General features: G+C 34.3%; 1 protein-coding gene across 1 annotated transcript; it reads left to right on the forward strand.

The window, feature by feature from the left end:
* Positions 1-12514: 12514 nt before the first annotated feature.
* Positions 12515-58002, forward strand: LOC137404839 (ovostatin-like). Its single transcript, XM_068091066.1, has 33 exons — positions 12515-12612; positions 14387-14583; positions 17895-18101; positions 18856-18908; positions 19061-19133; positions 19221-19334; positions 21508-21592; positions 23154-23265; positions 26170-26287; positions 26585-26694; positions 27561-27734; positions 28483-28677; positions 30032-30161; positions 30475-30522; positions 31245-31423; positions 31868-32058; positions 32989-33194; positions 34318-34434; positions 34994-35192; positions 35677-35908; positions 37742-37900; positions 38770-38935; positions 39423-39488; positions 41336-41530; positions 42864-43090; positions 44512-44652; positions 45047-45218; positions 46239-46465; positions 51232-51471; positions 52400-52527; positions 53784-53952; positions 56913-57015; positions 57297-58002. The coding sequence occupies exons 1-33, from the start codon at positions 12542-12544 to the stop codon at positions 57341-57343; spliced, it is 4851 nt and encodes a 1616-aa protein (XP_067947167.1). The 5' UTR covers positions 12515-12541; the 3' UTR covers positions 57344-58002.
* The last annotated feature ends 7995 nt before the right edge of the window (positions 58003-65997 follow it).

The following is a 65997-nucleotide window of genomic DNA, read 5'->3' on the forward strand; positions in this document are numbered from 1 at the left end:
GCAGAACCATGATGCAAGGCACAGAGTTAAGGAGCTTTCAACATTGGCTCCAGGAGACCAAGTATTTATACGTGACATGCATCGCCAAGGAATTGTACAACAAGGACATCCAGGCACCCGCAGCTACACAGTTAATTCTAATGGCAACATTCTAAGACGTAATCGGTCAGCATTAGTGTATACTCCTCATCCTGCTCAGAAAGGTGACCTGCCAGAGGCATCACCAACTCGGTCCCCGTCAGCCATCTCACCCGCACCCAGGCCATCAGATTCTCCAATTAGAAAATCATGTCGTGTAATTCATAAGCCACGCAGACTGATTGAGGAATGTTAGTCATATTAATTATTTTGCATTTTTAGGATTAGATGTCAGGTCAAACTGTGAGAGCTAGCTTGGGAAGGAGATGTTGTATATAATTAAGAGTCATCTTCTGTCACACTATACATTCGTTTACAGTTCATAGATGACATTACCTCTAGAGCATATCAAAGGTTAGGGATGTTGAGGAGAGTATTACACGGAGCACCCAGAAACGTCAAAAGAATTTCATATCTTAGTCTGTGCAGGCCCGTTTTGGAATTCGCTTGTGAGGTATGGGATCCATACCTCATAAAACATGAAACACAACTGGAAAATGTCCAGAGGCGCGCTGTGCGTTTTATTGCGGATCTTAAAGGGGTGGAGAGCATAACTATGGCCAGAGACAAATTAGGGTTGGAATTGCTTAAGAACAGACGGAAGTCGGCTCGAATGGTTTTACTTATAAAAATTCTCTCCAGCAGTGTGCATGAGTCTTTAATCAATAATTTTAACAATATACACAATGACACACACTCACATCATACCAGATCGGTATCCAATGACGTACCTAGGGCTGTTCCAGCCAGCAAAACATTTTATCATAACAGTTTTTTACCGAGAACTTCTCGCGACCTACGAGGAAATTTTTAACGCACTTTTTATAGTCATGATTTTACTTACTTCGAATATTACTTGACTTTTATTGAAAACATTTGAACTAGATCTAGATACGTACATGATGGCCCTTTTTTTCCTCGGTGATCGAGGTCTTAGGGTGCGATTGACCAAGACCAAGATCTTACCGTATATGCTTAGCGGTTATCTTATCTTTTATATTTGTGGTTGACGCATGTGCACGAATCGTTTTCCGGCAGTTACTGAGTACACGCGCTTATATTAAATACTCGTACTTGTGTAATCGCAGCATATTCGATATTTACTAATAAAGATATATACAATAGACACACAAATACAACACATATCATTGAACTTGAACGTCAAAACAATGAGTTTTCCACAAAATTGTTAAGTATTAGGCTATTATAAAATAAAAACTATATCTACAAATTAAAAAAAATCAAATAAAAATTGAAAGCTTTAAACATTTGCAGTGCAGTCTGTATGATCTTCATGGCTTAATTTCATGCAAGAAATGCTAACTTTTAAAGACGCTGTTTAGCTTATTTAGAGCTCTATGACCAGTTAGAGGTAAGTTAGATCAGCCTTTTCGTAACGATGCCAAACGATAAAATTACCAACTTGCAGGCTCGGTACGATGGACAACTCCCACACGTATGCAACCAATAGAAAAAATATAAAAGAAAACTCGAGCATAATTTATAAGCAACTGAGTACACAAATTGTTATACTATATTTGGTCAATAACCTTATAAATAAGTAGATATCAAACATCATTGCATTAGTAGGGCCTACAACTTTATATGAGCCTAAAATACTTTTTTAAAATAGTAAATTGTATGACAAGCAAACGATCTGATGAAATAATTCATCTGATCATTCCTAAAAAAAATCAGCACGGCATGAGTAGTCTATACCTTAATTTATTAATGTAGTTTCAATCGCAAACTAATTTAACTACTCCTCACGATCAAAAAGCCGAACAGAATTTATCGACCTTGCTTTAGTTTGGTTTTATTCACAAAAACGGGTGTATACAAACTTTGAAAAATCTTAGGATTTCTGGTTACTGTAAATAAAAAGTATTAAACGGAATCACTAAAAATAAAATGATTCCCGTTGATTACTTTACAAGTGTGACAACTCCTCAATAGTTACACCTTCCAATCGTGATTATCTCTCGGTCCTAATAAAGCATGATATACAAGTATACCACTAATACCAGGTCTAAATGAAAAGCCATGTAGGTGGTTGAATACTTGAGTTCTAAACACTATGTTCAGCATATCTTTCAAATTTCATCATTTTCCGAGATAAAATTTTGACTGGTACAAACCTAGGTACTCTGCTATGTATGAAATAGTTGCTCACTAGAATCTTGAGTACTTAACTGACAGCAATGAGTTGTGAATATTTACAATAGTGGTTCAGTTACTGACAAGTATGTAATATAGCTTTGAGATATTATTTTATAATACAGTGCACTCTCGGGATACAATTATCCTGTTATACAATTTTTCTGTCTCTTGAGGTGGACCATAATGACTTTTTCTCCTCGTCCTTCAAATATTGTTTCATCATGCAAATTCAACAAAATATTTACTCGAATTCAAATTTGGCTGTCGGTGTGCTTATTACATATGATGAAATAAAAAAGCTGCTGAAATGCTGTTTGCCGACAACATTTTCATACCGCCTGAAAGAGACACGATGACCAATTTTTCTCAGTTTAGCATTGTTGGAAATTTTGTGAAAGTACATAATATTCATTTTGAGCACCTATAAACGTTTTTACCATAAAATATTTAGTATATGACTGCAAATATATATATATTTAATTTGTCAGCTAGGGAATCTGAGGTTGATAAAATTTTTAAAGGAAGAGGGAAATAAATTATTCCCATGGCAACAAAGTTAAAAATCATAAAAAAAACAAAGAAAGTATCCTTATTTTTATAATATTACATTTAATATATTATATTAATGATATTATCCTTATTTTAATAATGCTAGAAAAATAGCTTCATTGCTTCAAATTGCAACTACTATCACAAACAAAAAGTCCATTATTCATTAAAACCATTCTTGTGCACATTTCATGCCAAACAAATTACAACCTTTTTTAACTTTTTTATAAGCATTAGCTAGCAATTGTCTGCATTGCACCTGCATTTACAGTGCACCAGCCAGCATCATCCTCAATAAGTGATCAAGTAGACAATCTTCTACATTGCACCAAGTTGGCTTGTTTTCTTCAAGCACTCTCTGCACAAGCATAAAAGCTGCGTCTTCCTGGCCATTTCTGCTTTTCATGACCCAAAATTGCTAAAATCTTTCCTTTAAAACCAGTAGCAAAGTTGTGATCCCCGCAAACAGAGGATCAGAAATAAACAGCTTCTCTTTGACTTCAAATAAAAAACAATTCATTTCGCATTAAATTTATTATTAAACGTACAGTAACATAATTAACATTAATATGTTTCTTGCCTCCTATCTGCGCTACTCGCTACATGTACCAGCTCAAGTCATGTCACTTCAAAGGTAGAGTAAATTAAATTTCATTTTCATTTCAATGGCATTTAATTGGTCAAGTGTGTGAGCGGCCGCTTTCGAGAAATGCATCGTTTAGACTTTTTTGTCAAAATAGGTTGAAAAATTGTTTAATACGGTCGGCTTATTAAACTCATGTAGATAAAAGTTCATACAACACTAAGTATGTGTTGATGTGGATACCGCATGTGGAAGTGGTAAAACATTCTGGTAGTAAGAACAGGTTGCTCTTTCGTGGTTAATGGTTTGTAGAAGGAAGTGCTCCATATTCCAAAGAAGCATATTTTCTAATGATAATGAGTACATGCTAAAGACAGGTTTACACATATTTAGAAATGCAGTGTAGAAGAATTCAAAAAGGTAACTCTCTTTTAGAGCAAACAGTATAGAGTGCTGTGATAGACTAGCCTTCAAAGAGTTTTTAAAATTTCTTTGAACCACTAAAGTCTGCACAATTTTTAGGGCAAATCTGGATCGATTGTCTATACTTTTAATGAGCATCAAAGTTTCATTGACTCTTGCCACCGAGGGGTTCATTCCCATAAGCATTAGTTATTGTTCATTCAGGAGGTGTTGTCACTCATTTTAAAACACATGCTAACTAGAGCTTCCCGATATGGCAATTTAAATTTTGGGTTCCAATTTTTTGATGATGAAAATCGCCACAATTTAAATAAATATCGTAAATTGTATAAACGATATAGTCATGTAATGGTGACTCATCTCGCACCCAACGATTTTCAGATTGAGCGATAATGGAACTAAAACGCACGGACCTGATTCCATGGCCTTCTACGCTCATGAACATTCATGAAATAAATATTCCTAATAACAATGAACACAAAACAGTTTATTTGCATTTTAAAATATACAACAACATAAACAAAAGTTGACAAAATTTTCTACATAATGATAATGCAAACCGTCCATTTGAAATATCGAATCTTCTGCTGATTTTATGATATCGGGAAGCTCTAGCAAAGTACAACTTGGTTTTTTGTTTTGTGCAATGCAAACATCTGTGAACTTTATTTACCTTTGCGTAATATAAATCACTTAGCCAGTTCAAGTGAGAAAATCTTAGCATAGCAGTGTTGTGGCCAACTTAATAAATATATTATAGTAAAGATGGAGTGGAGGCTTCAGCAGCAATCTTTGTCATCTGCTAGCACCATAAATTCCAGCGCATAAGTCAAAAAATGGACACCAAGTTTCCAGCTTAAAAATCTACTCTTGGCATATAGGGCAGCCACGTTTTTCATAACACTAACTCTAGTAAAACTGAACTTCAAAAAACTATCACAAATCAAAATTACATAATAATTATGACATATACATGAGTAATGTTCTCACGTGAATTGAAAGGCCAATAAACAGCTCAATATAGAACTTATCGTCGCACTAGTTTATGACAAACACTTCGGGTTTTAAGACCCCGTATTAAATGTAGATGCTCGCTACTTTACAGTTTTGTTTCGGCTTGGTCTAATCGGCAAGTCGTAATCTGATCATGTGACCCAATACTTCGCAAATAATTTTTGCCGCACTTTTCGATTATCACAAGTGACCAACAGGCTCGCCATGATTATCAGACAATGATATGTACTCCTTCAAGATAAGGCTAAAAAGTTAAATGAAATTTTACGGTGTGTTATAAGATATCACTGCTAAAAGTGACAGCATTACAATGATGATAAAATAGACACGTAAGAACAATAGACATGGTTTTATTGAACGCGTGAAGTATATTTGTGAAAATATTTCGACGAATTAGGTTGCATGAAAGTGTAAACAGAAACCATCTACTACCGAAACATCGAATTTGAGCCGTTTTAGAAAGAGAATCCAAACTACGGCGGTCTCGTGTGGCTGCGATTAACTGTTCGTTTTTGAGCTTTTAAGAGCTTGTAATCACATTTCCACATATTTTGCGACTACAACACAACAGAGTAAGACATGGTGAATCTTTTGATACTAAATAACTGTAATGTGAATTTTGTTGCAAGTCGACCTTTAAGTGGTAATGGAAATGCATAAAACTGTCTTTGCCTAGTGTGGTTATTAGCATGAAAGCCTCACATAGGCAAAACCATTATGAGTTTTTATACTATAGTAACGTCTATCTAAAAAACTAAAGCTATTTTTTAGGTTCAAAATAAAGATATCTGTGCTGAAGGACATTTTTTTATTACAAAACTATTTTTGGCAAAATTTTCCAGTTATTCTTTAGCTACTACCCCGTTTTTTTAAATTTTGCAGCTTTTTATCTGTTATTATAAAACATTTTCTAAAATTAAATGCTTCTTAGATACATTATATCACTTTTTTGTGGTTTCTTTTAGATGTTGTGAGGTATTCTAAAAATGTGTTGAATTTAATGTATAGCTTAGGGCTCCTGAGGCCATAGAAGTTGTGCTCTCCTTAGCAAAAATTCTAATGCAAAAGTCATTTATTTCACTGACAAGCACTTCTAGATATTTAGATTGGAATATGATTGGGCAATGTGGAAGAACGAGGAGATCAATGGGATTAGTATAATGTCTAGAGTAATTAAGAATGGACCGGTGAAAGATTTTAAGGTGAGGCCTTCGTAATAATAATCCGACACTTCTCAATTGGTTAATGTAATGGTGGTAAATCTTGATTGATTTGAACATTGCTGAGCCCGATTGTTCTATGTGGTACAGTACATTTGGCTAGCATATTGAGCATAGTACGGAAAAAGTGAAAAGTCAAAACTCTGAATCTTTACTTACCTTTCTTATGTAACCTACTTGTAAATAAAATGAAATTACTGCAAGAAAACTGGTTGTTGCTGAGAGGTTTTGTTACAGAATGTTAATAGTGAATTTATGGTTTGGCTTTAAAAATCACTGGTTAGTCTATTAGAGATGTGAATCCAGAATTTTTCAAGCTTCAATTTAGATCACTGGAATCTAAGTTATACACTGAGAGGTCATGTGATTTCAAGCAGCAGCGTAAACTGCTGTTTGTGATAAAACAGCAGTGATAGTTTTGTGTTCTCTATTTCCTACGCGGAGTCAATGAACTTTCTCTGCAGTTTCAATCATACTGTGCTGATAAATGGAATGTAAGAACAACTGTAATCCCAGTAGTCATTGGGGCACTGGGCGCAATAACACCGGCGCATAAAATGTGGCTTGCCCAAATACCAACAACAATCAACTCAGGTGAGTTTCAGAAAAGTGCGCTATTGGGAACAGCTAAGATCTTGAGGCGAGTGCTAAAACTCCCAGGTCTCTGGTAGGAGACCCGAGTTAGAGCAGAATTTACCACCCATACGGGGTATCCGGGGTGAGGAAACAATATACGTATATTATTACGATTAACAATTACGTATATATATATATATACGTAATGTACAAAAAGCTTAAAAAATTTACTTATCTATATATCTACAGCTGATCTATATATATATATGCATCTACATCTATTCCTATACTTGTTTATATATATACATCTATAGGATCTACAGACTGATAACTAAACTAGCACGAAACTGTCAGCAGCTAACCAAGATATGTATTCTATGTAATTATCCACTAACTAATATACATATAGGTATACACAAAATTTATATAATAATAGGTGCTAGCATAATATATAAATATATATACACAGATATTTATATATATTATAATGAAACTTATATATATATATTACAATATTATCAATATATATGTTTATTTATATGGATATTGATTATACATATTATAATATATATAAATGTATTATATATATTATACATTGATAAAAAATGTATATTTACTAGCAAAATGTCCAGATCTGCAGGGGTTTTAAAAATCAGCTTATAAACAGTGACAGGTAATGAGTTGCCTGCCAGTTGCCATTTGCCTGGCAAATCTATAAAAGTCTGTTTTGACGATTGAAAAACTGAGCACATGTGGCAATATATACAGTCATGCTATTATTGTTAGCACCATGCGAGAAGTTTTAACCTTTAGAATCATATAGTGTTTGAGTAATGAACACCCTAAAACAGTATATCAAATAAAGGTTGCGATGCAAAGATCGGTTTTTGCAAGTTTCAAATCATTACCAATAGTTTTATTTGCACAATAGTGCATTGAATGCAACAACGACAGTTACGAACTAATTGTGACATGCAGATGTTTGTGTTTAATTTTATTAAACACAAACATCTTATTAAACAGATACAAACAAACTTTTTGGAGGTAGTTGCAGGCCTGTATTTACCGGTTGCAAGTTTGAGCGGCTAATATTAGGGGGCTAGTTATGAACACCTGGGGGTGTGGAGAGGGGGCGGTGTGAGCCCCCAACAGGTTTCTCTTACGTAGGGCCTCAGCCGGGCCTCTCATGTGAAGTTTTAAAAAATTTTATCGGAAAGTATCAACATTTTTATATTTTTTGAGATTTGTTTTGTTTTAGGTGATGTGACTGACGAGACGTTTTTAAATTAAAATAGGCAAAAATTGACCGCAGTTAAAATGCTCAGAAAAAGACATATTTTTCTTTTGAGTGTTTTAACAAAGATCAATTTTGCCGATTTTACATGTATTTTAAGTTCACACGTAGGTTTCCACGCTTTCGATGGGACATGGCCAAGCGGATGTTTGGTAAAACTTGATATTTTGCAAACTTTTATAAAGGTCGTCAACAAGAATATTTTGCCACTGATGATGATAATAATGACGCGTAAGAACTACTAAAAGTTGATTGGCCCAAACGATTCCGTTCGAGTTAACCTTGTGTTTGAGATGAAATGTTACATTTTATCCGAGGGTGAGTTATCCGAGTTTGACTGTACTTAGCCGCGGAAGGTTCCTCAAAAGTTGGGGCGGCTCAACCGACCAGCCGCCCCAGGGAATACGAGCCTGGGTAGTAGTGCCAATAACACCTCTCTTCTTTAACACCAATGAACCTGAAAAAGGCAATTGGTGCTAGAGGAAAGCTTAGTAGAATATCTTTTTGTGTGAATATCTATAAGTTCTTTTTCAAGGAGTTTTCTAAAAGGTAGTTTTCTTGGTGCCACCCTCATTTTAATTCTCAGAATTTATCTTTAGAGTATCTTCAGAGTTTGTTTGGCAGTACAATACCAGATATGATCAAACAGTAGTGCGGACAAGTGCAGTGGGAGGGGTAAAGCAGGTTGACCAATTACTGCATCAATTTCTCCATATTTCTTAATAGTTTTACTTGTTCAAAGAAGCATTGTTATTGCGTGCTGATTTCCCGACTCCATTGAAGCAAGAAGGGCGAGGCTTTGCTATTAATAGTGAATTAATATATGCTAATATGAAATTAGCAGAATAATAATTACGTATTCTTCTCGAATGACACAAAAGCGCAAACACACCCATGGCTTTGTGATTAATGTATTTGTGATATGCCATGCCTCGGTAGACACATGTGTGTAAGTACTCACCTTGGCTGTATAATGGCTGCCATTAGCCCTTCATGAATCAGTGACACTTGACTAAATTTGTCAAACCTTCTTCCGCAAACTATTTTTGAATATTTAAACAAATGGCAGGGCTAAACCATAAAAGAGGGGGGCTTATGTACCCTCCCACTCTACTACTAGTTTGAGAGAACCTGCTTCTACAGCTAACTAGTGAAGACCACAAACAAGGGAGATGTGTCACTATAGCTTGGGAAGTTTGTTGAAACTGGGAAGTTGGAAATAGTTGGATCTTGTAAAATTCACATGAAGCTCAGTTTGTTTCCTTACCAACTATAATCTGTAAACTCTGACATACCAAAATTTGATAAAATCCATACTAATATTTGTTTCGTATTTGAAACCATTGTATGTTGAATCATTTGTTCTCATAAGAATACATTGTGCGCTATTTAATTCATTTAAAACCTACAAACAATGATGGTGACTGAATATTTACATATAAGATTAACACAAATGTATGAGATAAAAATTTAAATAAAAAAAATTAACTTCTAGCTAATTCAACTGAATTATTAAAGTAGTAACAGTAAAATAAGGTATTTTCTGTTACTTTAAACGAGAATGTGAAGTCTTGTGAATGTGAAGATGTCTTAGAAGTGGAGGTAACTCCAGTTGGAATATATATTTAATTTCTAAAATTGTACTGATGAAAAATATCAATGTAACTAGAATTTCATTGTTAAGGATATTTATGTTTGTCTCCCACAATGATATGGTCAAGTTTAGAGAGGGAATGAAGATAAGATGCAAAATCATCAAGAAACCCACCAGTGTCCAGTGAAGGGGAACCATAAATTGCAGTAATAGTAAGAGGCCTGTCAGTGGCACCAAACAGACTCACAGAAATGGGTTCAGATCCACTTAACTTAACAGAATGATGTTCTGATACAGCCCAGCTACTGCGCACATAGACCAAAGTTCCACCACATCTCGTTGGTCGACACTCACCTAAAAATATATAATTTTCAATCGGAAAGCATGTTTGTTGTTTTCATACAAAAATATTCAAAAATCACATCAGACACAATTGGGAATGTACGAGTGCTAGTGCACAGGTTGAGAAGTAAATTTAGTGTTAGGAATACATGGTGTACCATATACTAACATAAACTAAATGTAATTTAAATTAACTGGATTAATATATTTTTTATTATTTTTAATTGGTAATAACTTTTACTGACAAAGCCATAATACTTCAAGAATTTTTGGCTGATGTATGTTAAAAGATGCTTAGTAAGTCAAGACAAGTATTTACTCGAGTTGCACATCCCATGTCTGTAAATTTGTATGTACAGATGATGGAAAATTGAGGATGACTGTATGGATTACCATGAAAAACGCAGAAATAGAACTGACCGGTCGATGCAGATGTCAGGATCGCAGTCAATACTCAGCACAAACATTAGTACTTTGCACACACGATTACGTCACTTGAAGTGCTGAATGCACGATGCAGTATGATGGAATGACAAAATGAAAAGGTATGACATTATAGTCTGTACTGCTGTTAGGCCATAATTTTGTTTTAAAGGTTATATTTTAGCGCCTTGAAATTATAATTTGGGTGCTTATAAAAGCCATCAGCAAAAATGCTAAAATGAAATCGGAAAAGAATTTGAAAAAGGAAAGTTTACTTTTTTATGATTGTCTAGTTTAGGGAACTTCCAATAAAGTTTCAAACTGTAACCATCTATTTTTATAAATCTCACTTTGTCTTTGTGTGAGACTGTCTGTTTGTCTGTCTGCTTGTTTGTCCATGTAAATGCTATGCATTTCCACATTTTAGGCCAATTTTCTGTCCAAATTTCAAACTGATTAGCTCCACGTTAGAACTCATCTGGTTCTTCTTAAACACCCATCTACAAGCTATATGATTGGTAATGAAGAAAACCCTGGGCATAACCAGGATTTTTTTCAATATCAATGGTAATAATCAATAATGCTCTCAGCATGTCTTCAATTTCCAGATAAATGTTTAAAAGCTCGTTTACACCTTATGTAGTTGATTGTCGACTGTGAACAGTGAACCGATGACATCAACGAAGAAACGCGGATATGTCGCGAAAGTTTGCAGCTGTCAATCCTTCTCGACTGTTTGACGAGCCTCGATGACAGCCTTTACAATGCCAACAACTTCGGCGACGATAATAATTTCCTACTTTAAATAACTTTATCTATATATTTTCATTTGTGTTAGTTGCTGCGGGACTAGTATTTGCCTTGAGCCCATGGCAAAAAAAGTTATGTTTTAAACAATTAAAAAAAAAATTTAAAACGGAAACAAACAATGAAGTGTGTTTATGATATTTATAAACCTTGTTACCACCGACATTCACCGAAGTATTTTGGCATCAACGCCGAGATACGATGATGTAGCCTGAACCAGGTAATCATTGTGGAGCTGAAATACTAAGGTAAAATAATAAATGTGGTTTGAGAACTTTTATTTGCTTTCCAAGATCTACGGAGGACTTATATTTATTTGACAAGAACAGCTAAAAGTCAAGGCTGACTGGGTGTCAAAAGGTTTATGAATAACTTTATGCTATGACATCATTCGTTGTCAAGCAAAAGTTTTAAATCAATCTAGATGTCTTTTGATTGGATTGATTGATGGATTGATTAATACATCTGAACATGTACCCAACAAAGGATGCGTAGTTTACCACCAAGCTGAGTGCAACACTCGAACCATTTCAAATCCTTCTTTGTTGTTATATACGAAGTATGTAAGATATGTCAGCCATGATAATAAGAATTATCAAATACTATAATAAGAAGCAGCTTATTCATGACTCATACAATAATGTTATTATATACAGTATTATATAATAAGATATATAATTATATTATTGGTTAAAAGTTTGTAAGTGGTTAGTTTGTCTAGTCCTTGCACACCAACTAATTGTACTGATGGTTCAAGTTATTCTAGTGCTATTTTTAGAATAATAAAATTTTCATATGCTAGACATGCCTGCCACAGTAATAGTAAAAGAAATCCACTAATATTACAAAAATAACTTTATTTAAATCAAAAAGATAACTTTTTGTAAGTTTTGTTTAGTAAGTAATCACTTGACGGTTTAAACAGCTTTTTTGTTATATATATAAATAAAATATATTTTAGTATAGATTGCCTTCATCCACATATCCAAAGTTACCTATTCTAGAACAACTTTCAATTGTATAATCATGAGCTTTTTCTTACTGTAATTTTTTGCGCGTTAAAATAATTACTCATTCACAAGTTCGTTACATAAAATCAATGCATAGTCTTAGAATCCTACAAACTGCTTTTACGCATCGGCCACTTACAATCAACCTCCAGCTGTACACCTTCTGGGAACTATAGGCTATTAAAAAATGATCAAGTCTGAGTGGTGGTACCTCAGGCTGTAGCTGATTAATTTTCTGGAAAATCATTAACATAAATGAGGGAGAGTTTTAGGGTGGGTAAGCCTGATCCTCTCTGGTATTCAGGTGGAAGTGTAGAGGGATGCAGGCAATACTTATGTGGTCCACTCACCCTTCTTGCTTCATTCATCTTGTGACTGCTACTGGTGCTAGCAGGTGCTTGCAACAAGATGGAAGCCTGCAAAGGATATATGGCGTTGATGATACTTGCTACACTCTCTTCTATGGCTCTGGCCAAAAGGTATGATATTTATTTGGTTTATTTGTTAAAGCAGTAATCTTTGTTATTCTATTATGATGAGATTATTGTCGTATAAATTTTGATAATGTTTCATTTGTGGAATGATTTTAATATTCCGAAACATTATATCATTATCAAGATAGTGACAGCCAGCAAGTGTTTGCTTTAGATTTTATGAAAAAACCATTTTGAACACCACAAAAGCTTTTAAATATTATAATCTTATTAAAAGCCATAATATGTCACTTTTAAAATATATTGACTGACAGCGAGTGTGTATTTTAGCAAAATTTTAAAGTTTAGTTTTATGAATATACTTACTGGTATTTGATGAGTATAAAACAGGACTGACTGAGGATCCTAGTTTAGAGCTTCATTTTATATAAACTATTGTTAGATTATGTACTAGTCATACGAGTGAAATTCCGTGGTCCTAATTTATTAGATAAGTACGACTAAGGAATTTAAACCTGCTCTATTCTGCTGTCTATTTTACTAGCCATATTACCGTTAAAAAATTCTCTAAATCAGTAAACTTTGTTACTCCTGAATATATGAATATGGATATAAAACAATAAGATATTTAGTAGTAACGAAATTTGTTGACTTTCAGCTTATTACAATGGTGAGATAATATGGCTCACAAAACAAAATATAGATACACTTTAGAATTAAAATAAAAAATACAGTATTTATATATATATATATATATGTTTTATAAACAACTCATGCAGAACCTCACATTTTAACTATGCTGGAGATAAAAGATAATACAATTGTTCTGCTAAATATGTGTATATGAAAACCGCAGAGGAAGCGGTAATTAGACAGTCAGCAGTATTTGCTTAGACAGATTTGAGGCACAAATTTACATTTACATTTAGCTTCAACATTAGTCATAAGATAAAAAAGTTATTACCTCTCAACACTTCCAAAATTTTCATGTTACATTTTCACTACCTGTTCAGTTTACAAGAAATTGGTGTTGATCCCGCTTCTTGCGGGTAGTATAATAATATATAATAATAATGCTACCAAATTCTGTGTCAGACCGTGTGTTAGGCTGTGGTTATGTTTACTGCTTATTGTTCCAATTTTAATACCTTGTGCAAATCTTTTTGAGAAAAATTATTGTGACAGCAAGTCTGTCAGCAAAGCAATAGCCTGACAGTTTTTTTCTGGCTGTGTGTGCATACTATGAACTAAGGCTATCTTCTGAGTAGAGCCAACATGAGCTATCTAGCAGCGGTTTGTAAAAGAAACTAAACAGAGGTGCAACATAACCGTTTTTACAAAAAAATTCGAATGGCCTGTGGATAGGTTTTATGGTCTATGTGTTTACTATTAGTCAAAAGAGGAACATAGAATCGTGTGTTTCATTGGTGACAATGTCAAATAATGTACAGCATTCTAGGCAATTTTAGAGTTCTATAATATTTTGCTATCATTATGATTACACATGCTGATAACAAAATACTTTTCTTATAATTTGAATTGTCTTCTCTTTGTTCACTTTCAATTTGGTTCTATTGCTACTAGCGCACTAAAAGTCTGGTTCGTCATGAGAGATTGTCATATGTAATAACTAGCTGTACAATTATTCCCAAAACAGCAAGGTGATAGATTGGTGCAGGTGGAAGAGTGGTGGTCGGCAAAGCTAAAAGTTGGGAGTTCCAATCCTGTTGGAAGCAATCTTTTTTTCAACCTCCAAGCATGGCTTCAGACAGACGAACATGGCTCTTATTATAGTAAAGATTGTGCATATCTGTTTCAGAGGCTATGTCATGACTGCTCCATCTCAGTTCATACCAAATCGGCCTGAAACAGTATGCATAGACTTAGTTGAAGTGACGACCAACACATCAGTGGAACTGAGTATATTTAAGAGTGCTCGTATCAGCTCGTCTCAATCTATTTCTACTTCTCAAGCAAACATAGTCGACAGGATGACCTTCACTATGAGCCCCGCAGGTAACTAATTTGTGTGGAGGCAAACAGCTACTTACGACCGCCTTAATGTTTGAATCATACAACATACAATGAAAAAAATTGGAACTAATATGTAGCTCTACAATCTAAGAAATTTTTTTCATTGTATACAATCTTGGATGTTTTATTAAAAAAACATCACTGTTTTGTAAGCAAAGAAAATAAAGTGCAGTATTTAAAATAATGTAAAATATAAAAATAATAAAATATGCATTAGAAGTAAGTTTAAAATTTACCTAAAAGTAAATTATATCTCATATCTCTATCACTATATCTGTTCTTTCAATGCTTCTAACTGCCTCATTTACTACCTTTTATGTCATTTATTTAAACTTTCGCTCCATATGTCTTACATGAATTTGATCTATTGCTATCAATAGTTATTTGCAGCATTTAAAAAAGGGTTATTTTAATTTTTTGGGCAGTTGAACAAATTACTGTGTATTCATAAAAGTATATCTGTTTCAACATACATGACTTTCACATAAATATGTAGACAGCTTCTGAACAAAGCTGGGAGTTGTGCACTCTTGTAATCCAACTGCTTGGAAGCTCCTTTTGTATGTAGAGGTATGACTGTATCTATTATAGTATTGCAGCTACAGAACCTCCTAGACATGCTGTCTAAATATAGAATTGAGTCTTCCTTTACCTAGTGATGAATCTATTGACAGTACCACTCAGGTACTTGCTCCAGCCCATTTATTATTAGAATAATAAGCAGAATAATATTCAAAGGTTTATTGCATTGAAGTGTCATAATTTGACAAAACTGCTGAGGTTCTCGCCACAGCCCTTTCATCATTGGAACAACAAGGAAAAAAATGTTCAAAAGTTTATTGCACTAGTGTCATAATTTGACAATGCAGCTCAGGTACTTCCTACAGCCCATTCTTCATAGGAATAGCAATAGGAAGTAGCATTGCTTTACTGCGAGTCTACAGTGAGATTTAAGTGTAAATGTACCTATTATGCTGCCAAGCCCGAGTTAAATGGATATCATTGATGTGTTTCTAAAGTTTTTCATTGGAGTAAATTTTTTTGTTGACTCATGATACAACCTAATTTACTTAGAAATATTCTTGGAACTTAATTTTTCTTTTCAAATGTAGATACTTTTGAGTATTTTCTTCAAAATGATTTCTATGACCTGTATATTTTGGCCTCATACACTCAAGTATTTGCTAAAGTGAAAACATAAATATTATTTGATTTCATTTTTGTGATTTTACACATGAGTTATTTACTTTAAAAAAAACCTTCTCATTAGATTTGAGTAGTCTTTTCTCTGATGGGTAAAGAAAACTTTTATATGATTGTGCTAACACAAAGCAAATCGTAACCAGTAAAAGTATATTGATATGAGATTCACAGCCTTTGTCAGGCTGTGTGTGGTTTGTTAAAGGAATTTCGTAGCATTCTTATTAGCATTTTTATTACATCATGTGAATGGGTGTATCAGCTGGTACTTTCTATCTGTAGATTTATTGTTGGGTGTATTCAATTCTCACGGAACCTCTATTGTATGGTTTACCCTCAAACCAACTCTATTGTCATTTTGACAGCTGATTTTTATCGCTAGTTTATTTATAGCATGCCAAATTCATAAATATTCAGCAACGCCATTCGATGTAGTTGACCTTGTAGTGACACAAGGTTCTTGTCTAGTTTGGACAGACAACTCCCATTTTAATGATTGTTTGGTTGTGAGCAAAGATTTATGAAAACAAAGAATTTATTTTTATTTGTGGTTGGAAACCATGTCATTAGCATTAATTCCGTTGATAGGTTATCCTATCAGTTTAATATATCACAGTGTATGAATTATAAAGTAGGTCACATTAACTCCATGTTTTAGTAGGTCACAGTGTACTAGTAAACTGAAGTTGAAGCCATTTACAAATACAAAGTTTTCTGTGTAACCAATAAGTAGACTTGTTAAAAATGTGTATTATATTATATAATATATTATATAATATTATTATATATTATATAATAATTATATAAATATTTTATAATATCAATGTATTGGTTTTGCTAAAGGCTGGTTCACACTATATCGGCGTATCTCAGCCTTGATACCACAATACAACCAAACTAAAATGCAGCTAGTAATATGCTTATTTGGTTTTTAAAGTGTTGCAATAATAGTATAATTTTGCTTGTAATTTATGACAGAAACACATAGTAGAATGAAATATCTGGGAAACCAGATTTAAAAACAGCACAGTCATAACTATACTAGTAGTAACATTAGTAAGAGTGACCCAACAAGTATAGGTTATTTTAAATTTTTAAAATAACCTAAATTTTAAAATTTTAAGTTTTGCAAAATTTATGAATATACAAATAATGCAATAAACATGACACAAGTTTTCAGTTAGCCAAGTATATATAGTTGGGGCTACGGAACTCCATTGACAACCATCCAAATCTTTCATTGGTCTGTTCCTGTGATTGTGTGCAAGCGTGTCGGGAAAATGTTAAACTACTTTGAAAAAAATTATTTATGATAAAACCCGAGCTGCCCGTTCCGTAACAAGTTTCAAAAAAATGTGTAAGGTTGTGCGATGTCCCATCTTTACCTGAATATAGTTTATAAGCATCGCGATTAGCGGTTGTATCGGCAATAAGTAATCAATTCATTGGTTTGAAATTTCTGCTTCAACCAAGCCAGAAGATGTCAGGTATTGTTTAAAAATAGCCCTCTTATCCGTACGCCTGTTCATCAGTGGTGAGACTTAGGGAAGGGCAGTAATTGACTTTCCCTTCCTCTGTAATTAGTCTTGCACTGAATGGTTTCCGAACTTCTGGTAGTCATAAGTGTCTAAACGCATTCCTGAGCCATTATTGAGGAAGGAGACAAGAGTAATGAATATTGATTGGATTAATAAAAAGGTTTTGTTCTTTCAGCCTGGCAATGCTGGGTGTTGTCTTCCTTTCTCACCAATGCTTTAGTCCTAACCATTTGGTCTGAGAAGTGATGATTTTATTGGTTTTTTACTTTTAATCTAAGCTTGCATCAAGATTTTTAGAAAAAAAACTTCATTCTTAAAAATTTATTTCAGCTTAAATTAATTAATCTAAATATGAAAGCTAATTACTTGTGTATAAAGCGTTGCTGCCAGTTTTTTTTTATAGTTAGTCAACTTCATGCCATTTCAACCTCTCACCATCTTGCCCAATTCCCTATTTGCTCTTTAACTTTCTCTCCCTCTCATTCTGTGCTGCAATTGGTTCTTAAAAGTATGTCAGGGCACCTGCTCAAACTGCTATTTGATGCTATTTTGTAGAGAGCTCAAAGTGTGTGGTCCTTACACTGCCAGAAAATGTTAAAACCAAGTACCTTGTACTGACTGTCAGAGGTGACCAGCTGCCACTTCAGCCATTTGGTTGGAGCTTCTATGGACAGAATCTAGTGCGGGTGCTAGATCAGTACACCCCAACTGAGATTTGCATAGTACAGACGGACAAACCAGAATATAAGCCATCACAGACAGGTAAAAGGCTTTTAATTAGTGGCTTTTCCTGTTAATTTGAGATGTTTTTACAAAGATAAATGAAGTGTTGGCCGCTGCAATAGTTGATATTGTCTTCTCAAAATATCCCACTGACTTCTCTGTTTTGCGGTTATACATTTTTATATTGTTGATCTGAGAAGATAGTTTGAAGAAAAAGTTCAAGAAAAATAAGTTTTGGACAAAAAGACAAAATGGAGCTGTATTGTTTTTAGCTGGAAAATTTCAGATTATCAATTGAAATCAATTACAAAGCATCAACCAATCAGATTGGCAGATCTTTTTATATACCCTTAATTGAATGCCAGGGCGCTCATTTTCTCACCCTTCCTATTTAGTGACAGTCAAATATAGTGGAGTGGCTTTCAAATTAAGGTTTTGCTGTATTTTCAGTTAATATACATGGATTTTGATTATGAACTAACATCTAGTATAACATATTATATGCAGTACAATTTTCGTTTAAAAAGTCTTGTAGTTTACAAAAGTTGCTAGGCCTTTTAGTAACCATTGGCTATATATTTTAATTGTCATTACTGGCAAGGATGCCAAAGAGAATCTGTTAGGCACAAATTAATTATAAAGATATTGTAAGGGCAATAATAATTAAAATGGTTGGCAATGGACGGAAAAAGCTTTTCATTGGTTTATGTTATATTTCCTTGATAAAAAGAGAAAATATAAAAACTATTGTGTCAAGGTCAGATTCAGTTATCTTTTGTATTTCGTATTTCAGTGCAAATCAGGGTACTGAGGCTGGATACTAGACTCAGGCCCATCAATCAGCCTGTAAGTAGTTTTCCTTCCCATCATTCTATCCCCCATCTTCCACCGTACCTCTTAGCTATCACCTGGCTTAGGTTCTATTGTTTATAGCTAGCATCTGTTCAGCTGAATTAGCTTCTGGAACCTTCTGTTATTAATGACACACTGTGTTTCAGATGAGTAATGTCGCTATACGCACCCCCAGTGGAGTGACTGTAGAACAATGGCTAAATGTTCCTGTCAAATCTGGTATGTAACACCCTGTTGTTTATCCTTTCCCGTGTTTGGTTTAGGTTAGCAGGTTATATTTAAGTAATTCTGCTGTGGGGCTTGTAGGCATGGCAGCACTCAAGTTTGAACTAGCTGATGAGTTGGAAAAAGGTGATTGGTCCATCGTTGTTACTGAACATGGCAAAGAAAAAGTCAAAGCCTTCAGTGTTAAACAGTATGGTGAGTTGTCCCCTCATTATTTTTTATTTTGATTTTTTGTTTGTACAATATTTCACTTAAGTGTGGTGGTTGCTCTATTATTTGAGGGTATATAACTCTGTATAAAATTCAGCACAACTCTATGAATATAAAATCACGACTTTGTTAAGCAGGGCTGTTCAAGTAGAACCTTTAGCTGTATAAGTCAAAGGGATGTACAATTAGATGTATGAGATTCTGATATGAGTGCAAACACACCATAGCTAAAGAAACATACCATAGCTAAGATGTGGATGGTTATTGCGGATACATTGCTATATCATGTTTTATCAGATACTATGAATTTTATTAGTACGTAAAATGTGTTATATATAATTATGTTATATGTTATTATATCAATATTTATTATAATAAGGGCCATGTTTATCTGTCTAAAGCAAAGGTTGAGAAAAAAGATTACATCATATGGGATTCGAACTCGTTGTTACTATAATAACAGCCGTATCTGTCCGTCTGCCGAAATCATGGCAGGAGATTTAAACTCGTGTATATAATGTATATTGCTATATCAGCGAAGCAGGGTTATCACAAACCTTTGATGTATTTAATTTTTTAAGCAAGTTTTGCATTGCCTGGTTGTTTGAAAGTGTAATTTCGTGAGTGTATATTTGTTATTTATAGTTGCACAAATCTAACGCTCTGAACAATCTCTTTATAATGCATAACTTGCGTTGTTGGCCATGTAAACAAACTTTTTTATTTTAAAACAGGAAAAATGAAAAGAAGGAATTTACTAAATTAAAACTTTTTAGGACTCCGGCAGTCTCATGTGCTGTGTGAGATAGTTTGGTGTGTTAATAAAGCACAGATAATAAGTATGTGCCTAACAATTCTGAACTGTGAGAAGTTGGTTGAAGGGGACAGATGGTAGTGTCGATCTTCTAAGCCAAAAGTTGAGAGTTTGAATCCCATAGAAATTGATAGTAAAAATATGAACATTTTTTCTTCCTAACCGCTAAGCGGGGCTTAGCGGTTAGAACATACACACGAACACGGCTCTTATTATAGTAAAGATTTATATATGACAGTTTGTGATTAATTCAGCCATTTTGAACAAACCTGCATGTCATACCTACTGCACCAGCAATGATCACTTACATTGCTTAAAGAGATTTCTTGAAGCAATTAACCCGATACCAGACAGCGATTGTTTCTCAGAGAGTACACATTTATTTATTACAGCTTGCCAATAAATTTTGCTCAACCTGAGGCAGACATGTCGAGCACAATTCTATTACAATTAGTTGTTCTAAGGATAAATCCTTTTGTCTCCCTCATTTCAAATTAAATATGTGAGCCATACTGTTTTGTCAGGAAACTTGACTCCAAAAGTAGCATGCTGCAACCATTCACCTTGTATAAATCTGCATTGATAATTAGACTTTTCCGAAAATGTAGCACTGCATAATATCACCTAGTATACAAGCTTTACTAGTAGAGATTGTACTAGTTATACTTTTATAAGCCAGAGTAACTTGTGCCTAGTTCTCTAGAATGACTGACCGGTTGGTTCGAGCTTTACTCTCAAAAAAGCTGCCTATCGTGACAGGAATGACATCCATCCTTAAATTACTTTCTGCAACTGGCATGTCTCTAGTCACTGGGTTCAGATAGGTCTAGCGAAGATCGCAAAGCCAATGTTTGTGCAGCATTTTCTTTAAATACATGCACAGCCTCTGCTTGCAGTGAGCTAAGCACTTTACGGGATAACACACGCACGCACATGCACGCACATGCACTCTCACTCACACGCACTCTCACTCACACGCACTCTCACTCAAATGCACTCTCACTCAAATGCACTCTCACTCAAATGCACTCTCACTCAAATGCACTCTCACTCAAATGCACACACAGACTCTCACACTCTCACTCACACCACACACTTGGATAGGTCTACATTTCCCACTCCCCCCGGTACACTTTTGTACATCGTGTCTGTTTCACATATTAGTTTACTCAGATATACAAAAAAGACACAGTGGACAAGCGTTGTGATGTTATGCACTGGTGTATAGTTTAACTGTCTCATTATCAACTTATCCATCTACAGTACTAGATAAGGAATCAGTCAGTTGTTCAAGTAATAGAACTGTTCCACACATCTTCAAACCAGTTAGTTCTGTCATTACAGAGCTGCCAGGATTTGATGTCACAATAACTCCGCCTGCTTCTGCTATGCTCAGGGATGAGTCTGTCACAGCTGTCGTCTGCGCAACGTGAGTTTGCTTCTTTGACCTCTATATTGGGCTACCTATGTTATTCTTATGATGTCGTTGGCTAGAAAGGTAATTTTTATTCGCTTGCAGCATTACCACTAGTAGACCAGCATCCTTGGAGTTGATCGAGAGCACGTCAAACAATATCTTTAGTTCTAAATGGTTCTGTGCAGTCAAAATATTTAGGGCTTTAGTAGACTAAGTTTGCTGTATTATTATGAGCTCTCTTACCATGCTAATACTATGTAAAACCTCCTCTTTAGACATTGAAGTTGTTTTCCCCTTTCGCTACAGCTTTGACCAGAAATTAAATAGGATTTTAATAAGGATTTTAATAACATCTCTTAAATATATTTATATGTAGCGTAAATTTTATTAAAGCTGCACTTAAATAAAAGTCGGTAGATTTTATTAGGAAGCATCGGTATTTTCCTAACATTTGCAGTTTTTTTAATGTTTGATGTGAACTGACTGCGAGGATGTTTCAAAATTAATATTGATAAAGTTTGATTACGGTTAAAACGCTGAGATGAAGTGAAAGTGCGATTATGATATTTATAATTACAAAGAGATTGACAGAATAGAGACGGGCAATGCTGCAGCTTAAGGCAATAGTTGATGTCAACTATAACAATGATAACAACTAATGACCTCATTTCATACATATTTTTATTCAGAGCATTTTAATAACAATCAAGTTTTATCGATTTCAATCCTAAAACATCCTGGCAATCAGATCAACTCAAAAAATATAAAAAACCATCGCAAATGATAGAAAAATACCAATATTTTTTTAGGAAATCAACAACAATTTGTGGAAGTTTATCTCTTAGCCAGCTTGGAATGTTTACCACTCCTAGTTGTACCTAATATTGTATGTTTGGCATCCAAGCTAGAAATATGTGTATGTATGTTTCAATTTGTGAATCAATGGCTACACAAGACCACAGTCTGTTGTAGTATAGAGATTATAGTTCGTTGTAGCGAAAAGCAATAAACTGCAACTAGTTGGAACTTGAGCTAAAGATATTTGCAGTCCATAGAAGTTGCATGTTTATGTAATAGAAGCATAGTCAATTAAATAATATATATATTGCTTTATTGACAATAATTTCATTTCAAATAGATACTTATAGATAATTTCGAGTAAAATAACTTAATATAAATAAATAAATACAATCATTTAGACTTATAAATATTCATTTCAAATAATACTCATCATTAATATTATTAGTTGAATTTCATATAACTTTAATATTTTTTTTGAGTAACATATCACTTTAATCAGCTGTGGATTTTTCCTTGTATATTCCTAGGCTATTAGATAAAATTTATTATTTTTAATTCATATAGCTTTAATATGTACATTTTCCTGAGTCACATATCACTTTCAACAGCTGTCACTTTTTTGTTTGTGGATCTAAGGCTAAGTAATTGAGCTTGCTAGTCACTTAAAACTAATACGACTTTAACTTAAAGTGTTGGTGATTGTAACTCCCTAATGTTTGATTAGCGACGCTGGCAGTGTCACGCATTGTCGTCTGTCACACGCTGCTTGTAGGTACACTTATGGTCAGTTTGTTAGCGGGGTGCTCAGTGGCAGCATCTGTTTGGTTCAGCCATTCATGAGAGTAAGTGAAGGTGCTTTCTGTCACAACATCACTGAACTGAAGGTAAGTTTTGTATTTGTAATCTAATCATTTGCTCACTACCAATTTGAGCTGCTTAGGAATATTGTGCTATAAAGTGCAGCACAGTAAAAGTGAGTTGTAAATGAAATAGGAAATGGTTGGGTGTATCAGCAGCAGTTCCAAATAATTTTTGCTGAAGTTTGATTGGCTGTTCACAATCGTTTAGGTTGGGTTTTGAGGAACATAGTACATTGTTTATTAATATTAATAACTTTCTCAGGTTATGAACTTTTTAGCAGATATAACTCGTTATTGTTTCTTTCAACGTTATTAACCTTTACTATTTTTTAAATTAATATATTAGGTCTTCATTTATAAAGCAGTATATATACCTATATATATATATATATATATATATATATATATATATATATATATATATATATATATATATATATATATATATATATATATATATATATATATATATATATATATATATATATATATATATATATATATATATATATATACGAGGGGTGATCATAAAGTTCCCGGAATCGTTTTCCTAGTCAAATATAAAACCATGTGCAGTTGTTTTGATTGTTCCATGTTGCTAAGCAGCACGGGATTTCCCCATAGCCAAAGTTTTACGCTTGTCAGAGCACCCGCAATGAAGTTATAGTAGGTAATGTCAAGGTCATTTTTTATCGTTCGTCGGATTTTTCGAAAATGAATGAAGTAGAAGAGCAAAGCGTTTGTGTAAAATTTTGTGTAAAACTTGGAAAGTCCGGTGCTGAGACGCTCCAAATGTTACGGACAGCTTATGGAGACTCTGCCCTTAAGAAAACAGCTTGTTATGAATGGCACAAAAGATTTAGAGAGGGAAGAACAAGTACTAAAGATGATGACCGCATGGGCAGACCGGCAACTTCAAGGACCACAACTGCCACAGACCTTGTGAGGCAGCAGGTGATGGGAGATAGGCGATTGACTATACGGGAAATATCAGCAGAAAGTGGGCTTTCTTATGGTACATGTCATCTTATTCTCACTGAAGATTTAGGCATGAGAAGGACCTCTGCAAAGATGGTACCCAAACTGCTCACTGACGACCAAAAAGAAAAAAGAGCTGTTGTATCGAACTAAAAGATGCTTTAGCACAAGATCCTGACTTTATTTCAAAAGTTGTGACTGGGGATGAAAGTTGGGTCTATGGATATTACCCAGAGACCAAATCACAAAGTTTTCAATGGAAATCCCCTGGCTCTCCTAGGCCTAAAAAAGCTAGAATGTCTCGCTCAAATGTAAAAACGCTGCTGATAACATTTTTCGACATTAGAGGTGTGGTACACTCTGAATTTCTGCCACATGGTCAAACTGTGAATCAGCATGTGTACAAAGACATTCTGATAAGACTTAGAGACAGTATCAGAAGGAAACGTCGAGATTTGTGGCTCTCAGGTGACTGGTACCTACACCATGACAATGCTCCGGCTCACACCTCATTGATGGTACGTCAGTATTTGGCAAAAAATAAGGTGACTGTGCTTAACCATCCCCCTTATTCACCTGATTTAGCACCATGTGACTTCTACCTATTCCCCAAAGTCAAATTGACAATGAAAGGTGAAATATTTTACGACATACCAACTATTCAAGAAAATGTGACGAGACAACTCCGAAGCCTTACGGAAAGTGATTTCCAGCATTGCATGGATCAGTGGAAACACAGATGGGACAAGTGCATAGCAAGCTCAGGCGATTACTTTGAAGGGGACAGTTTAAATTAAGTAATTACGATTAACAGTTTATGTGTACTGAGACAATTCCTGGAACTTTACGATCGCCCCTCGTATATATATATATATATATCGGTGTATTTACATGTATATACATGTATACGTATATATATGCCTATATATAGATATATATATTTGGATATTTTGTATATATTAAATATATATAACATAAATAAATATTATATATATTTAAATATACATGTAAAATATTATATAATTATATAATAGCTTAAATATAAGTTATTAAAATTCATAAATTATGCATATATTTATATATAATAGTACATATTATATATATAAATATATGTAGGCATAATATGTATAAAATATATATAATATATATAAATATATAATATGTCCATATTATATATATTGATATATATAAATAAATTTATATAAACCTATATACATATGGATTATAAAAAGGTGACAAGTAAAGGGCTTGGTTGCATGAAACAAAATTGTAGTGACTTTTACTGAAGTATTTTCTTTTATTATTTTACTAAACATCTCACTCTCGTGTCATGCTGGCTAGCCAAAAAATCAAAAATGGATGCACTCCATCATTGGTGCTTTTTAATCTTTTGAATTCAAAGGCTGTGAGCAGAAATAATAAAATATATTCTAAAATAAATAGTAATCTATTGATAATAGTTAAATATATTTGCTAAATAAATGAGTCATTGAATTGATTGGAAGTAACAACCGTTGTTGGAATAATGCAAAAAGCTGTCACAAACTAATTTCACTAAAGATTTTTCAAAACTAATGCTGGTTATGATACATTGTAAGTTACAGCAGGTATATTGGTTAGTAATACCGGTGCACGGAGTGCCTCCTCAAAATCTCTGTGCCGTTTCATGTGTTTTAAAGGCTAAAAATATATTTTCAGTAGAGAGATATTTTTACTATTTCTGTCAGGTAACAGAAGTGTTGAACAGTTGATCTTTAAGCCAATCTTATCATTTAAAATAAGAATATATTTTGTACTGTACTCGCTTAGCACTGCTCTAAACTAAGTTGGGACTTGAAGTGAAATGACTTTTGCAATTTTTACGATGAAATTTTTATTATTTCTTAAAAGTTTATCAAATCAGCATGATGATAATAATTTTATTATTTAACCAATACCGTATTATTGTAGATCAATGGGTGCTTGAACATAACCGCTGACAGAGTGAGCACAGGTTGGGACTACCGGTACAATGATTGGGCGAATTCTGAGTTGGTGTTTCAAGTCTCCGTGACAGATGATGATGCGGGTTTGTGTTTTTGATGCCAATGAGCAATAATGCGCTTTGTTATCGTTGTGTTTTTAGCATGTTGTAAGGCCTTATTTTATAACCTAAATTTATAATTTATTAAAACTGACTAGACACTACTCAAACTTCCCGCCTCTGAACCATTTACATTTAAGGCTAAAAGGATCTTAGCTTAGCGGAGTGATAATATTTGTCATTCAAAATTGTACACGCCCCAACTCAGTTATAGGTTTCTTGTCTAGGATACTATTCATACTTGTTTTAGTTTGTCTAATAGGCTTCTCATTTTCATAACAGGTGAAACAGTCTCAGCTCCACAAGCATCAGTACCGTTCACTAACAGTCCATATATCCTCAATCTGCAAGGAGCAGACAACTTCAGACCTGGTCTACCCTACCATTTTAAGGTGATAACTAATTAATAGTTATTGTGGTTTTTGGAAATAGCCACTTTTTTTGATGAGGCTTTTCAGTTGAGACCACTTAGCTGGAAACCTAAAGTAATCCTGAAAACGTAATTGCTCCAAGGGGGTGTCCGTATCTTGGCCAAATTTATAAGCTTTGTGAAACAGCAATATTAAAGTGTTATTCACATCAAGTTTTAAAATATTTTAATAAAAAGTATATATTTTTTTTTAACATTTGAGATTTAGTTTGATGTTTGAGATGATCTGACTGTCTGGATGTTTCAAGATTAAAATTGGCAAAACCTGATCGCGATTAAAACACTCTGAAGAAAAAGATGTACCCTGGCTTTCACAAACAATATATTGTTGAACCAATTAATTGTTGAAGTGATAAATGTACGATCACATTAGCATTGGGTATTCATACTTTTACAATTTAGATAAAAAGGTTGGTAGAAATTCTAACCAACCTATCCCACATCATTTGGAACATCTATGGCAATGTATCTGAGGCTATATTTTAAGTTTACTTCCAACAGTCATGAACAAATACAAAATCAACTACATGTCATTAGAGGTGTGTAACACATCAACTTGGATGCAATAGCCAATGTCATAACAAAAGGAACCAACAGGAAGTGCAGCCATTGACAGCTATTTGTTGAGTCTTTTTCTTCTAAGCGTTTTAACTGTGATGAAGTTTTGCCAATTCTTATCTTGAAACAACCAGACAGTCAGATCACCTAAAACAACAAACAAAATCTCAAATGATCGAAAACTGTATATACTTTTTAATAGAATCTTTTAAAATTTGACAAAAGTAACCTCTTATATTCCTCCTGTTGTCCATGACTAGTTTGCTGCAGGTTATGGTAAGTAGAACAGATGGAGAGCCAGGGCACGCCCAACTTGTAACGATAACCGTCAGCAAAAACAGCACAGGTCAAACTGCTGACTACAGAAAGGGATACACGACAGATTCAAATGGTGTGGCCTATGTGACCATTCCACCATTCATTGGTCACTTCCTTGACATTCAAGTAAGTTTCCACAGTAATCAATCAAAATGGTTTTTGTAGCACTAACATGTATCAGAGTGTTTTAGTGTTTTAGTGGCATGTACATAATGTACATTTTAGGTGGTCTCTCTGTAACTGGTTTATCTGGGTGGTCTATCTGAGCATGCACAAATTTTTAAATCAATTTGAGATTCATTTGGATTGTTAGGTACTCTTTGGTATAGTTGAAAACTCTGCGCCAAGTGTCAAGCTAGCTCTATAATTTTATGTATAAAACATTTCGCTAACAATATGTTAGCGAAATTGCAGTTTATTAGATACACTTTGGTCTGTGTGTCAGAGGTATCTCACGCTGAGCGTCAGAAGCACTGTGCATTGTATGTCAGAGACATCGTGCACTGTGTGTCAGAGACACTGTGCACCGTGTGTCAATGACACAGTGTCATGTGTCAAAGGTACTGTAAATCAGGTATCAGAGACACTGTGCACTTTGCTTCAGCAACATAGTGTCATGTGTCAGAGACATTTCACCTTGTGTCAGAGGCACTGTGACCTGTGTCAGAAACTTTGTGCAGTGTCAGAAACTAAATTTGTGCTGTATGCGAGGATTATTTTATAAAAACTAGGCTGCGTTTTAATTACATAAAGTGTGTAATTCATAGACAGCTGGTGAGGCTCCTTGTTTCAGAGAGATTGCTCACAATATTTGTGTCAGATATGTTCAATACAGTGTATAAATAATTGACAACTGACTTATCTGTTTTTGTAGGCTTCCTTAGAAGGCACTTTCGGATACCCGACGTTAACTGCCAGCCTAGCACCTACAGCATGGTACTCACCAAGTGGTTCTCACCTACAGATCGTGCCTTTGAAAGACAGCAATTCTATTATTTGTGGCAGCTTACTCAAGTACAGAGTGCAGTACAGTACAAGCACCTCAGGACCTGTTACTGTATACTACAAGGTCTGTCATAACTCTCTACAACATTGGAGTATATTGTATTTGATGACTAATATAGAAGTCAAACTTAGGTTTTAGTTTGACTTTATTTATTATTGACTAGTAATAATAAAATTCAAAGCTTTTATTATTACTTATGACAGTCTAATGTGCTGGTAGAGATCGGCGGATGTTATAACTACGCATACAATTATTCTGCAATGCCAGGGGGCAGTCGATCGGTGCACTTGTTGATGTTTTTAACCCTGCCCACCCTTGTCAATGTGTGTCAGTATCTTGGGGCCATTGTTTTTCAACAACAGGAAGAAATGGCAAAAAAAATGTATTTCACAGTTTTTTCGGCTAAAACGATAAAGATTTGTATGATTTTAAAAGTTTTTGAAAATTTTTACATCATGTTTGTTGAGTATACATTCAGCATTGTTTTATGACTGAGAACAGTCCTAGAAAATATGTTTAGTATTATATGATACTTCATCTGCCTCACAATCATTCTTGAAATACCAACAAACAAGTCGTATCAATTTTTTCGCGCGATATAATTCCAGTAAAATTGTTATTATACCGAAAGAAGTAGATTAAGATATTTGAAAACGATTAAAAATGGAAGTAAAATGTTCAGTCTAATGCCCTGTGCAAGAATTAATTTGATTGGTTCATGCTGTTACTTGGAAAAAGCATTTGTAAACAGAGCCATGTGGGAGCTGGTATTTCAGCCATTCAGGCTTCTGACACACCTAGTGTGATCAAGATTCAGCGGGTTAAGAGTGTCGGTGTATCATGGTGGAAGTGCCTAGTTTGAACCTTGTATGTTACAATCTTTTTGCTATCTGCTAACTTTTCGGGCAAACTGGTGAATGAACGCAGCTCTTAGGAAAAAATTATTTCAGCTCAAATATTGTTTTAGTTGTCCTTTTTTATTTGTACAAGTATTTAATTTATTAATTGAATAAGTGTTAATTTATTAATTAAAATTCTTTTTATTTCATCTTTATTTATGGCTGTTGATATTTGTCAATATCGGTCGATATTTACGACTGTCGATATTTGTCGATATCTGTCGATATTTACGACTGTCGATATTTGTCGATATCGGTCGATATTTACGGCTGTCGATATTTGTCGATATCTGTCGATATTTACGACTGTCGATATTTGTCGATATCTGTCGATATTTACGACTGTCGATATTTGTCGATATCGGTCGATATTTACGACTGTCGATATCTGTCGATATTTACGACTGTCGATATTTGTCGATATCGGTCGATATTTACGACTGTTGATATTTGTCGATATCGGTCGATATTTACGACTGTCGATATTTGCCGTGTCAATGCATTTTTTTGCCTTGTAGTTGGTTGGCCCTGGAGACATCACTGCCTCCTTCAAACAGTCAGTGACACTCACAACACTTACTTTACTCAGTGCTAAGGATCCACTTGTTTCATGGGATTCCACAAGCAGTTGGCAGACAACTCCTATACGTGAGTAGATATCCTCTACATCTATGGGTTTTGTAGTATGCAAATATTCTTGCATATTGCACAACATATAATAAACTAACATTATTTATTGTTGTATCTGTGTAGGAGTTATTAGATGAAAGTGAGGCAGGGTTGCATTAAACAAAGCCATCGAGTAATATTTCAAACAAAATTCTACATAGGGACTTGGTCATGCGTTGTCAAGGCTACTATAATCTTCACAGCTGAGTTTGGGGCAGTCTCCATGCAGCCCTCTTCAACAATATTAGCAATTTTAAAAATACTCAGCCACCGTTTTTGCTTTTATTTTTAGAAGCAAACCTTGCTGTCAGGAGCAAACCTGTTGACCCAGCTCAGCCAGGTAAGATCTCTACATTTACATGTATTAGTCTTTGCTGTCCCAGGAAGTATTTGATATTATGTTTTCTGGGTTAGTATTTTCATTGAATCAACAGTACAGCAGAAGCAAATGTGCAATAATGTAAAAACTTGATTCACTGATAGTATATTATCCAATCAAACTTTAGTGTTTGATGACTAAATGAAATTGAGCAGGATTAATATCATAGGCTTGCAGAAATAGTACAGAGCTGGCGAAAGTATAGAGCAAACAGGAGGCACGAAATGCTATTTGGTAAAATAGACTCGTAAATAAGACAGTTGCATGTACGCTTTTATTTAGACAAGGGAACACTACCTGTCAACAGGTTGCAAGCACCTGTTGACAAGGGAACGCTACCTGTCAACAGGTTGCAAGCACCTGTTGACAAGGGAACGCTACCTGTCAACAGATTGCAAGCACCTGTTGACACCCAAACAATGCATGGCGATCAGCTATAACTGACTGGTGCAATGATGTTATATTTACCATAGATGTAACATTCAATTAATTTAAAAAAATTAAATGGTAACACTAGCATGCAGATGTAATGTCAAGGACTTATTCTTCCACACAACCATCGGAGCATGTAATTTTGTTTACCAAGTCGTTTTGCTACACAATTTTATTAATATCAAATAGGCTGAGCTGTCAGATTCAACTTTATGGATGTAGGAATTTTTCAAAGCATTGTTTTTATGCAGTGTTCAATCCAGGAGTGTCAATCAAGACTGCCACACACAAAGGTTCATTTACTGTGAACTTTCGTGTGACCTCTGACCTTTCTCCACGCAGCCACCTCCTCGTCTACTATGCAAGGGCTGATGGAGAGGTAGTTGCTGATAGTATAGCTCTCGATGTGCCAGAGTGTTCAGCCAATAAGGTGAGTATTATCTGTCCCATGACTTCCTGCTTGACTGTTTATGGCACAAATATAACCTATAAAATAGCATACTTGTGCTAAAAGTTATAACTTTACCAATAGCAATGTAATGTTGGAATGCTAATAAATCAGTAGCGTATGTTTTGTACGAATCTATATTTTTTGGCTCTGGGTTATAGCTTAAAAATTTGAGTAAATTGCCATTTCTGTAGATGCTTGTTCTAAAATGTTCTACCTGTTAGGTAAGCCTGCCAGTGCAATCTAGTAATGGTAAGGTATACAGGAGAAAGGAGCATTCTCTCATAGTCACTATTATATTCCAATTCACATTAGACTGAGAACTGTTTCTAGTCTCTTAAGTTTTTTGGGTAAATAGAAAACGTATGCTATAATTTTCCTTGAACTTTATCTCCATCTGTCCAATGGTATCCACGTGTTGCGCAGGTTGGCCTATCACTAAGCAGGGACATAGTGAGCCCAGGGCAGTCCGTCCAGTTATTACTAACAGCTAGTCCAGGCTCTACGTGTGGCTACAATATGATGGACAGAAATACGTTCACTCACTCTACTGAGAGTTACCCCACCTTGGCATCTGTTATTAAACGTATGGAACGATATCTTCTGCCTTCTACATCGTAAGCATCTACCACTGTTCATGCTTGTATTACTTGCTGTTGCATGATATTTGATTAAAACTTTTATAAGACAATGTACGTTAGCTTTGTCTCTTTGTTGCTTAGCAAGTCACAAGGAACAGAAGATTAACTTAAATTAGAATAATTAGCTCAGCCAACCACTCGCCAGGGCCTGCAATCATGTGACTTCCTGTGTTTTATTGATCCGATCTTAGTTGACAAATATTGTTTCCTACATGGAATATTTATTACTATTGTCAATCGCTTATCAGTTATATAACTTATTATATAACTGTTATAAGTATTATAAGTTAAATAAAAAATAACTAAAATAAATTAAATAACTATTATAAGTTATTATATTACTAATCATTTCAATGTCATTTTTTATTACGGATTCAGTGTTTCTACTATCGGCAGGCTGAAAAGCAGGCCATGTGTAAGCATCATGTTTTAATTCTACAATGAAGGAATGAGAGACGGTGCACTTGTCCTAACTTCTCATGCAAAGGTCTCATTCACCTTCTCGCTCAACTAATCATGAGCTTTTGGTCGATAGACTACAGAAGTAATATCGATTGGGACTTGGTTATACCTGCTTGCCAAGATTTTTTTCAATGTAAGGCCAGTACCAAGCATAGCGTCATCGTAAAAATTATGACTGCTCACCAAGATTTTAACATTCTTGTCATGAAGGATGAATTTAAAGAGAAAATCATTTATTTGTAGATCAGACCTTTCATGTCTATATTCCATGTTGGTGGGCCAGCAAGTTCACTCAGCTCTGGCCAGAGGATTTAGTTGCATGCATACTAACAACTAGGTTATACTAACAACTAGGTTATACTAACTTGTTAAGTATAACAACTAGGTTATACTAACTAGTTAAAATGTTTTTTATTGTTTTTACTATTTTCTCTGCACTTTCAGCTTACCAACTTATCTTCCTCTTAACTTTTACTGTGGAAATCTTCATGGTGTCCCAGCTGAATATCCAGGGTTTGCGTCATATTGGGAGAAACCAAGCCTGTACCGTCACAGGGATGCCCACCAAGGATTTGTCAGAAGTGGGCTGGTGGTTTCCTCTACACTACATGTGCGCTCCGCTCCTTGTAAGCGTATCTACTACAGAACGCGTAAGTGATCCTTAGTTTTTTAATAGTAAAAGATGAAACGCACATCTGACATTTGCTTACCCGGAAGAGTATGTTTATCTCTAATGAAAGCGGCGAAACCGTGACACTTTTTGCAGGTGTCTGCTGGCAACCATACAAATGAGATGTATTTTATAATAAAAAGTGCTATTCTTTTAAGCTGCAAACATGGAGATTTATTGCTGGTCTATGAAAGGCTTTAAGTAGTAGAAAAAAGACAAGAGACGAAAAGTTCAAGTAAGAAAATGTCTATAGGAAGTTTTTTGGCATTTACTATGTTTGTACTAGTACTCTAGCAGTCTAGTCTACTGTGAAAAGTTATCAGGTGTAATAACTATGTGTACAATTATTCTACGCGACATCAAGATGGCGAAGGGATACAGCTGGTAGCATGCTTTATAGAAAGCCAAATATCCATATTCAATTCTTGTCGGATGCATTTCTTTAATTTATAAGCGTGGCTTTTTGAGCTCTCATTATAGCAATGACTAGAAACTAAAGTTGTTTGCTTTGTGTTTTTCAAGGTACTGAAATTAAAATGAGGGGCCAAAGTTCAGGCAGTCAATGATAACTTATTATGGATACAAGCACATTTTAATTTCACTTCATCTTTTATCTGAAACCATCTCACAGCAACAAAATTGGAGGTTTGGTTAGGAGAAATATCTAAAGTGTTCAAAGAAAGCAGCTGAAATGTAAAAGGCTGCAACCTAATTTTTTTGTCAAGCTCAATATGGTTGGATTAGATCTAAACTAAGCTTATTTTTGATTGGACAATATGTTACTAGTGATTACAACATTTACTCTTTTTCACAAATGGATAGTTCACTCCAAGAGAACTACATTTAAAATTGTACAATCTTTTGACAGGAAATAGTTGGGATACATAAATTTTCAAGTACAGTTCGGCTTCTCCTTCAAACTTCAGTTTATGAGATGCGGGAATTTTGAGAGTTTCGTTCTACCATTAAGTTACAGTCAATGAATCATTTTTTGGTATTAAGACGCAACTCTGAAATGCATTAAGTGGTTTGTATCCAATAAAACCTGTGGTAGATTTTTATTGAAATTATTTTTTAGTATTTTGAAAATTGATGTTTTGCAGATGATGCCATGAATCCAGCTGCGCAACCAGTGGCAGCAGCGGCTGGAGTCTCACCACCAGGGTTTGCAGCTCTCTCAGGTCAGCTGTCTCAGCCTACCCAGTCCTCGGCCCTCCCAGGTAGCTCTTTCCTCAAATATTACCTCTATGTTGTTAAACAATATTTTTATGGTATTAAATGTTGACTCTATGGTGTTAAATCTTACCTCTATGGTATTAAATGTTGACTCTATGGTGTTAAATCTTACCTCTATGGTACTAAATGTTGACTCTATGGTGTTAAATCTTACCTCTATGGTACTAAATGTTGACTCTATGGTGTTAAATCTTACCTCCATGATTTCAAATTTTACTTATATGGCGTTGAATGTTACCTCTAAAATGTTAAATGTTGCTTCTAGCATGTTAAATTTTACCTCTAATGCATTAAAATTATTTCTATATTATCAACTGTTACCTCTATGGTATTAAATATCAACTCCATGGTATCAAATGTTAATTACAGTATTAAGGGTTGACTCTATGGTATTACATGTTAACTTTATAGTGTTAAATGTTACTTCTATGGTTTTAAATGTTACCTCTATAGTGGTTAATGTTACTTACCACTATGGTGTTGCAGCATATGGTGGAAAAGTTTCCTTCTGTTTTTCAACAAAACTGTGTACTTTGTATTTAGCCATAGGTGCTACCAGTGAGCAAACGCTGACGCCAGAAGTAGCTGTAGTTGTCCCCCCATCAGTGCCCAACAGAGACAGTACCAGAAGAGAGTTAGAGCAGACGCTGAAAGCAGGGCCCCGCCCACAGATGCTCCAATTTGTTAAGGATGTGACATCCTACTTTCCAGAAACCATGCTCTTTGATATAGTGGATGTAAAGTAAGTACTGTGGAGTTGTCTCACCATAATAAAATAACTCGAAAACCAATTAGAAGCTTTCAAGTTTATAGTAGTAGAAGATGTTGCTTTAGTTATTGAAGTTAGATTTGACATTTCACATAATTATTCTTCGGACATTGGTTGACAGTTGTATAACGGCAAGTAGCTCTTTTATGTTAAATCTGGAAATTGAAAGTCAAAAGCTTGTTTTTTTGTAAAAAATGTCATTTAATGTATAGCAATGTTTTTCAAATTATGAATCAAGTGTTATCATGAATAAGTAGCTCAGAGAGAAGACAACTTTTAGTTGACTGTGTACTCTAAGTAAATTACGTATCTGGTCAGACCAACTTGGTTAATTTAAATATTGGTACATGAAGTGATTTTTACTGTTTTTCATTTTTGCTTTTAAATTTTTATTGGATACAATCTTTACCTATTGCTGATAAAATTTGCCTTTCAACAGTGTAATATTTTCTGACAGCCCTGCAGGCAACGCAAGTGTACAGGTAACAGTACCTGACAGCACGACCCAGTGGATCGGCAGCGCTGTTTGCTCTGATAATGAGGATGGGTTGGGTATCTCCACTCCCATCACTTTGACTGCTTTCCATCCATATGTAGTCTCTGTTTCATTGCCATCTATGACAGCATTGAGAGGGGAGATAATTCCTGTTAAAGTTACTATTACCAACTACCTGGGTGCTTGTCTTGCTGTAAGTATGAGCTTTTTATTCAGTTTTGTCTACTCCATAGGTAGTAGAAAGTAGTGGTAGTGAGGGTTGTGTCTCTCATATCTGTACTAATAAATATGTGTACACGTGTCTATCTACATATTTGTTGTCGACTGCATCCAATCTTTGCTTGGAGATGATCTATATCATAAGGTATACCAATATATTTTGTTTCAAAAAGTTTCTAACAACCACCTGCTTAAATAACCATCTGATTGACAATGAACAACATTTTGGGCATTGCTAGACTTACTGCAAAGTTTTTGACACTTTTTAAGTGTCAAAAGTGACAAGTGTCAAAAGTAGCCTAATGTTTTCCAGATTAGTACCAACTTGGAATGGTAGTTAATTTATTAAAAGTATATTTTTTTAAACAATGATTGCTGTTTTCAAACAAAAATGCAAAATTTCATATTTCATCTAACTAAACCTAAACAAATTTTTATCAGAGTTTTAAAAAAACAATTGAAATATATTTTAAAAAACAATTGAAAAGCTTTGAAGCAATTGAGCAATTAACCGCTGAAGGCTCTTCTGGATACCTCCAGCTTACTCTAACAGTATGCATGACAAAATGTTATGAAAAATAATAATGCAGGGCAGTAAGCATTGGTCATATTCGAGTTCACAACTTGGAGTTATCTTTCACCTTCTAGTTTCAGCAATATCTGGCTGACGCCTTAATTAGGCCTTCAAAGACTTTCGAAGGTACTCAATAAAATATTTTAGAAGACAAGGAAAGTGTTTGTCATGTAGCAAGTTTTTAGTTAGCATAGTCTTAGAACATTTTAACAATTACGAAAACCTCAGGTCATGGCTCAGGTCTTGATCTATATTGGTTTTTCTAATGATTGCCAGGCATGGGATTGTTCGTTGTCAACAGCACCTACCTGAACCTCAATCAAGCCACAACTATTGTAATTCTCCTGCAATTGATGGTGTGTGTTTGTTTGCATGTAGTGTTGAGGTTAGCATGAGTATACAGAGTCCTTTCAATCTCACTAATACTAAGAAAAAAAGTAGAACTTAAATGAGTGGTGAGTAGGGTATGTAAAGCAACTAGTAAGGGAGGGAATAGAATAGATTAAACACTGTATATACATGTGGTAGGAAAAATAAACATTTGATTTGACAATTGAACTAGAATTTGAATTAATTGATTGTACGAATAGATCCCCCCAACGTATACCTGAGAGCCCCTGGTATTCTAGTTAGATACCCCTACAATTGTGAGAGTTCTAGCGCCTCACATCTACCCAATCACATATTACTGCTGTACATCGATGGTATCTTTTGCTGTGTGCTGTTTTTGTTGTTCCTAAAAATATGTATACCTATTTTTTTATGTATTCTATTCCTTCTAACTATGTATTATCAATTAGTGACACTAAGTTATTAAAGCTAAGTCGCTGATGGTCAGAGGTTTAGTTGCAAAGCCTAACACTAACAGACGTAGGTTCAAGACGCATACATTACAGTTTTTTGTTAGTGAAAGCATCCGGTTATAAATGCTGCTATGTTAGTATTATAGTTATCATTAATATCGCTAGTAGTGTGTTTATTACTTACTAACAGGACCAGCGGTATCTTAGCTTGTAGTCTGAGGTGTTGATATGAACAGTTTGAGGTTGTGGACCACTGAGGGTTACTTTTCACTACAAGAAAAACATCGTAAACCCTTATGTTCTGCACAAATCTAAATCATAAGTTCAACAAATATCAGTTAGCCAGATTGATTGAAGTGCTTGCATTAAAACTTTTTTGTGACTCAAAGGCTATATTTTCTGAATCACAGGCTACAGTTTATTTTTTCAGGTCAATGTCGCTCTCCAGCCTTCAACGAGTTATATGATCATTGGTGAGCTGATGTTAGCGACAGAGCCTAGTCTGTGCATCTGCGCGGGAGGTTCAGCCACCCGCACTTACAACATATTTTTACAAGAAATCGGAGAAAAAATTCCTATCACCGTCACTGTAAGTGGTGTTTGCGTCAAGGTATTTATTTAGTTTTATCAGATGAGTAAATGTAAAGCTTGCTATTGCCAAATTTTCTTGCAATTTTGAGGAAGTCAGTTTGTGGTGAAAGTAGTCACACATTAACAGAGCTTCAACAGCCATGGTTAGAATCAATATTATTGGTTCCAAAAGTAAAGGTAAACTGCAAAATGTGAATTGCTTATTTTATTCTAAAAATGCCAAATAGTTTTTATATCTTTAAAACGGCAATTTCTTATTATATCTTTGAAATGACAATGTCTTGTCATCTCTGAAATGTCAATTTCTTGTCATACCTGTCAGACTCCTACAGCTAAGAATAATCTTCTGTAGAGAAGAGCATTGCTTATTCGTATAATTGGGCCTTAATAGTGCGGTTTAATCTAGTTCACTGTAAAATTCTCAAAATATTTGATGAATTTGTTTTGACAAAAACTGTCTTTTGCTTTATTTTGTCTTGCACCTTGAACATCATATTACATACCTGTAGAGTGTTCAAAGATTTTTCTAACTTTTTTGGTACATCTAAAGAATCTTTGAGCTTTAGATATATCAACAAATACAACAGTATTAGACACTTCTATTAGTTCTAACATAAATTCTATTTAGTTAATGAGTTTTATTAATGTAAATTTAGCTTTTAAAACAATTCAATGCTCTAAATAATAGTATTTTGGTTGTTTTTCGCAACCATGTTTTAAAGATTTTTAGAATGTAAAGACCTGGCCATCCAGATTAAAGATCTGGCTTTGCACAGGTTAGCTTAGAGTACTAATAAATTTGTCGAGAGGTGGTTTGGATAGCCCTTCTTATTACGATTAAACGTTCAGGTTAAATGTTAATTGTAGGCGAATACAGTTGGAAACAGACTCGCCTGTCCAATAGGAAGCATCATGAGCAACAGGATAGGGCTGAGTGAGAGCGTCGTGAAACACCTGCATGTTCTGCCTCAAGGAATCCCGAGGGCCTACACCTATGGTGACTACATCTGTGTCAACTCTGCATCTAATATTAGTGAGTGTTCCATATTGGTAGTTGTCTGTCCTTTGTTATTGTTTTGTCCATACTCTACTTGTCTGTTACTTGCTGTTGGCTTATGGTAGTCTGCTGCATTTCTTAACAATGTATTTTTGAGGTACCATAGAACCGTACACTTGACAAAATCATTGATATGATTTTTTAATATTAATACTTTAGGATTTTTAATTTAAATTTAGTTTTTAAAATTTAAATTTAAAAAATGAAAATTTGAAATTTAAAATTTTTTCAATTTCTCAAAATTTGCAATTTTTTAAAACTTGTAATTTTACTATCACATGTTTAAATTACTTATGCCTTGGCACCTGCCAGTTAAAGGTTGTTTTTAATTTCAAAAACAATAATGTGCAATCATTGGGAAGCCAGGTATGTATATTATTTCTGTTGTCACCATGGATAATCGGGCAGCCGGTAGGCCTTAGCTAACCACCCAAAATTGAATTTGTTGTTTTACCTGCTGTAGCTTTCGAGAAGGAGTATCGGCTACCTAGGCCTAACTCAAGAAGTCGTGTCAGTCATTCGACTACTGGTAAGTAGCCTTAGATCAAATACAAACCAAATAATAAAATTTAATCAGGTAATATTTCTGGCTTGGTTTATCCCTTGATAATTGATCTTTCTTTAGTTAATATTGGATTAGATTCATATTATCATAACATAACTATCATAAACTAGATTGATTCTTAATCTATTAATTAATTAATTCTAATTAATATTAATATTAATTAATCTATTATTAATTAATTCTTAATCTATTAAATCTAATTAGCTCGTTTACCCATGAATTTCTTTGCTTGCTTTGTAGAAATTATTCTTTGCCAAAAATCTTTGACTGACGTACACTAAACATCTTTGCTGCAAAAGCTAGAGTTTTTGTCTCAGAGCTTCTAGCTTAAGTTCCTTGAAACCAGTAGAAAATTTTGTACATTAAATGTAGTGTGTAAAAACCAAGGTTAGCTTTTTTAGTTTTATATAAAACCTGCTGCAAAAGGAAATGCCATCATTTTTGCAGTGTGACCAAGCGACAGGCCCCCATTCTCTAACCAAATATCGTAAAACACACTTGCAAAGAAGGTGGCACTGTAAAAGCACAAACCGTAGATTCATAAACAAGCACTATGCTGCCAAAGTGTTCCTTTATGAAATTTGTCAACCGCGCTGTTATGCTGTGAATTCTGAACAAAAAGGTAACTAATGGTTTTTGTTGTCACAAAATGATAACCAAATAAGCTAAATTATCAGGCGAAAATTGGTGCTGATGTGTTAAATTTGTTATCTGTAATTAAATTTTTTGCAAAATTACCAAAGTTAGCTGTTCTAAAAGCTTTACATTATGAAATGTGAATTATCGTATAATGATAGACAGCATTCTTTCGCATTCTCATATGAGTCGGCCAACACTCTCGTGTGCTGGTGATATATTTACTATTATGCATTCTTTTTGCTTTTATATCAAAACTTAGCTCTATCTTTAAGCAGAGAAATGTGATCGCTTTAGCCTCGCGAATCAAAGCCTCTGGGTAAATAAATTGGACAGCCTTTGGTTGTGTGATTTAGTATGTTTCTTTTGAGGTGTCACAACCCCTGCCCTAAGTAAGGTCCCTAGTCGGAATACTCTTTACACAACTCCAATTTTCATTCAGGACTGAAGCAGGTATAATTTTTACACAAGGGATCAAAACTCTAGTCCTCGGTAGGGTCCCCAGTAGGAACTTTTCTTACACAAGGTGGCACAACTTCCATTTTTCGTCTGAGCCATATTAGGCATGTTCGTTACGAGAAGGGTCTCATATTGCTTCCTCAGTTTATGATACAGCAGGAATGTTCCATACACAATGCATTACAACTTACAACTATAGTCTTTAGTCAAGGTCTTAGTAAGAATGTTCCTTATGGAAGGGGTCAAAGTTCATTTTTCAGTCTCGAACAAACTAAGAATGTTCCTTACACAAGGGATCTCATCTCCAGTCTTCCGTTTTGACCATGTTAAAAAAAATATTCAAGCAGAGTTACTTCTGTGTGTTACAAGTAGTAACACAGTCGTAATTAGTAAATGCGGAAAAAAAAGATATAGTGTGCATTTTTTCAAATTATGCTGTCACTGATGAGTACAATCAGTGCGGCTGAATTTATGAATTCATGAATATAACCGGCACTGTGATTTATGAATGCAATTAGCGCTGTCACTTAAGGACATAATACTTACATATATGCGTACTAGATGAATGCCTGGCATTGCACGGGTAATAAAAAAGTTTTATTGCCAAACATTGAGATTTATATATACATATATAGATGTTCATCGATCATCTTTTCAGTTTGCTGTTCATATGACATGTACTACAGGAAAACATCAAATAATTGTGTCTCTTTTAGGTATGCTAACAGTAGTAGGAGACTTGATGGGGCCAGCAATAGAGCAGCCCGACATGCTGATCAGTCCTGCTGTGGGAGGAGAGGCTAATGTTGCTAGGTTTGCTCCAAGTGTCCATTTGCTCAAATACTTGGATGCTACTGGTCAGAGATTGTCTGCTGCTGCCAGAGAGGAGGCATTGCAGAACATTAAATCAGGCAAGAGATACTTTTTACAATAAAAATCAAAATTTTAGGTACTATAAATTAATCTTTACTATAATAAGAGCCGTGTTCGTCTGTCCAAAGTTACGCGTAGAGAAAATGTATCACATGGAAATTGAACTTATATATTAGACTTGCTGGACCTCTCTTCCCATGTCTTTGCAAACCTTTCACACTATATTTATTAATTTTGATAAATAATGATTATTAATATTAATTATTTTTAGCAACCACTTTTTAAAACCAAATTTCTTCCACAAGTATTAACTAGTTTCTTAACAAGATCAATTATTAACTGTACAGTGCACCTCTAGGTTACAATGTAATTGTTACGGCCACTGTACGATTTTTTGTCTTACGATGTGGAACACGGTGTTTTTTCACCCTCGCCATACGACATTTTTCCAACATGAGCTATCAACATAAATTTCTCTCTCCATTTGAATTTAGCAGTTGAGGTGCTGGATTCATCCGAATAATAAAAATTCAGATACATTTATGCCTTTTGCCGAAATCCCTCCCACAATGCATGAAAGTGATACAATGTTTGCTCTCAGTTCAGCAATCTTAGTGTTTCGTGAATGCTTGATATTGTGTGAGTGGGACAAAAATTAGTGAAAACTAAGCAAAACGGAAATTTATTGTGCATGTTAGCATATAATATACTAGTTATTTTAACCTTTATTTATTATAACTTTATAAATTAACATATAATAACGTAATTTAAAATTTATATATATATAACTGTAATTTGTTAGCCACAGGTCCTAAGTTTGATAACGATATTAAAGGAAGAACTAAAAAAGTGATTACCATTCCGTGAAGCTAGAGCTAATAGGTTAACTATAAGTTAATCACAGTTACTAAAGATAATAAACTATTTTGTTACTAATTTTATATATGTAGGCCTACAGTACGGGGTTTAGGGTTTGCTATAGGGTTTCTATACCCCTCTATATGGTATTTTCAACTTACAATGCCAACACCGCAGCGAATTAATATCATATAGCAAGGGTGCAATGTATATCAACTCAGTCGCTATTGTTTTTTGTTGGCAAATGTCAGTCCATAGATATGTACCAATCTTTTGTTCATCAGATTTCTGGTATGGACCTTGGCTATCATTAAAGGAATATCCAAAATTGACCATCTTTGTTTGAGAAACTGCATGCATGGTTGGCGTGAATAAGCTATTTGAATCTGTTGGTGTAATAGAACATTCTAGATATCCATCTAGAATGTTTTAGAACTTTCTAGATTATACTGGCATAATGTAAACAAAACAAAATGGTTATTCTGGACTAATTAAGGTTTACTGATTTTGTAGGTTATCAACGCCAGCTCTCATTCGTCCATCCTGACGGGTCCTACAGTTGGTTTGGGCCCAATCAGAGCTATGAGCTGCCAGAAGATGTACCTAGCCTTTGGCTGACATCATACGTACTGAAGAGTCTGGCCCAGGCCAAGCCTCTCGTACACATTGATGAGCCTCAGCTACAGACTAGTCTACAATATATTTTGTCTAAACAGGATCCATGGGGTTGTTTCCCTCAGGTAGGTCCATAATCATTCTGTCAAAGTTTAAAAGGGTCTGTCGCACAGTTTTAAGCTAACATGAAGCCATCTGTTGTATAGCTGTTAACCTTGAAGGCGCAAACACACTAAGGAATTTCATTGCAAGCATATAGAGGAGTAAGAGATCTTGGAGATCTATGGAGTTTTGCCCAAACACACTGAGGCGATTCACCAGCAAGCGGTAACGGAAGAAAACTCTCGAACAGCCAATAATATTTTGTATTACCAGTTACTTCAATGTTGTTAATAAATAAATATAGGTAAAGAAATATGTCACCTTCTAGACAATGACATGAACAACTTCTGCTTTTGTTAGACTTTTTAACTTTGAGAAATCACGCAATTCTTAAAAATAATTTACTTTGTTGTATAATTTAATAATTAATTACAACTCGCCATTCTCAAGGTGGTCAACCTGCGTAACAACTGGCTCCCAAATGTTGGTATTCTATTGGGTATCTTTGTAACTCTCGTGTGTCATACAGGACTGGCTGGGCTCTTATCAAACCTATGAATAGTGCAGTGTTCATTTTGATGATGTTTAAATTGTAACAAAATTGGAAAATGTTGCTGTTTTACGTTGCTAACCATTGCCACAAAAAACAGCCAGAGCAGCGCATTCTGGGAAAAACAACCAATCAAAATGCAACTTATATGTGAAAAAGTTCTGATTTAACAAATCTGGTGTTATTGCTCAGCATCAATTTACACAGCGCAGATCGGCCCCACACATCGCGAAATCATATTAAAAATCGTCCAGTGTTCTTGCGCCTTATAGCTTTAGCTGAAGATATGATCATACTTGAAAAAAGCTTAACAACTCTTTATTTCTCTCACTTCATGTTGATTAGCCAAAAAACCGAAAAGAGATCCGGGTTCAGGAACTGTGAACAGTAATAGTAATAAGTATTTTAAAATAAATAGTAATCTATTGATAATCTATATATATTTACTAAATAAATGAGCCATTGAATTAATTTAAAGTAATAAAAGTTGTAAGAATCGTGCAAAAAGCTGCCACAAACTAATTGCCCTTAGGTTTTTCCAAAAAGATTTCTGTTTTTGGTACATTGTAAGTTACAGCAAGTATAATGGCTCATCAAACATACATCCCTCTACAAGAAGGCTCTCACTAGATTTCTACTAATGTAAAGTTTCATCAAGTTGTCAAATTAAATGGTCAAATTTAATAAAACTGTTAAATTCTCTAAAACACCAATTTGGTTTACATTGTCGTACAAGTTTAATAATCTAATTGAGAAGTTCGGTCAAGTGCCATGGAGCTTTACCGGAAAAACAACTTGAAAAAGTATGACTTTGTAAACGTGTAGCACTCACTAATAAGTCAAAAATACATTGCATATGTGAAAAATGACTATATGGTTATTCCCTTTTGGCAGGTTGGACGACTCCACAACAGGGCTATGCAACTAGCAGTTGACCCTGCCCTAGGAGACAACTTTGCACATACAGCTTATGTTACAGTAGCCTTGATAGAAGCTGGATACGGGGACGTGGCTACCGAGTCTCTTACAGAACCTGTAAGTTATCTACCCTAGTATTATGCATTAGGTTTTTGTTATCAAAATCCGAGTTATCATCTCTTGTTTTTTTATTGAAAACATCTTGAAAAGCAATGCTATTTTTCAAAAATCTGCGTTCCAGAAGTTGTTGCAAATTTATATGCGATGAAAGGAAGCAAAGGGGCAAAGTGTTTTGTTTATGAAAAACACTTATTTCATAAAAAGTGTTTGTATCAAAAACACTTTTTTCACAGAAACATGTTTTTATAAAAGAACACTAGTCACGGGAGAAAAGTAAGCAAACATTTCTTCTTATATTTCTGTTTTCTTTCCTACTACTTATTTGTCTTTTGAATTTAGGAAGTCTGTGAGTCCTGTTCCTAGAAGCAAATTTGGTTTGGTTATACTGTAGGAAGGGGTGGTGCACAAGGCCCTTGAGTGCATGTTTGTGAGGAGCAGACGATTCAGGGCTATAAGGGATGGCTACACTATGACTCTTGTAGCCTATGCCTTCGCACTTCATAACACTACAGATACTAGATCAAAGAGGGCCTTCGCCTACATGCGTCGTATGCAAAGCACAGGTACTCAGTCTACATATCTTAGCTTTTCTTCAAGTTGCGGCTTTGCAAAAAGATATTTCAGGCTGCATGAAAAGACACTGAGAAGTGCCTTCACAGAGTATGAAGTGATGAAATTCAATTGCTACATTTTGCAATTAGTCCTTCACATTAGCTTTCCTCCTCAATATCATCGTTTATTTATAAATAAAAATAATTGTCCTAGTAAATATTGGAAGAATTACCCATCATCTCTGCGATTTGGTCGTATTTTTTTGTACAGATTTTTGTCGTATGACGAAAATAATTGATGCTATTTGCCGAGGCTTCGACGAGAAGATCGCAAGGGTCATAAGTTTATGTGGGCCGGTGTATCAATCATCGGCCCTGACTACTTGCATTATACATTGTATACTCTCCATCACTAGCATAGTTTATATAACTAGTAGTTTAAATAATGAAATTGATTGAGCTCTACAATACTTTGAGTATTATTTTATGAGTTAAATGTTGTTTAGATTGCATAGCATAGTAGTTAGTTTTTTTGACAGTTTAAGCATATACATGTATTATCTAATTTTATATTATCTGGATATATGTTATCTGCATATGTATTATCTGGATATACATGTATATCATCTGAATATGTATTATCTAGATATATATATTATCTGGATGTCGTATCTGAATATATAATATCTAGATATGCGCTATTTGGATGTCTTATCTGGATGTATCCAGCTTTAATATGTTCTATTCGGATATATATCATCTGAATACACTTTCTGCGTATGAAATGCAAACAGTTTTAAAAAGCACCCACCCTTTTTACTCCCTAAACTTTTTAAAAGTTTTGTGCAGTTAAATTCTCTAGACTGAACTTAAAAATGTGACAAATTTGGTTGGAATAGCAAAATTGAGTTCTTCACTCTCTGGTACCCGTGAAAGGAAAGAAACTCTAGGATCCTTGGCATCACTATAACTAGCTCATCGAGTTATATCTAGTCAATTGTAAGATTTTACACAGAATTTCTTTTTGCACAGCAAGTGATGGACACAAGAGCTGGAGAGCTCTCAGAGAAGGCTCCAGAATAAAGACAGGCAATCATTGGTTCAACAGGCCGTTGGCTGTCGATGTGGAGACAACTTCTTATGGACTCCTGACTACGATGCTTATGGCCAACCGAACAGCTGTTCTTGACAACGGCTTTGCCATTGTTCAGTGGTTGAGTGATGAGAGACGAGCTCGGGGCGGTTTTAGCACATCACAGGTCAGTTCATAGCCTTAGATACTATGTAGTAGGTAGATGTAGGCCTAGTCTGGAAAACTTGCTAATGCATATGTAGGTTTGCATCTTTGTATAGCAAATAGGTAAAATAGTAACAATTACACTGAGACAAAGAAAATAACCTAATTTCAGATTATATAAAATATGTAAACACACCAAGGTTTCATAATCTAGCAAAAACGCTGCTGGAGTAAGCCAGAAAGATGTTTGGATACCATTGCTACATTGACCATATCGTGCGCAAAAAATATTTCTTGGAAACTAACATAAAATGCTTTGATTTGCAATGCTTAGCCTTCACAGTAAGAACAGCTTGATGTTAGTTATGTGCCTCACTTCAAATTTAATAGTGGTTTCAGCTATAAAATATTTCCTACAGCTGGTTAGAAGAGATTACTAACTTCCTTTCTGAACAAAGTGAATTAAAATAATATGTTTGGCTTTGAGTATCAAAGTGCTTAAAAGTGCTTTCAGTTTGAGCACTTCCTACTTGAATTATGGTCCACTGTTATTATTACTATCATCACTATTATTACTATCATCACTATTATTACTATCATGGTCATCTAATCCACTGTTACAATAGATGCAGTTGTGTGAGAAAACTTTTCTTTGTGCATTTATTTTAAGAAACAGATTTAAGAAGAGTTTTACAAAGTTTTTATATTTCACTTAAGGTATTATATATTATTAACCTGGAGTTATCCTCTCCATGCTTTCTTCTAACAATTCTCGATTACTCTATGGATTAAATGAATCTGATAAAAACATTTTAGTAGCTGCTCAACATTTTAGCTATAAGAGGAGCGGTCAGTTATCGCAACCTACAAACATAAATTATTTTTAAAGATCTCAGACTACAGTTGCTAAGGCTCTGTCAACGACGCCTCTATGACTTTGCCATCACATACTGTCTCGCACTCTAATAATCACAACAGCTCTCCAACACCTAGAATTATGAAGCGTATGCAATTCAAATTAAAGCACATGGTATACACCCCATAAATATGCCCCTTACATGTATACCCGATAAATATACTCCTTACATGTATACCCCTTACATGTATACCCCTTACATGTATACCCCTTACATGTATACCCCATAAATATACCCCTTACATATACCCCTTACATATATACCCCATAAATATAGACAATTTTAATATATCCTAAATGTAATGGGGTTTTTTAAACATCAGAAGGTGGCAGCTTATAATAATATTTGTTTAAATCGAATTACAGTTTAAAGTTTCATCAAATTCATCTTTTGCCAGAATAGATGCATCGTTTTTCAAGTGTCTTCTTGGCGACATGTTATAAAAATTAAGTCGTGGGAAAGTTTTGGTTTCAAAAGGGCTACCACACCCAGTAGACTATGAAACTCTTATCTAGTGTTGCAATACACATGACATTCAGCACCGTTGTGTTTTGTTACCGTGGTTACGGCTAACTGAGAACATTAACTAATGGAGCCTAATAGTTACATTATGCGACGCCTTCTATAAAGTAATGTAAAGTACACATAACATCAGATTGTTTTTTCTGATGAGTCATAGATAATCTTATGTCACATGACCTGTTTCTGTTTTAAACACTTGAAAGTAAAAGTTTAAATTTATTTACAAATATATATTTTTAGACGTAGGAAGGCTTGAATATTTTTATTCTTTTATACCAAAAGTGTCAGCATAATCAAGTGATGCTTCAAACGACCTTTGAACTCAAAGTTTGCAAAACTTTGAGGACGTTGCAAATGACGTTTTTAGTCTTTATTATTTCGTTATTTCACAATGAAAAAATAATGGTTCTGCTTTTTGGATCATACAACCTGTTTTATTTTTGTCAATTAGGCCATTGTCTCCGGTGAAATTCTTCTCATTACCATTTGTAATAAAAAGATAACCCTTGTTGTCTTGAAAGCAAAAGTTTACTGTTGTACAGTCGACCCTTATTTGCAACGACTAATACAGACTGCGCTATGACAAGACTTTTTCAAGATCCAGACATTGACAAAGACCGAACACTGGAAATTGGGTACCGTGCAGTTTCGTATGGTACATTCAATTGCTGTACTGTATTGTCTATTTTGTACAATATGACATACTACTGTGCTATATTGCCTTGCATATATACCCCTAGGCTACAATATGGTACAATATGCATATACAGTATCCATGAGAGAGTAAAATATGGTTATACCTTCAATAGGGTACAGTATAATATTAATAACAGTAATAATAACAAACAGAAACAAATGCGTACAAGGAGAATGGAAAACTGGCAGGAAACTCACACGCACGCGTGGCTTAGGCTGGTTGTCGCGGGAGCCACCTTTGGACTGGCACAGATGCATCAGACAATCGTCCAGACGATGAACATTCTCTGCGCAACTGAAAGCCCAAGGGTTTGAAGTCCAGAAAGAAATTGATCGACTGTACTTCCTTATCATAGGGAAAAGTTCTGTTACTGTGTGTGTGGTCTCAATTGGATACCTGCTATAGCCTGGCACTGATACTTGCGCAACGCTAGGCTATGACAGTTCTTCCTAGTTGCATACGCTTTCGTTATCTTTTCATCAGCTGCTTTGGAATTCTTGTTTGCATGCTGCTTTATTGGCAAACTTCCAAGCTGATTTCAACATTTCATAATAATGGAAAACGTTGACGCTAGGTTTTGGCTAATGCTTTGCGTAATGTCTACTTCAAAATCCTTACGCATTCTACTCTTCATGGCCAGTCAGTGAGTGACCTTCAAATGTACGGTGCAGAATATAAGTAGTGGTTTCAAAAGGTGCCATGTTCTATGTTTTTCTGCGCATGCTCTATATAATTATATTGAGTGTGATACTTCAAGGATTTAGTTGTTCACAATCTGTATGGCCAAATTGTAATTCTTAAACTGCTTAAATGTGAACTTGCAAAAGATTTTAGTAGATTTTATCGGAAAGTAAAAATACTTTTTATCATTTGCAATTTATTTAATGTTAGAAGCGATCTGACCGCCATGTTTCAAGGTTGAAATCGACAAAACTATATCCTGATTAAAATGCTAAGGAGAAAAGTAGGTGCGAAATGAAGTTAGTAGTCCTTGTCGTTCATACAGTTGATATCGACTATTGCGTTCAAGTCGCAGCGTTACGCGTTTCTGAATTGTTCGGTGTCTTTGCAACTGTAGATGTCATAATCACACTTTCGATTGATCCGAGCATTTTAACCACAATCAAGTTTTATCACTTTTAATCTTGAAACATCATGGTAATCAAATCTCCCCAAACCTCAAAAACAATCACAAATGATAGAAAAGTAACGATACTTTCTGATAAAATTTTCTACATTTTGTGCAAGTTCATTGTTTAACGTAATCAATCATCGGCGGAATAACATCAAAGAGTTGGTTTATTCCGACTGATGTAAAATTTTGGAATCGTTCTCTCTCTGGACAGTGAGTTTACTAAAAATTTAGAGTAACAATTTTTTGTTACACAATATTGACCAACCCGCTTCAAAAAAGTCGAGTACATCGAAGTACTAGTTTTTGACCCGGTGTTTGACATCACCATTTCTACTTTTTACCAACAGTTATAGAGATGCAAGTACGTGACAATTACAGTATCATGAAAGAATTAACTTTTTTGATGTTCTATTATGTTCAGCTGATTGTAAATGAGAATAAATAAATATTATATATTTATTATATAACATATAATATATATATAATATATTATATATAGCATATATATTATTATATAATTAATATATATATATATATTTATATATTATATATTTATATTATATAATATATTAATTTATATATATACATTAATATATTATATAATATATTATATATATATATTATATAATATATATATAATATTTAGCTGAGCTAAATAAAAATTATATTTTGAATCTCTCATAATATCACCTCTCATTGAACGTTGAAGCTTTTGGCATCCGAGTGTAGTAAAATTGATATATTTCATGTTTGTGACAAGATATGCAGATAAGAAATTCTTGTAACATATTCTTGCCACACACACTTGCCAATTTTTGCCAACACCCACACGCACCACACGCACATACACACCATACACACATACATACACACATACATACACACGTATGTACACACGTACATCGGTGACAGGAAGGGCACCAGACCTCAAACCGGTCCTTCTGCCAAATTGACAATGTATATTAGTCTGCTGTCTTGCATTAGGATCTTGTCGGAAGGCATTACTGTTGCTACAAATTTTTCAACATTTTCAAATACCATTTTTCAAACGATTCAAATAAATGCTACTAATTTACAGTGTTACTGATTTTAAAATTCAATCTCCAAATGTTCAAAATACTTATATTTATCTTTCCACGAATATGAAAAACATCATTTTTTATTTTGTGACACAAACACACTAAATCCATCATTGTACGCTTCAGTTTATGAACTTTCTGGTACAAAAAACCAACAATTCACTATCCTGACTCCTCCGCAATACTATTAGATTACCAAATTTTAAAACACATCTGTTAACCTCACTCAATAATTTCTGATTGCTGTCTTTAATTTTTTTTGTCATATTAGTAGTATTCAGGTCTGCAATACAGCTGTAGTCACAAATCATTTCTAAATCCAAATTACTGTTTTGTTCCATAATTACTCTAATTTCTTTGTTTCAAATCTTAATGGTGCCTTTCTCATGTGGAGCTAGCTTTAAAATAGACCATCAGCTATCGCTATGAATATTGCAGGATACAGTGATTGCCCTTCAAGCTCTGTCAGAGTATGCTACCAAATTTGCGCCGAGACAAACAAACGTTAACATCACAGCTCATTTCTCAGACACTGTGAATGGAACAAGGGTTTTGACAGAACAAGTGGCATCCTTTGCGGTGACCACACCAACGAGCTTAGATGTGTCGAAGGTGGAGCTACCTCGAATCAGAAGTTTGGTCGTAACAGCCACGGGTACTGGCTGCGTTCGTTTCCAGGTTGGTGGAACTCAGTCTTATGTGACCACTTAGGTGGACTACTCCATCTAATATTAGTTTGCCACTTTCAATTTAGGTATAAATATGTGACAGGTCATCCCATTTTCAATATCAATTATGTCAGACCACAAAATTGCTTTTTAGCTCTTTGTAATAGAGAAATGTCTCAGCTTTTCAAAACTTTTTTTGGAATTGAAATCGAAACAATTGAACCTAAGACACAGCTTTTCATCGAAGGTGGCGTTGATCAATTATATGGTCAACACTAACTGAAAAATTTGTCTTCAAAGATGATGAATTGGATTTTAAACATTATTGTTTGTTGACGTTTAGGAAGGTCATAGCAACCGCATGCTACAAACGTTTTCATGTTACACTACATTTTCATTAGTGTTAGGAATGATTTGGCTTCACAAAAGTCTGAGCCATATCGACCATTTTTACTTTGGGAGCCCATCGTACACTGTATGAAATGCCTCATTTGTATTGAAAATGATACGACCTGTCACATATGTAGATGGTCATATCATTCTGTATATCATTGGAGTCGTCAGATCATAGGTATTTCAACAAATATTCTATTTGTCAATTAATTGTGTCAAGTTAAAACTCAAGACAGAATTTAGGACCATATATAACTGATTTGACATTAACTGTACTTTACCGGCCGAAGCCAACCAAAGCAAGCCAGGATGTGTGGAAAAAAATTTCATTTTGTATGTTGGCACTTAGTTTCAAGCAAAGTAAAGAAGCGACCATCTACAACTGTTATTCCCTTGAGGTAAGGATTTACAAAATGTAGGAGAGGATAACCAGGGTACAGAAAGATTTTTGTAGACTGTTCAGATCGCGGCTTTCGTATTTCTAGTTTATCATATATGGAAAGTTATGAACTGTTCAAAGATGCCATTTCTAACTCTATTTTTAGACTAGTCTAAACTATAACATAGTACGACCAGATCGCTCTGGCCAGCCCTTCACTACTGATGTGACTGTCAGGAACAACACAAGACTATCTCAGCTCTGCAAACGAAAGCCTCTCCTTATTTGCACCAGGTGAGCGCATCCACTAACAGGTTAGATTCTTTTTTCCCCGATTCTCATATTTGTTATTAGCATTTATAATGGAATAAGATTTTGTTGTTCAGTATGTGGATACATAAGGTGGCCAGTGTCCAAATGTTAGGAGTTTGAGAAGAAGTAATTGTTTTAGAAAGATCGTTCTTTTATTATATTATGCTTTTATTATAATTATTATGTTATAATTATATTACTTTATTATAGTTTGCTTATTATTATATTATACTTTTATTATTACCGTAGTGAAGTTACTCATGATCTTCTACAGTTTCTTTTATTTAAGATCTCATAAGTTTTTTATGAGATGCACTGAGGTGGCTTTTGCCTTGATCTCTGCTTTGGTTTTTTTAGAATTGTCTCCCTTGGCGTAGGAGCATTTCTTACGACTATTCTGTAGCAGGGTTTGAATCATTGCAAATAATTTTTTTACATAGCTATTTAGTAATAGACAGAGTATAAAAGATTCTCTTTGTTTTCTGCCATTGTTATCAAACATGGGTAGGGTTCACTCAACATGACATTTCACTCTATTGAGTATACTTCAATAGTCACTTTAATTTATTCTGATGTCATAGATCAAATGACTTTCTCACTAAACTCTGACTAAGCAATTGTCTTTCAGATTGCAAAATATTTTGTGTTAGTTGATTTGGCAGGAAAATATATTTAAGGCTGGGTACCCTTCCTGTTACCACTGGTGGCTTTTTCTGGGAATTGAGCTTAACTTGGCGTTCAGAGATCAGGTGCTCTATTCATAAAAACCGCTTTCATTCCCAACAAAGTTCTTGATTTCTCAGGCCAACTTAGCATTACTAATCATTTATCATAAACCAATTGTTTGAACGTTTACATTCATATCTGGATTTGTCTTCCTTTAAAAATGTACGCCCATTCCTACCTGCTACAACGATTAACATTTTGTAGGAAAAACTAGTAGATTATAAGTGTTTACCCAGGTAAAAAGGAGACAACTTCTCATGTTAACATAAGGGTTTGAAAATTAATAATATTAGTTATTTCAAACATTCAAATACATGCTACAGTTAAACAGCAAAGCGTATGCAGTTAAAAATGGATTACTGGCAGCTAACGTTGTGTTAGTGTATCAAGCATCTTTGTATTTTTATCATCGGTCTGGTGTGTGGTTTTATTGCAAATGCAATAAAACTGGCCAGCCCGTGTTAGTTGTCTAACATGGCACTTCGCTAACTAGTAAGCTCTCGTGATTGTAGCTATGTCGGGGAGGGCGAGAGCAGCCTTGTCGTAATGGAAGTAAAGATGCAGTCAGGCTGGGCAGTGGAGGAGTCTCTGGTTGAGCAGCTCTTGGAGTACCAAAGTCTACGGGTGAAGAGATATGACGTCTCACCCTACGATAATAGCCTTACTCTCTATTTCTCTTCAGTACGTAATTTAGTTTTTCTGTCTGTTCGTCCACACATCTTCAGCCATTGAAAGCCATTTTCAGTCATTGCCTTTGAAATAGAATCTTTTAGACTTTTATGTTTGCATGTGTAGATTATTATTGCGCAAGTCATTATTTGCAAATATTCCTACATCTGTCTATGCGGTGCGTTTTAGTGATGCTGAATGGAAGTCATAAACCAATCGTTTTTGTGATCTGAATTATTCTTAAAAGTTTTCTGTTTTCTATATATTTGTAGAAGCAAGTCGTAAAAAAGCAAAGGCGTTATTTAAAATAATTTTTGGGTTTCCTTAATCAAAATTGCTGTCTCATGTAATTAAATTTCAAATCAGATACAGGCATTGTTTTTATTGTCATTTTGAAGTAAAAATAATTGGCTACAAACCTTTAACATAGGCAAGCCCAAAGTTTCCTTCTAAGTACAGTCAAACATGGATAACTCGCCCACGGATAGCTCGAACACATGGTTAATTCGAACGGTTTCTTTGGTCCGTTCCCACGTAATGATAAATTGCTATATATAACTCGAACTCAACACTGTTAATTCGAACTGTTTTTTTGCCCAACGGCTACCGAAACGGTTGTTATCGCTTTAGAAAATCACTTTATTCAAAGCCATAGAGCTAAACTTCATATTTTCGTAATTCATAATCGTCGTTATTACCCCCATCGGCAAAATATTTTTGTCAACGACTTTTCTAAAGGTTTGGTGAAATTTGATTTATACTGCTATACGATGAATAGCACGGGCTAGCCGGGTCACGCGTGCAAAGATTTTTGCCACGCACATACAAAACAAAAATAGCATGTTGTTTTGTATGTGCGTGGCGAAAATCCTTGAGTGCGTGGCGTAACCCAGCTAGCCCGTGATGAATAGTTTTCCGACGTTGATTCCATGTTGAATCAACGTTGGAATATTGAATGTTTAAAAGGTCTTAAAAATTGTTGTAATTAAACGTATACGTTGTCTTAGCTACAAAACACTATTCATCGTTTGACCTAAACACAGAATACGTGTGTACATTCAATAAGTATCTATTAAAAAGCGTGAGTGATATACAATGTACCGTAAAACCTCGTAAAACTTTTAATTGAACTGCCTCGGAGTGTTGCTCTAAACGAATCCCAGGTAAAGTAAGATAATCTTTGGATAAACTTCAAGAAAAATCGGCAAAATTGATCGTGTGTAAACCCACAAAAGAAAAAAATGTCTTTTCCCCTGAGCATTTCAGCAACGATCAAGTTTTGCCAATGTCAATCTAAAAAACGTCCTGGCAATAACATCACCTCAAACAATGAACCAATCTCAAGTGATAGAAAAATCTCTATACTTTTTGATAAAAACGTTTTAAACTTTACATTAGAAGCATTTAATTCGAAACAAGCCATTTGTGCTTTTGATTTATATTATAGTTTGTATATGTACATGTATCTACTAATAAATAAGTAAATACATGGACTTGTGACAGTGCTCTGATAACTTGAACGCTCTGATAATTCGAACACTTTTGCTCGGTCCCGTGAAGTTCGAGTTATCCATGTTTGACTGTAAACCTATTTATAAGTTATTTCAAAATGAAAATTATTAATCTACTCATCTGGTTGTCTATCAATGGAATTCCTTCAGTTATAACCGTGTTTTTTGGTTATTCTCTACTTGACCGTATGTTCAGGTTTCTCTGTTTTATGATCAATAGTATGCTGGCTGCTTGGCACACTGTGAGAAATCAACAGATGCAATCATAATATGTACTGTAATATAATAATATTTGCTGTAATATAATAATATCATGAGAGATTGTCAGATTGGATAACTATATGCACAGTTATTCTACGAAGTTGGTGGATTGTTGATTAGTGCAGTTGTTAGACTGTTGGTATGCTGTGTCGAAAGTACTTAGTTTAAATCTTGTGCAGTTCAGTTTTTTCCTCCACCTCCTGTGATAGGCTGCAGATGGATAGATAAAAAATTATTATATATAGAAATATTACTATAGAAAAATTTGCTATTGTACTATATTTTCTACTATATATAATATAATCTAATATACTATATTCAACTAATATATTATATTGTAATTTTTATTATATTATCTTATTAAAGAAATATTTTTGGTCTACATTTTTTATTTGAATCTCCTAATCCAACCTATTATTACAAGACCTGATCGGGCCTGAAAAAATGGATCAGCTTAAGCAACTTAACCATGCCACTGTTAAAAAAGATTTCAGGCCAACCAGTAGCAGGACACTTCGTGTTAGAAAAGAACAATAGAGCGGGCTACTGCCCTTTAGCTTGTAAGGCAGTTTTTTTTCGGCCACTCTCATTTGTAATTATCATTGAAAAAGCAAATTCTTGGTACAAAATATAGTAAAATTATTATCATAAAGAACAAGGTAAGGGTTATCTACCCATGATGTCTAATCTTTACTATAATAAGAGCCGTGTCTGTCTGTCTGAAGCCAGGCTGAAAGCATCAGAAATAAAAGATTACACGACCCAGGATTCACACCCATATACTCTGAATCCCAGCCACACACATTGTCAACTGCATCACTCAACCACTTTTCCAAAACTAAGAATAATTGTGTGAATAGCTATTACAGGATGATCTTTTTAAGCAGATGGGACTGCCTTCATACTAATATTCATAATTAGAACAGCGATATGTCTTTCACACGGCTCACTAAAATTTTATTAGAGGCTTGAGGTATAGTTACACTTAACAAAATTTTTTGTTCATGCTGACCGAAATCACAAAATGAACCAATTTTTATTTAGAAATTTTATTAGAGGCTTACACTTTGTAAAAAATTCATAATTAGTAATTAACTTTAACAAACTGATAGAGGACAACTCCCAAGAATTGTAAATAGTCAAACTTTATTTAGCTGTACAATGTAGCCATATTGTTGATTTGAAATATGTCTCTTTTAGCTTCAGTCCCGAAGGATCTGCTTCTTTTTATACCTAAAGAGAACAGCATCGGTTAGAAGTGGGCAGCCCGCTGTGGTCACTACTTATGACTACTACAGACGAGGTATGTACAGTTATGTATAGTTTTGTTATTATTTCTAATAGTTAGTTTTATTATGACATGAAATGATCTGAAATGATCATCTTGTTTATAAAGCAACTTGAGATTGCATTTCAGCAGTCTTTCGTCATTCGCTAACTTGGATCATATGCATCACTAATTGAGACTTGTTTTGAAAGTTTACAGAACATCGGTTAAAGGATTTTTTCAAGTTTTTCAAAATTCCTTACCGTACTATTTTTATAGCTGATAACTCTCTTTTTACACACATAATTCTTTTTTAGATTCACGTCAAGAAACCACGTACCAGATCACTTGCTCATCTTCCTAAAAACCACTTCTTTTCAATTCTGGATTTCTCATGTATTCCTTCAGCTAGATGCATTTTACCGATGATATCCACAAGAAAGAATAGCATTCAAAGCAGGCGTCACACGTTGATTATACAAGTGCCATAATATATCAGCAATGCAGCTCTCTTATGTCATTGATACAGTTGTCATCTGTCGATAACGCAAGTTTCATCGGTCATTGACACAGTATTCACCTGTCAATAATGCACATGTCATCTGTCGACAACAATGCATTTGTCAATGATACATGTGTTGTATGTCAGCAACAGTATGTGTGTCAAATGTCAGTAACAGTATGTGTGTCAAATGTCAGCAACAGTATGCGTGTCAAAGTGTCAATAAGCCCATTATAGCGACAGCACTTGCTAGTGATGTGTTGTCTTCTCAGTATCATTAACTCATATCTAGCTACTTAATAGATTTAACAAGTGGCATCGATGGCAGGATATATCTATTATTTGTTATGAGTGGACCTACAAGTTGTATTTTAATGAACAAGTACCTGCTGCAACTCTTCATGCATTGTTGTTTTTTGCAATGATAACTTGTCTATAAACTAGACTAAAACTTTATATCTTTTTGTATTATATTTATATAATTCCTTTTTATTACATTTAAATATAGTCTGTTACTCTCACGGGTTAAGCTTGTTATTGATGGGTAAAAATTCAAACTGATTATACCAAATAATATCTTATAACAAGGCTGGAAAGGTAATATTCTACCACCTGGAGTTGTCTCATCACACGTTGTTACCAGACGTGTTGAAAGTTGTTATGGTATGTTATCATTAAAATTACAGTCATTTTTTTCAATCAGGCTTACCCCACTTTAGCTTAAGATTGTCTGTAGTTCTATCATAGTCTAGCCTTAGATACTTGAAAATTATTGAGAGTTATTCTAGATCGATGCACTGCAACCAAAGTTTCCAAGGTCTTCTCAGGCTGTGGTTGACATTCATAATTCAAAAACAAATTTGAACGACTTTGGCCTTTCAGATCATTAGTAAGAAGCAAAAAATACCAGCTGACCAGAAAAAAAACATATGTAGTGGCTATGACAGCTGTAAACAAAAAATTTGGTTTGTTTAATTTGAAGCTGGGAAATGGACTATTTCGATGTGCATTTAGTAAGGTTTTCATATATTTGAGTACCTAGAAATGTACATCACAACATCATGAGTATGTTAATACAATCTTTCAATAAAGGCAGAAAAATATCAGCTTCAAATTTTTCTTATTCCATGTGTTGTTAAAATTTTAGAGACAGATGTGGATGCTGTCAAGAAAAGCCTAATCAAACAGAATAATACCTACATATAATATGTGCAAGAAATGTTGCTTTATTTTAGCGATGATAAAATATTTGTATTCATAGCGAAAAAGGCTGAATTAAGAGACTTTAAAATATATCATGTTTCTAGTGTTTAAAAATAAGAGTTTATAAACTTAATTTGAAAAAATCACTTTCCTCAATAGAGTTTTATCCAACAGTTCGATCAGCACTCAATCGTGCAAGGCATCACGAAAGGTTACCCAGGTGTAATTTCCACATGGTTCCACTTTTCAACATTAAAGTAAATACTAGCTAATCTTAAACAAAAAAATAATTGGGAACCACTAAAACTAGCTTGTGCTGGTTGAAAGAAGATTATTTGGCTATGAAATGATAACGCTAATGTTCATTGTCTCAGCTATAAAGTACAACCATGGCTGCTTCAACCATTATATCAAACAATAATGTATTTATAAACAAATCCTCTTTTCACAGACCGTAGGATCTAGAGATATGTAAATATGATGATCTAGTACTGACTAACAGTAAGTCCAGCAATGTCTGAGATTCCTTTCATTCACAATCAGTTAGCTTGTAGGTAAGTGTTTGAGAGGTTGATTCTCGGAAACCAGATGGGGCTTTGAAAACTAAATATTTCAGTGACCCAGCAGAAGGCATGTAACACATGTGTGTCATTACATGCCATATGCATATGGTTATTGAAATGGCAAAAAAATGTAGAAAGACAACGCATTTACGCAGCCTGACAGACAGACATAATGACAAAGGAGATTTATTATTACAGATACTGACAGAAGTCATTGTGGTTTCTCTCTGATGAATCATGTTACGCTAGGATGCAGGGCTTCATGACATTGCACCACTTCTTGGCAGTGGCACTGGTATTTTTACTCGAAACAAGGAATTAACGTAGTTAAAATCATTAGTTGAGGCAGTTACAATGATGGCAACTTTGAGCCATTTGTCTTTTGGATTACTTGGTGTTTCGTCTGTGTAGTTTGGTTGGGGTGACTCTTGCGTTGCCCTGTTGGAAAGAATTGATTAACACTTTAGGGTCCAGGCTAATAAGGCTATTGTTTTGTTCATCACTTTCACTCTGTTGTTTAAAGTAAGGATATATCAGGATAATATGATGATCAACTTATTATCCTGATATTTATCAGGATAATAGGATGATCATTAAAACTTCAGACGATGATTTTTTGACAAATAAATCTAATAGTTCTCTCCGTGAATAAACTAGAACCTTTTCAGTCCTGTTCATTCAATTCTACATAAATATTTGCTGTTAATACAATATATGCCTTGAATATATTAAACTATTGTATTCAATAGTCCAACATAAAGGTGAACAGATATTTTTTGTGTGACACACAAAGTCTCTTCTAGTTCATAAACTTATAGAACTATCAGGTTTGTTTGTCAAAAATTCATTTTCTGAAGCAAAATGATATCCATCAGAATATTATCATCTGCATATGTTGACTTTAACTCGCAGAGTCAGTGGCACAAAAGGTTTAGGGCACCCTAAAGGGTTAAAGAATACTTTTTTACGGAGGCATTCAAAAGTCACTCTAGGATTTTAGAGTTTTATTTTTTATAGATTAGCTGCTTCACCAATCAGTTTTTGCTGTAAATGCATTTTCAGATGATGATGATATTATAAAAAGGTTTTTTATATTGTAATTTGCGCAGTCATAATTTATTGACTATACCCTAACTATTGACTTATCAACTTATTATTGGCCTGAACATCGTGATGTGGTCATATTTAAAGCATGTCATTGTCTGGAATTATTGCGCATATATATAAACTATCATTCACTCTTTATATCTTACCATCTGGGATGTGTAATATATTAAACCCTTAACAACCATATTTCGTAATATGGTTGTCAAGGGTTTAAAACTTGCTCTGTTAGTTTTTAATGCTTACAAGAGTAAATCAACTTTGTGGTTGTGCATGGCTCATTTTAAATCTTTATCGTTGAGATTTAATTTTTAAGAACATCTGCTTGTATTTTTTTTAAATTCTTTTATCAATGGTAGTTTAAAATTTCTATCAGAATGAAATAAATTTAAAAAGACATTATAATAAGCAAAAAATATCATTAACCATGTTTTCATTCAGAAAGAATTAAAATTTGATCAATCAAGATACACTGCTTTTGAACCAGACAAAAGAAAAACTTGCAATTTAGTTACTTATCTAAAATGATAAAAACACGTAAATATTTAGTTTGTAATTATATTTACATTTGTTTTTAAAGTAGTTTCATATTTGATTGTTTTGCTTTTTATAATGCTTTTTAAATGTTGCAAAATATTTTTACATCTTTTCGTCGAACGTTCTTGATTAGTTTCATGTATGTTATGTATTAATGGCACTATATATATAATGTATTAAGAACTGTAAACTTTAAAATAAATATAAATATATATAAATATATATATAAATATATATATATATAATTTACCAGAATAATTATAAGCAAGGTAAAAAGCACAACCTGGCTTCAGATGTACAAACACAGTTCTTATTTTAAGAAAGATTTCGACTAGGTTTTATAGGTTACCCGAATTCATTAGTAGAAGAAATTAACTTACTTAGTTAACTTACTCAATGGCAACTCCATTACCAGTTGCAGTGTTTAAACTGTTTTAAATCTTGAACAAATGTGGAGCATAAGAAGTGTTATGGATATTTGGATTTAGCGAATCAGTGAGATTCGATTTTGTGGCTTGCTGGCCGTGAACCCACAACTACTGGTTAGTTGCCCTGTCCCCGTAGTAGTCTGCTTTTGCACTAAGGCTAGCTTTCTTAAGAAAGTCTCGCAAAAGCTAGGACCAATTTGTTGTGTTTAGGATTTAGATACACTTTTGAATTGGCAGAGCTAGGAAATGGGTTTATTTTGACAGGATGTGCATTGATTTACTCTTTTACTATATACTCTGGTTTTACTATATACTCTGGTTTTACTATATACTGTGGTTTTACTATATACTCTGGTTTTACTATATACTCTGGTTTTACTATATACTCTGGTTTTACTATATACTGTGGTTTTACTATATACTCTGGTTTTACTATATACTCTGGTTTGGTAATTTATTTGTATTAACGACTTTTCTTTAAGATATTTTGTAATAACGATACCATGCTAAGCTAACCTTTATATCTATATGCTGCTTAATAATAATTTAACTTGTCTTGATCTTAATTGTGGTGATATTCTTTGGTTATTGCTACTGAATCTTTAATGTAGGCTCGTAAGACAATAAGAATAATCAGGGCAAATTCCATTTCAGTTTTAAAAAAGTTGTTCAAATTTTTTTGTTTCTAGCTTTAAAATTTTTAAAATATAAAAGGTCGGTCTCACACAAAAATAAACAACTACCTTCAGTTCAAAGTTAGAATAGTAAACGTTGTATATATTTATTGAAAATAAATTTTTTATGCAAAAACTTTTTTATTACCCGTGCAATAATGCCCTAGATGAAGTCCGGCATTCACCTAATAGTTATATATAAATAACTTGAAAAACTAGTTGCTGTTAATCTAGAGCAATTAACTACTAGATTAGCAGTATAGCACATTTTCTAAAATTGCTTAGCCTGTGTGCAGGCTGTGCAGGCCTGTGTACAGCAATTATTTGATTTAGTTTACCTACTGTACGATTATTTCTATTGCCTGAACTATGCGTATACTGTACATGTTTTCAAAAGGTAAAAAACTTCTCTGAAAAATATTTTCTATGCAGAGTATTTAAAAAAATCTAGTTATAATATAAATAGTGTGCACTTGTGACATAGTTCCTACTTGTACAAGTGATCTAGAATGGTGAAATCTATTACTTTGACTATTGACCTAGAATAGACAGTGGTGCTACTTTGAACATTGACCCAGAATAGATAATGCAACTAATTTACATTGACTATTGACCTAGAATGGAGAATGCGGCTACTTTGACTATTGACCTGGAGTGCAGAACTCTGCCATTTTGACTATTGACCTAAAACGGAAAATGCAACTACTTTGACTGTTGACCTAGAATGGAAAATGTTACACATTGAGTATGTGACAAATATCAGTCTTTTTTGTGAAAATCGCAAGCTGAAGAATCAAAGCTTTTAATCTCTTTCTATTATTTTTAAATATTTTTATATAAACTCTATTAATATTACTCATTTATCGACTAGTTATAACACATTCAACTTGACATTTCTTAATTGCATCTAAAGTATCATTTCCTTTCCAAGTACACTGATAAAAAATGAACTATTGTATGCCTGCTTTATAGTAAAATCAAAGGTTATGTAACATTAGTAGTAGATATAATTTACAATAAACTTTGGATGCTCACAATGTCGACGGTACATACACGTGTAATTAGGTAAGTTGAATAGAAGAATAGAAGATATGATCTTTGTCTACAGTTTATTCTCCGTCTCATTTCATTGTCAGAAGTTCCATGAGACGCTTGGCTTGAACAGACTGTGTTTACAGATTAACCTAGGACACTTATGTATTCGCTTCATCTAACTTTCGCGTTTTTGCGGAGTCATCCTCTCGCGAAAGTTTCATGTGCGAAACTAAACTTTCATAACGAACGAGTGAAAACGCAAAATTAAATAGCTTTGTTCATTGATAGTCTAAGAAACAAATGGCAGCAAGCGATCAAATTGCATTATCGACCTCGCCCACACCATTCTACCTGCGGTTCACAATTACATACTAGTCCAAATTGAATTTTTTCCTTATCGGTTAACTGAACCTCAGGAATCTAATTATGTTTGTTCCAAATGCATTTATTTTTCACATCACTATATTTTCGCACTCATCAGAGCTGCGAAATTAAGTTGCAGCGAAATTTTACTCTGTATGCTACTCACGAAACTAAATACTAGCGAAATTTAAGTGTCCTAGGGTACTCTATCTATTCTAGTTTAAAATAACTGCATGAATTATTTTGCCATACCAAGTGCTGATTTATTGCTGCTATTCATACGTTGATTTCTTATCACAGTGTCAATGTGTCCCATTTATAGCTGTACTGTTTTAAAAATCAATGCATTCTAATTAAAGGTTTTTTTTACTTCAGCAAAAACATCTATATCAACAAATCCCTCTGTGTCATTGTTTGTCTGTCTGTTAGTCTGCGTAACAGCTTTGCTTTTCCACATTCTTTTTGGTTTCTCACAAACTCCACACGCATGTGCTCAGAGCATTACACCAGGTTGCCAAAGTATTTGATTTCACAATTTTTTCTGGTTTCTGAGAACCAGCTATTTAAACACCGACCAGCAGACTACTTGATTGAAGATGAAAGAAATATAAGGCTTCCCCAAGCTTGCTGGCTAGCTAAAGCCAGGGGATTATGATTTATGATTTATAAAACTAGCTTACGGCTAGTTTTATAAATCATCAAGTTGATACAATTATGACGAGTTGTCATATAAAGTTTTTATACTAAATATCTTTGTACCTATGTCCTTACTTAACTTTAGCATTTTGGTGTCATCGAAAAGTAGTTTAATGGATCTGATAAAAATAAAACTGGTTTGAATTGTCAGTAACTGCAAGTTTGGTTTCTGCGCTGTAAATTATTTTAAACAAATGCTCAACATCATTTAAGCTAAAAAAGTGTGAGTACGATAGTAGTGGATCCTTATTCTAGCAGGGTTAGCTTTTCTTGCTATTCAATATGAAATCTAAAGCGCTGAGCGTTAATTAAAACGTTAAGTTTGATTGAAATTTAATTCTAATAATTTTAATTTGATCCATAACGTTTAATTGAAATGACTGAACACCATTTTGGAAAAGTTTTCATGTTGACTTAGCAATGCAAGTGATTGCATTGTTACAATAAAAATTGGCCAATCAAACCTCCAATTTCAACAAAAGTGAAGTTTAGTATGAGTGCCACCTAGCTGTATGCTGTATGATTAGCTTAGATAGTGCTCTAGAAGCAGCAAGTAACAGTGAAGAACAGTAAGTATTTCAGTAAGTACCGGTAAGTAACAGTACATAACAATACCAGTATTTAACGGTAAGTGACAGTAAGTGACAGCAAGTGACAGCAGTTAAAAACAGCAGCCTTTTTTTAATTTATTCCTTTTTTCCCCTTTTTTCTTTCAAGAAAAAGAGAATTTCCAGTTGATAGATTTGGAGTTGCTTTTTCTCCTTAAGTCTCAAAGTGGGCGGAGTTTGAGAAATCTAATCCAATAGCTAATATATAAAGCTAAGGATTCTCTGATGGGAGCAATAGCCTCAACGCTTGAAGGTAAGTTGTTTATATTACATATAGGTCATTGCCTCTGATTTAGGATACTGCGTGATCGCGTACACGTAATTACACTTTTCATCATCTAGAAACCAAAGTTCTGTGATAGAGGACCTTATAATATAATAAATATAAATATATAATATAAATAATATAATAAACCTTATACAGGTTTATTTTTATAAACCTATAAAAGTTTATAAAAATAAAAAAGGTTGTAAAAGCTGTAAAAGCTGTATACATGCAACGGTCGAAGTAACTTAGCACTTCAATAGACATTTGCTTTAGGACTTTGCGGACGGTATAAAAAATAAAATTCATCTGTTTTTATGATTCGAAACTAGCAAAGTTCACTAACAAATCCATTTAAAAAAAATTATTTTATATTATCGACCAAATTGTGCTATTCTATTATTAACAATACAAAGTTTATCATCAAAAATAGCAATAATATTTACATTGCAGTTATTTTGCCTGCTAGTGTTACTCGTATACCATAATGGCCACTTCAGAGTTGTAGCACAAAGTGGCACAAAAATCTGTTTGTATTTGGTATTAGCTGCGCATAATCTCCGACATTTCCCTCAAGCTTGGGCACGTAGACAGACCGTGGTTTTAAGGCGAGTCAAATAATAAGACAGCAAGTGTTACCATTGGTGTTTGTGTGCATAGTCCTTTCTGACAGTCATGAATTAGTTGCAAAATGCTTTCCTAAAACAAATTGATACTATAGCTTTTAGGATGAAAAAACGGTCTTCATAGGTATTGAACTCAATACCTGTAAAACATTGCTTCTGGCTAAATTTACAGTAATCTCCGTTTATCCGTACAAGACCTGCAAAACAAATGGAAATGCTAATTTGAGTTCAACTTTGCCAATATGGACCGCAACGGTGTGTAGGCTGGTTAACACCGTGTTCAATGTTAAGCGGGGTTTAGCACCCCTAACATTTTAATATGGCTATCATAGAGAATGGATAGCTCCATAGCCAAGCCTATCTCTGACCGATTTTATGATTTAGTATAATTTATTGCATGTGGCCTGTTGCTGT

This window comes from Watersipora subatra, chromosome 9 (assembly GCF_963576615.1).
Source record: "Watersipora subatra chromosome 9, tzWatSuba1.1, whole genome shotgun sequence".
Taxonomy (NCBI): domain Eukaryota; kingdom Metazoa; phylum Bryozoa; class Gymnolaemata; order Cheilostomatida; family Watersiporidae; genus Watersipora; species Watersipora subatra.

Excerpts from the sequence above, each read along its gene's own strand:
- LOC137404839 (XM_068091066.1), top strand. The coding sequence starts at position 12,542 with ATGGAAGCCTGCAAAGGATATATGGCGTTGATGATACTTGCTACACTC. Across the intron at positions 23,266-26,169 it reads ACAACATCACTGAACTGAAG|ATCAATGGGTGCTTGAACAT; the intron begins GTAAGTTTTGTA and ends GTATTATTGTAG. Across the intron at positions 39,489-41,335 it reads TGTCAGTCATTCGACTACTG|GTATGCTAACAGTAGTAGGA; the intron begins GTAAGTAGCCTT and ends TGTCTCTTTTAG.